The 72089-nt window shown below is 38.2% G+C and overlaps 4 protein-coding genes across 5 annotated transcripts; 3 read left to right on the plus strand and 1 right to left on the minus strand.

Annotated features, from left to right (window-relative positions):
• Positions 1-14054: 14054 nt before the first annotated feature.
• Positions 14055-18811, minus strand: LOC139742987 (uncharacterized). The gene is made up of 3 exons (XM_071653493.1): positions 18337-18811; positions 17367-17569; positions 14055-16397 (listed from the first exon to the last, which is right to left on the minus strand). Exons 1-3 carry the CDS (start codon positions 18603-18605, stop codon positions 15373-15375), a joined length of 1497 nt encoding a protein of 498 aa, XP_071509594.1. The 5' UTR covers positions 18606-18811; the 3' UTR covers positions 14055-15372.
• Positions 18812-19198: 387 nt separating this feature from the next.
• LOC139742997 (protein CREG1-like) lies at positions 19199-27795 on the plus strand. Of its 2 annotated transcripts, none has more exons than XM_071653504.1 (5): positions 19199-19340; positions 21671-21851; positions 22800-22868; positions 23468-23744; positions 26792-27795. In XM_071653504.1, the coding sequence occupies exons 2-5, from the start codon at positions 21741-21743 to the stop codon at positions 26992-26994; spliced, it is 660 nt and encodes a 219-aa protein (XP_071509605.1). In that variant the 5' UTR covers positions 19199-19340; positions 21671-21740; the 3' UTR covers positions 26995-27795. The 2 variants fall into 2 exon arrangements, with proteins under 2 accessions (XP_071509605.1, XP_071509606.1); XM_071653505.1 differs by lacking the exon at positions 19199-19340 and adding an exon at positions 19620-19698.
• Positions 27796-47350: 19555 nt separating this feature from the next.
• On the plus strand, positions 47351-49367 carry LOC139742975 (galactosylceramide sulfotransferase-like). The gene is made up of 2 exons (XM_071653482.1): positions 47351-47478; positions 48257-49367. The coding sequence occupies exons 1-2, from the start codon at positions 47351-47353 to the stop codon at positions 49365-49367; spliced, it is 1239 nt and encodes a 412-aa protein (XP_071509583.1).
• A 16046-nt stretch (positions 49368-65413) lies between these two features.
• On the plus strand, positions 65414-67884 carry LOC139742976 (galactosylceramide sulfotransferase-like). Its single transcript, XM_071653483.1, has 2 exons — positions 65414-65526; positions 66759-67884. Exons 1-2 carry the CDS (start codon positions 65414-65416, stop codon positions 67882-67884), a joined length of 1239 nt encoding a protein of 412 aa, XP_071509584.1.
• Positions 67885-72089: the final 4205 nt, after the last annotated feature.

Here is a 72089-nt window from a genome sequence, read left to right on the forward strand (position 1 = left end):
TCCACTTCCACCTCACTACCTTCTTGTCACCTTCTTAGTGCATCTGTGCACTCATTCCTGTCAGGGCGATACATGTTGTACCTTATTTCCAGGTTGTACGAGGCGATCTGTGAAACGGAACTCCTCTTTGTTGCCCCTACGTATATAGCTTTGGGGTCTAGGGCAATTTCCCAAGACCGTTCCCCTGACCGTAACCCTATACCTATTCCTGAACGTAATCCTAACCTTAACCCAAACTCTAACTCCAAACCTAACCCTAATCTTTACTCTAACCTTAACACTAATCAGTATTTAGCTGGAAAGGGGGGGGGGGGGTAATTGCCCTGATACGTAGCTTTGCTGTCTTCAGGTGGGCCACTGGGTTATGATCAGTTTAAACAGTACACTGAGATCCCAGTATGAATGGACCGAACTTCTCTGTCACTGTTTCTTCATGATAGTTTGATCTCAGTGTACTCTGTCACTGCCCTCTTGAGTTATAGCAGCTTAACCTTGAAACTAGACAAATCTGGGTAATTCTTCACAGCCCCAAAGAGCATGCAACTTGCATAAGAAATGGGATGCAACTCCTCATTGTCATCAGCTTGGAAGAGGCATGTTTCTAGACCCCCACAGGATCCTTCTACAACTGTACCTCTATGACAAGGGCTATCAAACTGGGGGTATGCTAGTACGTGTATGTACTGGAGTTTGAGTCACAGCTATCTTCAGAGAGTCAAAAGCCTCTCACTGATCTGGACCCCACCATAATTTCTTCCTCGCTGCACCTGTCTTGCCTCTGGCAACCTTTTGCAGCAGCTTATGTGTGAGAACCTAGGTACAAAGCGTTGGTAATGAAGGCATCCTCATAAACTCTAATAACAGTCCCCAGGGTACTCTATCTTTTCCATAGAGGTAGGATCCATCTTGACTTGAAAATATCCACCTGACATGTCAAACGAAGAGAAGAACCAAGCACCCCCACCCCCCCCCCAATCGCCTCCATATACCGTCTTTCTTCAGTCCGTGGTTTGGAAAAGAATCCTTGATGGTTTTGGTCATTAAGCTGTTGGTAATTATTCAAATTCATGAAATTCTTCCGTCGAGATGTTTTCATTACAACTGATTGACAAATTGCCCTATATCGACGTAATAAGCACTGAATTGATCTGAATTGATCAGTGTTTTAGTAGTAGCCATGATAAAAAAAATCATGGGTGTACATACTCGAGCAGGATTCGAACCTACGACCTCCTGATCACCGGACAGGCGATATTACGTCGATGTAGGGCAATTTGTCAATCAGTTGCAGGCTGGTGGTAATTTAAACACAACCACATAGAACCATCCTTTTTTTCCGAGGACAGTTGGGCTGGTGGAGGAACTTTTAAAGTGTCAGATTATGTCTTGATACAGCATTTCCTGCAGCATCTGTTTCACATCTAGCATCAGATGGGGTGGGGGTCTCCAACATGGAAGACGAATGTGAGATTGATCACGTGAGGGATGACGATATTCTCCCCCTATAGTTCTCCAATGTCAAGGCTCCCTGTTGAACACACTAATGTGTGTCCGTGAAGCTTATGCTTCTGCTGCCTCGAGTTTTGCCCTGTTGAGTCCCTGTAGGTTCATCCTAATTGGTAATGACTCTTAATCCCTATAATTTCTTTCCCGAGTGAGATTGTTTGAAGAGTCATGGATCTCATTTTCTTTGTACAAGGGGGAGTCTACCGTGTTTGTTGTCACCTCAACAGAAAACACAATACCTTGGTCCCCTTCCAGCCTCCAGGTTTCCCTGTTCAATTTCATTAGCCTAATCACCGCCCACTTCAAATTACATGTACATTTGTGTCATTAATGTTTACAGAATAATTCCATTGATATTTTATCTTGTATTATCAATGGCTACATGAAAAAAAAAGTCTCCAAAATCTTCATTTTCATTAGAAAGTTGAGCAACATTGAAGACATACACAGCATACCATTATTTTTAGTCAATCTTAAATTTTAATTCTTCGTGAAACGCGACCATGTAGGGGAGGGGGGATGTTCACCTCCGAGAGGGAAAATGTGAAGTTTGGGAAGCAATATAGCTCAGGCTACTTAGAGGTCCCATTTCAATTATGAATGAAACTTTCAGAGGAATTTAGACATTGATCAGTCAAATTTCGATTACATTTTAACAATATGTAAGACCAGAAATAAAACAGCATTTCCTCATTCAGAATGTAGGAAAACATGTGTTACAATTTGTGTAGATATTTCAAGGGCGAATCATTCTCTAGTAAACATACAATCTAATTCTATTTTTAGCGAAAAGTGTTAGAGTACGTGGAAGGTGATAAAATCACTTTGTTGAGTAAGATATGTATGAGCCAAAATCGTTCCTTTTGAACACGCATTGTGTTGAAGAGTCGTAGGAAACTTTTCGAAGGTAAAAGGTGAACGTATGTTCAAAGCATCGTAACGGGAAGTGCAAAGTGTGTTCAAATGTTTCAATGTTTCCTGCTCAACCTATTCATTAATGGGGAAGAAAAAGAAATGGAAAGAGATGTCCCGCTTCAGGGGAGACGTTAAAGGGATCGTACAGTTTTGGTTGAGACCTAATATATTTGGGGTTTGTAAAATTTTTTTGGTGAAATAATGAGAAACCTCTAATGAAATATGAAAGAGCATGTAATTTTATGAGGAATTCAACGTTTATTTGATGAAAATTGGTTTTGAAATGGCTTAGATATCCAAAAAAAGAGCGATTCTAATAAAGTGTGGGACCCACACTTTATTATGATCGCTTTGTTTTACTTTGTTTTTGGATGTTTCAGTCATTCCAAACCTGATTTTCATCAAATAAACTTTGAATTCCTCTTAAAATGGTATGCTCTGTACTATATCATAAGTGTTTTCTTGGTATCTCGAAAAAAGTTAAAAGCCCAATTCTCATCTCCACCAATACTGTACTATCCCTTTAAGGGTGACAATAGAGAGGGAAGATCTTGATCTGTATCACAATGAATGTGTTAGGTGGAGGTGGATGGGAGGTACAGTACAAAGACTCGCGCTCCAGTTCCCGAGCAGACAAACACATTTCTCTATAATTCTCTTCTTCATGCAATCCTGATACATGTATGAAGAGCATGCTTATTCGTTTTCATCGGTCAGCCGTGCATTCGGTACTTGGAAGTCTGATACCATATACATTGTACCTCGTGCAACCTACATTGTAACTATCACAGACTTTTGATATGGATATCATAACATGCAAGGGTGTACTAGAAAGTACATGTACCCAACCATCATTGCTATCATTACATAACGTCATTCCTTGGTGCTATTTGCATGGGCTTTTATTGTTCAGTATGAAGATGGCACCGGAGATAAAAGTGCATGTTATTTTACGAAACTCTGATGAAGCCGCACTTCATTTCCCCTTATGATTGTGTGTGTGTGTAATTACTGTGCATGAGTGTGTGTGTGTGTGTGTGTGTGTGTGTGTGTGTGTGTGTGTGTGTGTGTGTGTGTGTGTGTGTGTGTGTGTGTGTGTGTGTGTGTGTGTGTGTGTGTGTGTGTGTGTGTGTGTGTGTGTGTGTGTGTGTGTGTGTGTGTGTGTGTGTGTGTGTGTGTGTGTGTGTGTGTGTGTGTGTGTGTGTGTGTGTGTGTGTGTGTGTGTGTGTGTGTGTGTGTTTATGTCATCAGAACGAAACATACATTAATCCAAGAGTCACAACAACATCAGAATATATTTGCAACCCATGCAGTAGTGTTACATAAGTACGAATAATGTACCGGTAACACACAATGTATCCAAGAATGTTTTTATGGTAACACCCGAACACCTGCTGTTTATTTTTCCACCATTGGATACTCTCAATTTTCATTGAAGATGTATATAAACTCTCGAATGGTGATCATACGAACACGACAATGTATCATAACTTTCAATCGTGTTTTCTGCAATCCGCAGTACTTTTGCTCACTGCGTGCCGACAATTAAAAAAAAAAAAAAAAAGTAATCGCCGAAAGTGCGACATCTGTAATGATGTAGAACGTTGGGAGAAAGTCGACGATCATCTGTGATTTTTCTTCTGTTTTTTATTCTTCCGCGTTGGTGTCTAATTTCTGTGCCCATGTGTGGTGCTGACACTTTTGCTTAACCCGTTGAGGACGGTTTGATTTTGCTACAACACGCATTTCCCATAGATGCTTGCCCGAGTATACTCGGGACTCGTCCTCAACGGGTTAATATGGGATTTGAAGGAGTTGGTGGACATCACGTTTGAGCTCAAAATATTTCCATGGTCAACAACATGCCATATCTAGAGCCCTGTGAAATACACAAGAGTGTTTCGTCTTTTGTCAGTGATTGTACACGCGTGGCCACCTCGTATAGCCCCCCCCCCCCCTAAATATTTATCACTCGTGTGTTATGTGCTCCCCCACCCACAGGGTGTTTTCAGCTTCTTTTTCCAACATGACAATTATTGAGACTCAATCTCTCAAATTGTACAAAACGACTTTTTGCATCATGAAATATGCCTTGTATATTTATCTAATTTATTTTTAGTTATCTTTTTTCTTTTGCCGTTAAACAGAAAAGTTATGGGAAAGTGACACACATTCTTTTGATAAGGTCAGTTGTAATAACTTGATAAAAACATATACCAGGTAATCTTATTTTCATGATGACATCGCAAAATGAATATCCGTATGTTTATTGCATTAACTTATATTATCACCAATTCTTTCTTCTCTACAACTCTTCTCATTATGGACCTGCTATTGTGTAGCCAAGGCAAATTTTCAATATCGGTACATCACTTTTTTTTCCATTCAATGCTGGATTTCCATTGCGTTGTGTTTGCTTACTGTTCGCATAATAGGAAGTGGATCGTATTGCGGGACGCTCTTTTTTTTTCACGGCTCTGAATTCCGTACTCAGAGGATGAAATTTGATTCGGCCAAAAAAAGCCCTATAGTTATTCACAAAGTCCTGAATATTACGAATTCAGCAAAATCTTATTTTTGAAAGTAATTCACTCTGATTTTTTGAAAGTATTACTTCAAGTATACCCCTCGACAAAAATGTGCCTTTTAGCGCGGTGTAAAATCGTATTATGATTTCGGACACGATTTTTGTAATGGAAGAAATCAACGTCCTTCACATATTGTCCTTGCACCAGAATCACAATTCATACCCATAATTCACCGTACACATTGTTACCGTGTGGACGAAAAAAAAAAAGGCAAATGAGGCTCAGATTTCGTATTTTACGGCATATTTTGTGGTAAAAGATCTAACATGAATATTTCAAACAATACACGCGATAAAATCTTGTGATAAATCGACATTTTCTAAAGCTGAGGTGAATCGGTGAATTTCTGAGCGTTTTTACGTTTTCTTTTTCTCGATTTCAGCATGTTGGCCGTGATGTCGGCCAAAAATGAAATAGTTTTATATTGTAAAATGAGATTCATATCAAATGATTTAATTGGACCTCGAAACTGTATACAGTCCAGAGCCAACTTGTTGGCCGCGGGGAAAAGGTTGAGAAGAGCGACCAAACTCCAAACAAACAAGAAAAACAACAATTAGGGCCTACAATACAGGTTTGTTCCAGATAGAAAAGGAAAGTTTCAATTTCAGTTTCAGTAAGGTTTATTTCTCCACTTTTACATAAACAGAAAATAAGTATAACAATATCAAGCATATATTATTCACAAGTCATGAAAATACAAACAAGATTCCACATTACAAGTATATAATCATGTGAAATAATATATTAATTTCATTACAGATCTTTAAGTGTATACAGGTGGGGGAGACCGTTATCGCCTGACTTGGACAACGGCTTCTGAACATAGGTCTATATGCCTTGTATTATAACATTTTTTTTTTAACAAGCCAAGGAACGGAACACCACACATGTAGAACAAATAAAGTAAATCTTTAACGTATTATAGATGTCATTTGACCAAAAAGGACAACACAAGGTGAAATATATAAAGACGGAAAAAAAACCCGAGCAAGGGACCCGAATGGGAAAAGTAGAGAGAAGAGAGGAGAGAGGATAAGAAAAGAATGAGCGATACAGTGTTCAGGAGTTGGGAGCTAACAAAAGCGTAATTTCTAATTAGAGTGGTACATTGCGAGAAGAACGTAATAGGCGTGAAGGGCTATAATCATTCATTTTTCTGTTTGCTTTCTTACTCTAAATTAAAAGTGACTTTTCAATTCTATAGACCTACGAACATCTTGTACTCATGTATATGTGAACATGTAATCGCACTCCCTTTTGCAATATAAATATAGTGTTCGGGTATAGTATCCAGGTGTGGATTCAAGAATTCCGTAAAGGGGAGACGCCTTTAAAAAATTAATAGGGGGCGCACGCACCCACCCCCCAGAACGGGTTGTTATCAACCCGCTCGCGTGTTTTTTTTTTTAGACGGCGCAGATTGGGGACCCTAAAAATCTATTGGGGACCCTATCCCTAAACCTAACCCTAATCCTAATCCTAACCCTAACCATCAAACCCTAACCCTAACCCTAACCCTAACCCTAACCCCAACCCTAACCCTAACCCTAACCCTAACCAAAAACCCTAACCCTAACCCTAACCCTAACCAAAAACCCTAACCCAACGTTTTTCCCATAGGTTTAACACGCGCCATGCCCCCAATCTGTGCCGTCTTAAAAAAAAACGCGACCCGCTCTGCCACTCCCCTCCATTTTTTTTCTTTTATTTCTTTTGTTTTTTTATCAAAAAAATAAGGGAGCGCGCGCCCGGTGCGCCCCCTCTGGATCCGCCACTGACATCTTTAATTGACTTATTTGACAAAAAAAAATAGGGCCTACATGTAGGCCTAAATAACATCGAAAATTGCACAAAACAAGGTCGATAAAAATAAGTGGAGCGCTGGATCTGGATCTGTTAAATTTTATTCTGAAAAGCTCAGGTTGAGCATCACTCAGAACGTGACTGTGAATGGAGTGCCGCTTAGTAGTCCAAATGCAAATGCTTTTGTAGAGCTGTTTTGAAAGCATTATTTTGTGCTTATTATTGATGAAAGTTCTTCAGGCAAATTGTTCCACTCTCTTGCCATTTGGGGGGAAATATGAGAATAGATGAGGTTGAGAGTTCGATCGTGGAATCACCAGTTGTTTATGTTTACAGCTCCTAGTTCTTATCCGGTTATTTACAAAAGAGTTCTGGGAACTCAAAAAAGTATTAATATCTAAATCGACATGCATGGTCATGACTGATTTTGTGGAACATTGAATTGTCTTCTGTGCTGGAGGAGGGGTAGCTGTAAAAAGAGTTGTTTTGTTTGTTTGTGGGGGTTTTTTCCCCTTCTGCTTTGAGAAAACGGGTGTCGCGTGAGACAGCCGACACGGATGTTGTACATATTTCTAATGTAATTATAATTAGTGAAAGTTTCCGGATTTTACTAGATACACCTTTTACGTTCCTCTCCATAGTTTAGTGATCACATGACACCTATGAAGCGCATGACCACGCCGCACGCGCGCCGGCGCCATCTCAAACGTACAAAGATCCTACCATCCATATGCATGTGTATCATCATATTCCATCATTCGTACCGTGCATGCTATAAGCCTTTTCGCAGTTGTAACTGCGCATGCGCGAGAAAATCGGGTTTGGAGATAAATTAACCAAACAGTCAATGCGTGCGCGGCTCGGGCCGGGCGATCGAATCGACAGGTGATTCGTGAATGCATTGTGGATGTTGGCGGACCAACGAACGGTAATTTTTGCCGACATTCTGTGAATCTTGACTCTAGGCCTTTGATAATCTGTTTATCTATATATTCCTATATTAATGAATCATGTATTTTTTTTTTTTTTATTTTTTTTTTTTTTTTGCGTTGTGAGATTTTAGACGATCTTCAATCATAGTCAGTTTTAGACTAGGTCCAGGCTAACTGCGACAGCCGTCGCACGAAGCGGCGCGGTCCCCGGGGCTAGGTCCAGGCTAGGACAGGTAGGCCGGATAACGTGGCTTTCAGACAAAACATCACATATTAAAGATAATGGATGGGACTGTTAGTGTTGTTAAGAATGAGGTTCTAACTTCTATAAATGGCATAGATTTCTAGGCCTAATGTTGAATATGTTTTCAGGTGCAATATTTATTCATGGTTACGTACAGGCCAGGAACTGATGTTTGAGATTGCATTAATTGGATTTTTGACAAAAATACTCTTATGTTTGAATTCTGAATTCTGTCGATTTGATTGTTATGTAGACTGTTAGGTCTAGAGCACTCATAGAGCACTTACTATACCCAGTAATGGTAAATGACACCACCTTTTCTTCATGAATATTTGCTTCAAATATTTACTCTTTTAAATTACTTTTTGCAAATTCAAATTCATTGTTAGTTTACATCAATATCAAACATCCAGAAAGTGCTGAAAACATAAGCTAACAGTAACATCCAAATGTTAAAAGAAAAAAAAATTATACCTACTTTAATTCCATAGTCACCAAAATGATCCCGTACGGTTTTGGGACTTTTGTACACGAGTGTGCACTCAAACAAATGCCACTGTATTTTACGTTCGTGCCCGTATAAGGTCATATTACTTGTAATTTGACCTTGTACTTGTAGAAGTGGTCTAGAGAAGACTATAGATCTACGTGTAAACTCAGCCTATAGTATGAGTATGACATGTTATTGTAAAACCTTAATTAAATGGGAGTCTTTGGATGAGAGAGCACATTTTTTTGTCACTGTGAGAAAGATGTTGAAGGTGTGAGTGTAAAGTTGTTATGTTTAATATTGTGTACGGTGTGCGTGTATGTCTTAGCATCTTGTTTACATTTGTGGAGAGTGAGTCATCAGATCTATGTCTAGCGTCAGAGCATGAAAGAGGCTTGCAAGTAATATTGCATAACCATGCACAGTGCCTGATTCCCCCATTCTGCGGGGAGCAGTCGATTTGGTTCACAATTCCAATTGTTCTAACTTCTCCGCAGGATGGTGGTGGTGGATTTGACAAGCACCGGCATGGTACTGTGCACTGTTTCTTTATGCAACCTACTTTTTGGTCTTTGCTTCCTTCATTTTTTTTTTAATTGACAGAACCCTTTCCGGTGTAACTATCGAAAATCCTTACATGTTGGTCTATATTGCTATATATTTTTTTTGTGTATCGTTATATTTCTTTCATGTTCAATGCCCAACTAGCTATGCATTAATTCAGTTGGGCCTAGAAGATGATTAATTATGCCTACTTTTGTGTGCTGGGCAGTAGAGCCAGCACATTTTAGTTTTTACACATAAAGATGGTTTGGATAGATAGTATCGTAAATTATTTTGTTTCCTTTTCTTCCACTTCAGCTCGAATCACCATGAAGCTGTGTGCAGTTGTCGGCTGTAGCAATGGATCTTATCAGCTGGATAAGTGGAAGCAGGGAAAATGCTCCAAGCATCAAACTTTCAATGGACTAGGGTGTTGTGATTGTGATCCTCCATTTCATCTCTTCCCATTTCCCACTGAGAAGCAAGATCAAGATGGCAGAAGGCGATGGAATAAGCTTATGAACCAAAAGGATCAATCAACTGGTAAAAACTGGATAAACAAACCTCATGATAGAGTGTGTTCGAAACATTTCCCGGATGGGAAACCAACCTTGGCGCATCCTGATCCTGTACTTCATCTTGGATACAAACTTTCACCGCAAATAGCACCAAAGCGTGCACCACCAAGAGATCGTGAAGAGCCAACCAAATCTAGGAAAAGAGTTTGCCGTACTCCCACTACATCTTCAACACCAAGTCCATCTATTGGCATGGCTGCTTCAGTGAAGGTTGAAGAGGATCACAGGTACACTTACAAGTGTGATTGCAAGCCTAGTTGTGATTGTGTAGGCTGCATCCAAAAACAGGCAAAAATTATTTCTCTTGAACACAGAGTCAAGGAGTTACAACACAAATTAATTTCAAGACAAACTGAAAACAAAGGACCAAAGAGCTGCAGAAAGAAACTTATATGTGCAGAGAACATAAGTACTGACAAAGATGTTAACCATTGTACAGGTATCAGCTCCAAACAAGCATTTGAGGACATGTACAAATTTGTAGAGCCTCATGCAAAGACAATGAGCTACTGGAAGAGTGCTAAATGTAGCAGGAAAGGCCGTCCATTCAAGGGTACCCCAAAGAAATCTGGTCCAAGGAGAAAATTGCAACTCAAGGATGAATTTCTACTTGTTCTGATGCGTCTTCGATTAGACTTGACTGTCCAGTTTCTAGCATTGCTGTTTGGAATTGTATCCAGCACATGCTCCCAGATAATTACAACTTGGTTAAGGTTCCTTGCAATGACCCTAAAACCTCTGATTGTGTGGCCAAACAGATCATCCATCTCTCTTAATATGCCCATACAATTTAGGAAGCACTGCCGGAACATTAGATCCATAATTGACTGCACGGAAATATTCATTGAGAGGCCACGATCACTTGACCTGCAGGCATCAACTTGGTCAGATTATAAGAAACATAATACCATTAAAGTATTAGTTGGGATCACGCCAAATGGGCATATTTCCTTCTTGTCAAAAGCCTACGGAGGAAGAGCATCTGATGTTGCAATCTTCAGAGAAAGTGGGTTTCTAAGCCTCCTAGACCCAAATGATGTTGTAATGGCCGATAGGGGATTTCCAATACAGGAAGAATTACTCTTGCACCATGCTACGCTTGAAATACCACCAGCTGCACAAGGCAAGCGTCAGATGACAAGGAGTAAAGTGCAAAAGACAAAAGTTATTGCCAATCTTAGAATTCATGTGGAGAGAGCAATTAATCGTTTGAAAGATTTTAAAATCTTAAACAACACAATGCCTCTCACACTTGTACCCAGCGCAGATGATATATTGATTGTATGTGCAGCTCTAGTTAATCTGCAACCAAATCTTATTAAGTGATGTTCAGGTGGACTACAAACTTTTGTGGTAGTTTTATGTCATGACTATGATTCAAAATATTTTTGTGAGGTCAAATAACTGAAAAAAAATTGTAATGGAAAAGATGTACATATATATCCAAAACAGAGTAAAGTTTCAATTCTTCAAAGTGATGTCTTACTGCTTTTGTACTTAAAAAAAAAAAATTACATATACTACAAAGTATTTCTTCGAAAATATTTTCTTTCATATCCTTTTCCCCCCTCTCGTGCTTTGAAAGAGACAGCAAAACAACACAGTGGTGGATCCAGGCAGGGGACAAAGTTGATGCGCGCTCCCTCTGTAATTTTAAGCCACAAGATAGTTATGGTAAATTGCAAAAATTGAATGAAATCAAATTTTTTTATAAATGTGCTATTTTGTGGTGCTGGGTGAATAATTTTAATGCTTTGTTAAATCATTTTCAAAAGAAAATACCGAAAACTTTGGAAATATTGAATTGTTCCCATATAGGTATTGTATGTACTACATGTAGGGTCCTATAGTGATATTTTGCCATTTGTCATAATTATAAATGAAAATATGTTGTACAAAATGATTGCAAGTACTAGTAGGTTTAATTGTGTTTTGGGACAAAATCCAGCACTTTCTGTAGATCAAGTAAAAAATTTTTGAATTCACCAAAACATTGAATGTGTACACTAATATAGCTAAATCTAATTGTCATTTTGTGCCAATTTTATATTTGCTCTTTGTGCCCCCACTCATTCCAAATCCTGGCTTGTGTAATAGAATCAATGCTCAATCCATTCTAAATTTCATCTCACATTGTCTTAGGTGCTGTTGATGTAATGCACCTAACATTGCTTTTAGGTGCTAAATGGTTTCTAATGTGTTTATCATTTAACTTTGACCAATTGTTATACAGGGTGGCCCAGAAAAAATGGCCTAACCTATTTCCCACGGATTGTTTTTGCAATGAATGGTATCAGTGGATGAGGTAACGTCTTCTGAGAAAAATGACACCAAGATCAGAAAATTTGGTTCAGCAGTTTTCATTTAATAGTACATTGTGTGGGGCAAAGTCACGCCTTAGAATTGTTCTCTTGTCGGCTACCCCTGAACTGAAAATGGTGGAAATCCGGGCGTACCACAGCTAGAAAGAGTAATCAGATTAAGTTGATCAATTCTTACGAGTAGTCTCTAGTCAATACAATTTATCAACTGAATCAGATTACCCTAAACAACTGTGGTACGCTCAAATATCCACTATTTTCAGTTTAGGGTTAGCCGACGAGAAAATTTTTAGGGCTCGACATTACCTGACAAAATGTACTAGAAAATGAAAACTACTCAACCAAATTTGCTCATCTTGGTGTCACTTTTCTAATCAGATGTTACCTTATCCACTGATACCATTCATTGCAAAAACAATCCGTGGAAAATAGGTTAGGCCGTTTTTTTCTGGGCCGCCCTGTATAGTAAATAAAGAAGCTTTAATAGGAGTGAACTGTAATTTGTTAAACAAATTTCGGCATTACTCTCATGTGGTGAAGGTCGCATGTTCGATCTGTAATGAATATCGCAAGTCACCAAGTCACAAAAAAACTGGAAGTGGGATTCAAACCTGCCATCTACTGCATGCAGGGCAGGAACTTGCCCACCAGGCTGTTCTGGTTCAAGGCCAAGTCACAATCTTCGGCACGTGGGAGTAATGCTGAACACTTGTTTGAAAATTATTGTAATATTCAGGCGCGGTTCTACGGGGAAGAGGGGGGCTTAATTGTACATTATATGTCAGTATACAGGGAAACCCCGTTATAACGAGCTCGGATATAGCGAGATATCGCTTTCAACGAGGAGATTTTACTGGTCCCATTTTCATTTGCACATATCAAAATGGTACAAAAATGCATACGTTTATAACGAGGTACCGGTTATAACGAGGAAAAATTGGCGGTCCCTTGGACCTCGTTATAACGGGGTTTCCCTGTATAATGATTATAATCTTTGGCTCTAGGTCCGCACTTGGTAATACATGTATGTATCTTGTGATTCCATGACTACTGAGAGTCTGTACAGAAATTTATACAAATGAAACAAAATGTAATTCAGTTACATGTTCAGGTGTTTTGTTTTATTAGAAGTGAGCCAGTCTTCAATGCATTGAAGCTCAGACATTGAGGAGGTAGATCTTTTTCTGTATACATAAGTACACCCGATAAAATTTAGTAAAACACATAACCTTAATGCCCGCTGAACACTACACGATGGTCTTCAGCCATGAAGTAACATGAAATTGCATACATTTTCTGCACAGTGGGTCAATGGCCAGTCTTAAAAAATTTGACATGTCAAATCCTTAAGACTGGTCTTAAGACCGAGTCTTAAGACTGGAGACTGACAAGGTTGTGACGTCACACTTCTGGTCTTAAGACCGGTGAATCTTGGCAATAGTACGCGGTGGGCTTTAGTTACAATTTGATGAAAAACCTGATAACCTTTACCATCATTTTAAAGGTTTTAAACTTTGTTACAGGCTACTAGTCTTGTACATTAAAGTTTGTTGCTTTAATTATATCTAGGGAGCACACAGGTCTAGTACTGATACTGGATGGAAATAAATTAAGAATGAAGAATACACACACATTTACCTACATGTACATGTAGGTGTAATACTGACATTGTATTGAAACAGCTATCAAGAATGCAGAGAAATTACATGTACATGTAACCTCATAGATCACTCATGATTTTCCCAGTCTACTTGTTTTGTCACGTTTATCCCACCATCACTTGTGCTTGCACATTGAGTAATTCCCTTTAAAAATGGTTACATGAATGATGAATTTGAATGTAAAGAACTATTTGAAAGATGTTTTTTTTAATATGGCCATGTCATTAAAAGAGAAAGATGCATGTAATGAATATGCACCTGTATTTGAGTCTTCAAATTCTTATGTGCTGTACTTACACAAGTTATCTTTTAAAGTCATAAGTAGCTGCCTGCAGTAATAGAGTGAAAGGGTTGAGAGGGTGAAGAATGCATGAGAGAGATTGAGAGAGCACTAAAAAAAAGTGAGAAAAGGGGGAGGTGGGGGGGGGGAGAGGTAGAACAGTACACGAATACGTGCAGTCAACCTCGCTGAAATTGAATACAAATGAACAAGAAAAAAATCCTTTCACAAATGTTGCTTTACACAATAAAATAAATACTGGTTTACACCTATCTGAACCAGAATTTTTCTTTGACTTATACGATTATTCGAGTTGTGTGAAGATTCGGAGTAGCATCTCTTAAATTCCATATCTCAGACTAGCGTCTATTAAATTCCATATTAAAGCAAATACATCGTTCTCATCAGGGTCATTGTGAATAACTCTTGAAGCATAAAAAATGGCAAGCATAATTGCATTTTGATATTAATAATCTATGAGAAAAGAGTGTGAATCTGTATGCAGTCATTTAGGCAAGGCACAGGTATTTCCCAGTGATGTACATGTACATGTATGTAAGTACATGTACATGTAGTAGCAGGTATAGCAATGACGATTTTTGTTTCCTTGAACAGTGCAAACTCACAATATGCTTACGACCAATAAAATTACCTCGATATTTCAAGTTCACGTATCTTTTCATTTCATCTATGAATAAAATCAGAAAATTAATGATACTAGCAAAAATATCTTAAAGATAGAGACATTTGCAGCCTAAAACCTGATATGTTCATACACCTTGAAAAGTCACAAAACTTTGCATGAATAAATGTTAACTCTTCTCAAAATGTGTGTGAAATCTTAGAATCATACCTTTAATACAATATTTGTAAAGTATGAAAACTAATCAACTAGTGTCGCCTGATATCGCAATATACATTTTAACCAGATAAAATTTAAAATGATGAGACTTTGTCATGTCCCCTTGAACTAGCTCAGACAAAATATTACAAAGTACTAATTCAAGGTTCTAGATTGATAACTGCTTTATGTGAAAGACATAAATAACCGAAGAAATCTCACATTTTAGGCTGCAAATGTCTCTGTCTGCCATTAACCCTTTATGCGTTACGTTCGCAATTTTGCACAATTGTCATGAAATTCAAAGGCAGGAAGTACTGCTCATTGTTCTGGGAATGAACAATCGAAAAAATCAATACCTTTCTCCCAAGGTGCTGGGTCTGTTGGGGGACCAATTCAATGCACTATTAACCCTCTCATTACCATAGGCATGTAGATGTCTAGTAAGTCAATGGAGTTTGCAAGGTCTGGTACTGAGAGGGTTAATGTGCTCAGAAAAGTATTTAAGTTCATTTTCTTGGATATCACTCTTTAAGTAATCTTAAAGTAACGCATAAAGAGTTAAGGGGTAAAAGGTAGTGTGAATGATAAATATTTTCCAGATATTTTAAGTTATATTCCATTCATAGTACTGTCAATATTCAATACAGTTGCTGCACACACTATGCTACGGTTCATGGCTTTTACTGACAAGTTCAGGGGCAATGTGTTGGCAGAAGAATTTCTCGGCCACATCCATCGCTTTGTTCCACATTTCTCTATTAAAAAAAATGCGCTCTAGATGGAATCCTGATTGGGTGTATACAAAGAAGTCACACCACGTGCGTCCAGTGATCCCCATTTGGCACTGAACTTGATAATAGTACTGGTGATTGTTTTTCAGTTTTGTTTCTCCATCTACCATGGTGAGATAGTCGAGATTCTCAGCTGTTGGTTCCTCAAAGGCAATGGTCCGAGGACACTTTATCTCTAGGACTCCAGGCTCATCACAGCACTTACAAGAAACCAATCCATCAGGTGAAGCTCCAAGAAACACCTTGATTGGATGGACGAATAGACCACACTCCTTTACCTGTACACTTTGGTGGCCATTTTCTTTTTGGATTGTTTCATATGCATTCCTTGCGATTGGCTCCATTATCCGTCCATACTTCAGATTCGGTAAATTTCGATCAATAGTAGAACGACCCATCAGTCTTTCTATGATAGGTTTTGTGTGCTGACTTTTGGAAGAACATGGATCATCGAGCGTAGCTTGCCTTGTAATGGCTGATTTCAAGTTAGATGCTGTTATCATTCCTGCACGAAATTTTGCCCACTGTATATTTTCTGCTTGGCCTCTTGTATGTTCTTCCACGACATTAACTTCCTCCTGTGTATACGTAGGCAAACCATTCAGGAACGACTCTACAGTCTCATACCTGCCACCTAAAGTTGTCAGACAGTCGGGATCGACTGAATTCTTTGTTTCAACTTCTACCTCTTGTCCCAGATTGAAGTCTACTTCAGGAGAGTAGTTCACAGATGGTGACACATTGTGGCTTTCTTCATCCTGTAAATACTTAAATACTGTTGATCTCTCACAAGTTGGGTACATGGCATTCGCAAGTTGTCTTGCTGGTGGTATTGCCTTGCTTCCCATTGGGTTGAATAGCCTCTTTACTGCTGTGTTGACTGGCTGTTTGCGTTTCCCTGTATTAGAGAAAAAAAAATGGAATCAACATTGAACCCCAAAATACATAATAAATAATTTTGATAATTTCCTTCAGAGGCCTTTCAACCTAAATATACTTTTTTAAAGTTCATTAAATATCAGAAGTTATTAAGCAAGTAGTAAAAATTTACATCCTAGATTCATACTTTATTGTAGTTTTTTGTTTTCCAATTCTTTTGATAAAACACACGGCTTAAAGCCACTGTTTAACATCGTAACTGATCGATTTAAAAAATTCTAAAACTGTGTAGCCTGACCTCTCTAATCATGTTCAGATGGATGAAAAAACAGCCAAGAATGCAAAAATAATGAAAGAAAACCAGTCATTATCAAGATATCTATGAAAGTTGTAGTTATTATCGCTAGCTATAATAACTCCAGTACTGTAGTCTATGGGGTGATCTTTTAGGTTTTCACTCTTTTGAAGCACTAAATAATAACATTGAAGCCTAATTTTTTCACAGGTGCATTTTTACACCCCATCACATACTCTGATAGCATGTAGGACCATGCAGCTCAGATTTTTTAAATCTAGAAACTGTTAAACTATGCCTTTAATATACATGTACAATAACAAAATATTGGCCTATTTATCGAGGGAGAAAGATAATTCAATTCTAAACAAAAAAGTTACCTTCTATTACTCCTCTCCTTTATCATAAATTTGGGGTCTAAATCAATTCTTGATCATGCTAACCATCAGGCATCAGGCACTGGCATATTTTCCACTTTTGGTCATATTTCCCGAACCCTGTCCAAACAATAGAAAGTCAATGGGAGAAATTTATATTTCCCGGACAATTAGGTGGGAAATAAGATTCTGATCGGGAAATATGCCATCCCTCCTAACCATTACTCATAATCCATGGATGAATTAATGTAATGATTAAAAAAAAAAGAAAAAAAAGGGGGGGGGGTATTGAAAATAGGAAGTAAAGTATGCTTACTTTTGTTTCCATAGCTTGGTTTCACCCACTGCATCTCACACACTGGCTTGCCATGAAGAACTGCAGCTGCACCCCCACTGTACACATTCCAACTGCAGACTTTCGATGTGCATGGTAGATGTCGATTTTGCGACACTCCAGTCATGAAGGCATGATCCAACTTGAAAACCAGTGCAGCAACATGGTTGCATGAAGATCCCAGACTGTAGAAAGTAGAATACAAATCATAATGTAATTAACATATATAGACAACAATATAATAATAGTTTTAAACTTCAAAACGGAGGTATCATCCTACTCTTACCCAGTCGGGGAGCCATTGGTATGAGCTGTGCAAATTTACGTGTCATGCAGTTTCTATAGTTGGAGACAGAAATGAACATTATCGAACTTGTGGAAAATATTGTCCTGTACACCCTAGTGATAAAATATCCTTTTTTTCATCCCACTCCTTCAATTGGATACATGTTACATGTAGACTCTATATCTTGATGATGTGCTTCACATCATGCTGATCACTGATCTTGTTCATATTTTATTAAAATATACTAGATCTCGACTCGAGGGATTAGCACTGGCGGACCCCCCCCCCCCCCCCAAAATTAAATAAATCAATCTGTCAGATAGAGGGCAGTGCTGAAATTTGTGTTGGCCATAGAGTTACATGGTGTTTGCAGGAGTGTGTGTAAGTTGCTTATTCAATTGGATAGGAGAAAAAAATACAGTGCGCTCATCAAAACCTAAATTTTCCACAACTGGACGCAAGAAGAGACAAGGTAAGTATTTTGGGTTTTTAAATCAAACGGTTCATTTAGATGCCCATTTGTACGGCACATAGATCTAGACCTAAGTCACCTAGTCCCAAACAATATAGTCTACCTTCGTATTAACTATTATTCAGCAATTTACTAGAGTCTAAGTGCAAGTTTATCTGGCAACAACATCATTGCATAATTTGTGTGATTCTTACCCAGCAAAGCAACTACAGTAGGCACTGTAGATTTTTCCGGAGGACTTGTCAATGGCAACCCACACGCTGTGAGGTATGTTTTTTACTGCCAATGAGGGAGTACATTGTGCTTTCAACACAGAAACTTCACTTTCCGCTGAAATTGGGTGGTAGAATATTTCGTGGAGCCACTTGCTGTTGAAGTAAGAGAAGGCCTTTCCCTCTTTGTAGTCTGAGAGTAATCTTTCTTGCAACGTTTTTGGTCTAGTACCACGCGATTTCCGTTCCATCTTACTTGCTTCACTGGGGCAGGGCGCCTCGCTTAACAACCACTCGGCTATTTCAAAATAACTAACGGGTGGCCAAAACTTCACTCCTTCTTTTTCTGGCAACCAGTCATCTTTCAGGTCCGCCAACGGATCTGGAATTTGTTTTCCGTTTATGAACAACAATTCTGCATACTGTTTTGACCGCGATCGTTCTTCTTCAACTTCGCTTGGTTTCACACTGTATCCAAGTCGCACTGCGCTGTAGACTAACGCTTGCAGCTCCGCTTTCAAACCCGTCGTTTTTAGTCCTCTTATGCGAAGAAAATCCTTTAAAGCGTCCACTTTCCAAAATTTGATTTCTTCCAAGGTTAGCTGACGTTCATTTTCCGTCCCATTTGCCTCCATTTTCGATAAATAGTTAAATATTCATTTCTGAATTCTAATCGTCACTGTACACACGTACGATTCAAGTGCAGACTACGATTATTATAAGTTTGTTTATCTCCAATGACCTTTGACATAAACCCACAATGCAATGCGCGCCGAGATTGCGAATCGGCTTATATGCAGTGAGTGTGACAAAAAACAAAACCATGCGTATGCTGCCGCGACGACACTAGCACTGTATGTCGTCTCTCGTGAATTGACCGTAAGCACTCGTCGATCGCAGTCGGAACTTGGCTAGATATCTACGAGCTTCTTGTCATTGTCCATCAAGTGGAGGTTCAGAAAACGTCCTTTTCTGTCTTTTGATCGGTAAGCTAATATTGGATTTGAGCGCGGGCATTAATGAGGTACACATATGGCTTGTTACATTGTCATCATTCATGGCCATTGACAAAAGGGTGTGACAGTTTAGCATGAACCTCGTGTTTTCCTCGAGTCAAGTCGCGCTAGCCTCCATCGCTCGACAGCGATTGCTAGGTGAACGCCCACCCCGTGCGTTTAGGCGTGGGGGCCGCTAACCCTCTGGACATGTTCTTAGTAGAAGTCTACGGGCGACCGACTGTCCTCATTACGCAATAGTCCGAGAAGGCTTTGTGTGCATATTTATGTGTGTGTCTTCGTTCGGGGAGAGATCTACCTGGAAATCAAGTCTTTTTCTTGTCGTGACGTCAGTATTTGTGTTGCATTGGTCTAGATTCTACATAGCGTGAAAAATCTATTCTGTTGCCTAATTAATGTTAGTTTACTAACTCATACAGTTGCTGAACAGAACAGGCTTTGTTGATGTCTAAATGATGAGAAGCACCGTAGACTAGGTCTAGAAGTAGAACTAAATCAGTAAATGTTAGATAGAAGTAACGTTAGAAGTTAGGGTTCTGGACCAATGACAATGTGGATCTAATCTCATGGCCTCATGCCCTGCCAGGAGGTTTGTGGTTATGTATAGCCATAGGTCTAGACTCTATTGAATAGTCTGTTACCATTGATGGACCTTGGTCCATGCTCTAACTTACGTTATAACTGTTACCTGTTTATTGTTATCAATGGGTCTAACTAGAATTCTAGTCAGTCTGTTGCAGTCAGATTTTCTTTTTAATAGTTTCAAGATGGTCACAACATGTGGTTGAAATATGTCGGGGGGAGTTGATTTGTGCATAACGTGTGGTGTGGGTAATGTAGAATATGCAGAGTGCAAAATCCTTATAAACTTGGGACCAAGGTCTGGCTTTGCTCTTAGAATCTACTGCCCCCCCCCCCCCCCACAAACAAACAAACAAAAAATAATAACTAGAAAAGCACTCTGAAAACGCAGACCTCTGCCAAGCAGCTAATTCCCACCCATCATACACATGTGCTGAAAAATCGTCCAATTTCCCATGATAGTTCAATCCTTTGTTTCCATCATCATTTACAACTTGCAGCTGCGCGGCACTTCCCACGAGAAGAGCACGCGTAGAGGGCATATGCAAACCTCAAATACGCGCAGCTTGACCTCTTAAGTCCATTGACCCTATCTGCTAAAAGATGAAAAAATCCTTTAAAAATCCATAAAAATTTCTTGATGGCTACCAAACTTTAATGATCTGTCATCGACTTTTCCTGCAAGTTTCATTCAAATGTATTCCCAACTTTTTGAGTTATTTTACAAACAGATAAACCCATGCTGATGGTTAAGCACTTAACCTCCTCCTTCTTTAGCGGAGGTAATAATAAACAAATAAAAAGAAAAAACAGCTCTAGGGTTCTAGAAGATCTCTGTTGTTATCCTAGTCTTATTTTGGAACATTTACAATTGTAACTTCAGTGTTAGTGAATGAGCTGTAATCCAAAGGTGAAATCTTTATTTAAAACATGCACCAGATTTCCAAGTTGTTTTAATATGACACATTTCACTCATTATTAAGTTTCTTCTGTTCAGCATGTCATTTCGATTTTGGCATGGCACTTAGACTGTCATGCATATTTTGCTGCAAAATGTTAAAACTCCCTCTTGGACCATCCTAAGTTAGTTTTCTGTATTATTAAAACAACAAGAGCTCAATCTTCCTGCACAGGAGAATGTAGCTGCAGAATTTCAGCAAAAGAAATTTATGACTTTATGTAGCTGATTTACATTGTATATTGATATTGCCTGTGCCTGAATTACAGACATTAAACACTCTACTCTGATCCCTAAGTGTCCTTGATGTTGCGTACTGTAAAGGTGGAAATTTTCGTGGAGTTGAAATTTTTGTGCAGTTTGTGCATCCACAAGCTAGCGCAAGAATAAAAAGCATGGGGATATTTTTGCATACCATATGTTCCAGTAATTGATGTCTTTGTTCCATGGAATTAAAAACATGCGAAACTCTTCTTACCCGGCCAAGCACGAAAAATTAGTCGCGTGAAAATATCCACTTTTACAGTACTTATCCTTGAACGGCATACGCAGTGTGCATGGAATCTTCTTCAATCGTACCCATGACAGCGTACTGATGAAACTATGTTATATGTAGGGCTTATCAAAATGCTTGGATTACTCCTTAAAATGAATTGGTGAACTCGGTTTCGGTATCTAAGTATGGGTGGAATTGAAAACAGGTGGGGATGAAACATAAATGCTTGGTGTAACCATGAATGCGTATCCTTCTCTTCTGCAGGTGAATTGAGCATCTCTAGATCTGATTGTTTTGAAGCCAGGCATACATTGCAAGAACAAACGTCACAGCCATGGACGCTCACTGGGTTCTCACTGTCATTGTGCTTTGGAGTTGTTCATTGTCCATTGCTTCCGGGATGGAAACGCAAAGGGATAATGCAATTGAGCTTGTCGACCTTGAGGTGAGTGACGGCCTGTTGTTGCTGAGTTGTATAGATTATGAATAAAGTGTCTCATGAAAGAAAAGGTAACTGTGGAGAAAAAGGGGAGGAAGCCTTGATCGGTTTTGTGGAACATATACATTGTGTGTGGTGTGTAAATGTGTGGATAATAAACTAGACTTACAGAGCCCCTATAAAGTTTGAGAAAGGAGAAGAAAATAAAATAGTTATTTACACCTCTTATATTCAAATGATGCAGTAGTTAAAAGGATAAAACACTGGTCACTTCACATTTGATACGTGCAGAATTATTAAAGTGCTTTGTAAAAATCAGTGGTTTTCGTTGTCTCAATACTTAGTTCATGATAAGAAGAGTAACAGTGACCAAAAATTTGGCTGTACTTCAATCAGTTGATATGTAACATAAATTCAACAGTCTTTGAAGGCAAAATGACATCTGAATTCAAAGACAGGTGCATACACACACAATGCTATTCTCAACAAATGATTGTCTGTGATAATAATTTCAAATGTTTGGTGAATTTATTTGATACTGCAGCTTGGGCGCTGAGGTGGCGCAGTCGGTAGGGCATCTGCCTTGCAGTCAAGGGGCCAGGGTGCCAGTTGCATGAGTCTAGTCAAGCAATGTTGTATTTAACCACAGTAGGAGTCAAGATGCTGTCCCTCGTATAGGACATTAAATGCAGGTCCCATGTGGGAATAATTGATAACTCATGCACATAAAAAATGGCACTTTACTCCATACAAAGAGCAGGTCGCAAACTCGTTGAAATGGTCAACCTGACACAGGCACAATGGAAAAAAAGCGGATGAACGATGCCCACTGTTGTGGTTCACCTCAAGTGACTTGAAGTCAGCAAACTTATCAGTTTGGCATATTGTGCCATGGGAAAGTGAAGAGAAAGAAGATTTGCTACAGCTTGAATTTCTCTCCCAATTTTACTATAGCCTTCTGTAGAGTCAACGCGTCCTCCGTACTATGACAAGGCCAAGAGGGCAAGATACATGGTTCACAAGGTACGTATTATGCTGAATGGAGAAGGAAACCCAAATGTATGTGTGAATCGAGTGAATGTAGCAATATTAGTAGAACACATCAGGGAGCTTTGAGGAAGATCAAAGAATCTGTTCAGAAGTTAAAGATTTTCAAAGTTTTGGTGCAGCCATCACTAGATGAGAGCACTACAATACTTTGTGTTGTCTCTTTATGGAAAATGATGTGAAGAATTTATAAAGGAATTTCAACATACATTGTATTTTCACTTTTCTAGCACAATTAAAGTGCACTTGACTAACCTCTTTCAGGAAGCAGGGGGAATAATACTGCCCTTAAGATATGTCAGTAGCAAGTAGATAGAATGTGTACTTCTCATAAAAATGAAATTTTAGGGAATTCTCATTTTATATTCCTGTTAAATCAGTCACTTATGATAAGTTCAAAAGGAAATGATTAAAAATGTAATTGGCTGACATATTTTGCTTGTGTAGGTGCAGATCTAAAATCTGAAGAGGTGTTTATAATTCGCTTGATACCTTTGGAAGCGAATTGATTTCCTCCATTTTAGTATAATTTGAAGTAATCGGAAATGGCGCTTTCCTCTGTTGCCAATTTGCAGGCCAACTGGGGGGTCATTGCTACAGTGTCCACCAAGCCGGAGATGCTGGGCAGGCCATTTCCCGCCCCAAATTCGCTCGCCGACGGCCCCGTGGGCAATGGGTCAGGCACGCCCTACTTCTACCTGGCCATGATTGACAGCACCATGCACGACGTCGCGAAGAATCCCAATGTCTCCGTCACCCTCAGCGAGGCAGAGTTCAGCAACATAGCGGACTGCGCGGTCACGTCAAAATCTGATCCGGAGAACCCCCTCTGTGCACGTCTGGTTCTGCTAGGTTAGTGCCATGACCTACTCATCTTCTGTATTCATAGATCTGTTGCTTTCATTGTTGTACTGTCCAACCTCTCCTATCCGGACATGTCGGGACCGGCGCTCATCCGCATAAGGGATTTGGCCAGATATGGGAGACTCAATGTTTAATACATGCAGCTGCCTACCCAATGGTAGCTACACATGTACACTGTACATTTACATGTAACCTACTCAAGGTATAGCGTACACTGAAATTCTTTCTTTGTTATCAGCACTAAATTATAGCCGTTTTTTTTTTATTACCAAAATGAAATCAGTCTGTTAGAAACAATATGTAATTCACGTGAGTTTGTGTAGGAAATTTATTTGAATTGGAAATCCCCCTTTTCCCAGTAATTGTCCCCGCCGAACGAGTTCGAGCAGGGGACTATGAAACGGGCTCCGTACGTGTGTGTGTCCGTGTGTCCGTCCGTCTGTCCGTCCGTCCGTCCGTGTGTCCGTGTGTCCGTGTGTCCGTGTGTGCGTCCGTGTGTGATCAAAATCTTCAATTTGCTACTTCTCTGTCATTTATTAGCCAATTTTGATTCTGTTTGCTTTATATGATAGCACTACATGGGAGCTTTGAAACTTCTACACAGAATTTCAGTCGTGACCTTTGACCTTGACCTTTGACCTATATTGTACATTTTGCTACAAAATGCTACTCCTTCGCCATTTCTAACCCGATTTCGATTCCGTTTGCTTTATGTGATGGCACTAGGTGAGGGCTTCAAAACTTCTACACAGAATTTTGACCTTTGACTTCTTTGACCTTTGACCTTGATTTTTGACCTGTATTGTACATTTTGCTACAAAATGCTACTCCTTCGCCATTTCTAACCCGATTTCGATTCCGTTTGCTTTATGTGATGGCACTAGGTGAGGGCTTCAAAACTTCTACACAGAATTTTGACCTTTGACTTCTTTGACCTTTGACCTTGATTTTTTGACCTATATTGTACATTTTGCTACAAAATGCTACTCCTTCGCCATTTCTAACCCGATTTCGATTCCGTTTGCTTTATGTGATGGCACTAGGTGAGGGCTTCAAAACTTCTACACAGAATTTTGACCTTTGACTTCTTTGACCTTTGACCTTGATTTTTGACCTATATTGTACATTTTGCTACGAAATGCTACTCCTTCGCCATTTTTAACCCGATTTCGATTCCGTTTGCTTTATATGATGGCACTAGTTGAGGGCTTCAAAACTTCTACACAGAATTTTGACCTTTGACTTCTTTGACCTTTGACCTTGATTTTTGACCTTTATTGTGCATTTTGCTACAGAATGCTACTCCTTTGCCATTTCTAACCCGATTTCGATTCCGTTTGCTTTATGTGATAGCACTAGGTGAGGGCTTCAAAACTTGTACACAGAATTTTGACCTTTGTCTTCTTTGACCTTTGACCTTGATTTTTGACCTATATTGTACATTGGCTACAAAATGCTACTCCTTCGCCATTTCTAACCCAATTTCGATTCCATTTGCTTTATGTGATGGCACTAGGTGAGGGCTTCAAAACTTCTACACAGAATTTTGACCTTTGACTTCTTTGACCTTTGACCTTGATTTTTTACCTATATTGCACATTTTGTTACAAAATGCTACTTCCGGCGGGGACATATGTTACGCACCGCGTAATTTCTACTTTTCCTTGTTATTTGATTAAAAAGAAAAAAAAATAAAGCCAAGATCGCATCCGCATGATAGGGAGATCTGGATAAAGGGAGGCCAGATAGGAAAGGTTGGACTGTACTTTCTTTACTGATCATCCCACAACGGAGATGTCGTAAAAACTGACTGTTTGCTTCCCTTAGAGGATGTGGCAGCAGAAATTATCGCCTTTCCATCACGAAATTGGCAACTCTGACTTTCACAACACACCTCATATTTGAGAACGGTTTGATTGAACTTGTTTCACTTGTGACATCTCCACAAGATCAGAAAGAAATTTACAAAAATTTGCTTGTCTGACAAAGAAACAGGAACCTAAATCATCTCATTTGTGTTGCCAATTTAAGTGATTGCAAAAGACTAAGCAAAAAAAAAAAAAAAGCTTTGTAAAATACTGCAACCAAAACAACTAATGTATGAACAACAAATTGCCCCAATCATTTAATTTTCCTTATCATTCCTCATGAGAGACTAACAGTGAATGGTTAAAGAAAAAAAAAAAAGCTACCAAGCCTCAGAAAAGTGATTTCTTGGAATCCAGTGGGTTGATTAAAGAGCAATTACACACCATGCCACACTATGACCATGGCAGTTTTCAGGGAAATGAGCATTATCTATGAGATAACGTAACAAGTCGTGGCATCGTGCGAGGCTGCATGAATGTGTCAGACTGTATAAGTCATTATGTATCTGTGTTTCTCTATGTTTTCCACCCAAATCATTTCAGTTTCCCTTTCGAAGCAATTTTGATGTGAAAGTTGATAAGTGATGAGATTAGTTAGATTGTGCTGTGTTGGGGATCCAACACTCACTGTTGTACTTTCTCTTGCTGATCAGCACATTCTAAATATGCTCTGAAGCCAACTGTTATTTGTTGAGGTGGAACTCCACATTGTTTTCGAGTTGGCTTTCCGTTGCTGTCAGTATATCCAGGGCTTGACATTAGCAGTCACCCATGGCCAGTAAAAATAGGTGTCGGGCAGCCAAATTTATCTTTTGGTGGCCCAATTGGGCATCTAAGATTCAAAATGGATTGTTACTTTTGCTTTTATGTCAGGCCATTACATATCTTTTTTAGGCCACTGAAATTTCAGATTTAAAGATTTAGTGGCTTGAACAAGCCACCAGACAAAAGAAAAGTTAGTGTTGAGCTGTGGGCCCCGTTTTATGAAGAGTTATAATTGATTACATGGTTGATTCTATCACAAGGCTATGGCAGCCTGTGTGGTAAGGAAATTTAAAATAGATTATATCTTTTGATAAAACGGGGCTCTGGTATATCAGACAACTTTGATTTGTATCAACATTTTGATGCACTTTTGGCTTTTCTGTTTGTTACATGACACTCCAGGCAAATTCGTCGAAGTCACAGACTCCGCCGAAATGGCGTTCGCCAAAAATGCGCTGTTCTCTCGCCACCCCCTCATGCCGTCGTGGCCGAGCAGCCACGACTTCCGCATCATCAAGCTGGACATCGACGTCCTCTGGATCATCGACTTCTACGGCGGGGGGACGTTCATATCGGTCCAGGACTACTACAATGCCAATCCCTAGGCATGATGACTTGAGAAGAGATTTTTTTTTTTTTGTGCCATTCTTTGCATTCCAGATGGCAGACCTCTTGGATGCAGTCAGAGGGGAAGTTAAAAAAAAATTTACCCTGCATGGCAGTGCTTTTGCTTGCATTTTTGATATCTTAAATTATTAAGTGCTTAAAAGTATAACATGAATGCCCGTATCTTGTTCAGCCAAATCATTGCAAACGTTGCAGAAATTTGATGGAAATTCCCCGTAGAAAGTCTTATCATGGAGCCGATGACAAAAATTGCAATATGTGGGTCACCGGTTACTCGGGATGATTGAAAATTACTCAGAATGTACTTTCCCAGCGCTTTTATTATGAGGGCTGGTGTAATAGTTTTTCAAATCACAGGATTATCACGTCAATATGATAATGTTTCAGCGTATTCACATATGGCTTAAATGTAATTATGCAGAAGTAAGTACAATCAACCTTGAGACAAATAGTTGTAACAGTCTGAATTCACACAAATTTTCAGGTTGATCTCAACTGCACAATTATTCAGTTGATTACTGCTGTGGAAGCATGATTTCATGGTTTGGCGATCAAGTGGATTTACGCAATTTTCAATACAGTACATGTACCTATTCCATTTCATTTCATGCATTTTTTTTCCACTAATTCTTGCCGTTATTATTCTTTTTTTTTTTTCATCTGTAAAAAGGGGGTTTGTATCCATAGCTAGATCATCTTACACAGTTAAATCAAGAAAAAAAAGGCTATGTATGTTGTAGTAGTTATATAATCTCTTAGATTCTTTACCCAGAGTTCGATTGAGGGGGGAAAAAAAAGGTTCTGAGGGTGTTTCATAAAGCTGTTCATAAAGTTACGAATGACTTACGAGCGACTGGTGATCAGGTCTTGTGCTGAATTACGGAAATTCTTATAAGTATACCACATCAGAACTGATCACCAGTCGCTCCTAAGTTGTTCATAACTTTACGAACAGCTTTATGAAACAGGGCCAAGGTATGTAGCTAGATAATCTCATAGACACAGAGATAGATCAAGAAAAAAAAAGGCTAGGTATATAGCTAGATAATTTCATTTACACAGAAGAGATTTTTAAAAGGGCTAGATAGATAGATAGACCATTTCAAAGACATGGAGTGTCAGAAGGAGAGTGAACTTGTAAGAATGTGTGATGTGTGAGTATGTGTGTGTGTGATTTTTAAAGGGAAAGGTCTTTCTTGTGCTATTTCCTACATTTTCAATGATCAATGCAAAAGAAAAAAATAGTGAATGCAACCATTGATATTATTGATAGTAATTTATTGTGCTGTTACAATGGATGTGCTTTTGTTCTGTGGTGTTTTCTTTTTCTTTTTATTGTTGCTATGAGTGCCTTGACAAACTTTTTACTCTGGCATGGCCAATTGTAGCTTTGCTCACTCTCACAGAGACTTTAGCAATTGTAATTATGCTGTAAATAGCACTTGTTGCAATAATGCATTACTCACAACTTTTTCCTTTCTTTTTCAACCCTACCTAGGAGTTGTAATATGCTCAATGTGGAGCATCATATGTACAAATTCACTACACTCAAGTCGCATCTGTAGCAATTGATCGGCAGGTATACAGTATGTATTATTAGTACCCATCCTGGCTCTGTGCCCATCAACTGATAATTTCTAATGCAAGGCTGTGCCATGCCATCACAACTAAACTTCTCTGTGCAGCAAATCAAACAGCGCGGAATAAAATGGTTTAAGCCGTGTAATGTGGCATGCTCGTGAAAACAAGAAAGACGAATTGACCTTTTATCAGTCTCTCCACAAGCGAGGACAGATGAAATTCTGTACTGACAGGACTGAACAGTAGATCTCTTATCTCTCGTGACTAGATATCAAAGATCAAGTACATCTTTCCTGTTTGTTGACCGTCCCTAACCAACTGACAAGGTCATCAAGATTGTTTTCAGGTGAAAGAGGGTTTTTGTTTATGTGATTTTGTTCTCTTCCAAAGAATTGTGTGCTCATAGTGCTTTTAAAGTTTGACCTGTGGTCATTATGAAATAAGTGTAGGCCTACATTTTTGTTTGTTTGTTTGTTTGTTTGTTTGTTTTTTGAAAGGAGAGGACATGAAATAGGGGTTCATCATCAGAAGTATATCCTCATCTTTTGTTGTTTAGTTGTTTTACTTTATTTCAAGATAATGAATCATTGTTGTCTCAGAAAAGATCTTCAATGATATTCACATGTTTATTCAAGTAGTTGCACTTTACCCAGCAATTATTTCTCCAGATATCAGTGAAAACAGAGATTTCTTCGTCAATTTTACTTTAAATTGCTCACTTGATTTTAAAAAAAAATGGTTAGGAAAAAGGGGAGTTAAAGGCAGCCGATCGCCATCCCTAATGGTACGTAAACTCCGAACGACCGAAGTTTGTGCATGCAATTGCGCAATGCTACCACTGAGACAAGTGTGTGTGTGTGTGTGCGTGTGTGTGTAAGCATCATACACAAACATTGTCACCGCGAGCTACGGTGATTGGAGGAGAGAGGCCAGAAGACGCTGCGGCGTGTGTGTGTGTGTGTGTGTGTGTGTGTGTGTGTGCGTGTACGCATCATACACAAATATTGTCACCGCGAGCTGCGGTGATTGGAGGAGAGAGGCCAGAAGACGCGTGGCTCTTTCGGCCTCTCTTCATGTGCATGCGCACTGAGAGTGTGCGTCCATTCGGAAGCTCTCGTGGCTCGCTTTGACCGCCATTTTGGGTTAGGAGATAAGCACAGGGAGCCCTCTTGTAGCCTACCGTACTTTCGCTGACCCATTGAGCCATCGCTATTCTCATTCGGGGGTCACTACATTTGATACAGAATGGGGGAGGCAGCGTGTTGCATTCGTCTCCGTGCCGCACAAACCACTCGCCACGACTGAGTGTCTTTAAAGTGTTAATTATTTTTAGATGCTCTTTGATTTATTCTTTTTTTCTTTTTTGGTGCTGTTATTTTACTGTCTTCCATGGTGAAAAGTAGTCAGTCTCATTTTCTTAGGTTTTGTAAGATTTAATGTGGTTTTCTTTTTTCCATGACATTACCTGCAAGGCAGAGAATTGATTGGCGTTTGTACTGTAGACAAGTTTTTAGCAATCGCCTGCTGGGTAATTTTCTGAAGCGGACAAGAATTGTGTGTTATTGTCCTGTTGGCTATCATACGCTTTGATCTGGAGAAATGAACATGAGAAGTGAGCAAAAGTATTGAGTCAAAAAGTCATTTTTGGTGCCATCCCTTCAGCTAAGATTGGTCACCAGTACAGTGCAATGTAGTAGGAAGGATAAGAATGAAGATGTGATTATTTGCGTGAAATGATAGCAGTGAAGCTAAAGGTCAGGGTCGGAGGTTACGGTATATTGATTCAGCGTCAGCTGAGTTAGGACAATGTGTATACTTGGGAAATGATACTCATTATTTGACCTTTGCAAATTGAGTCTTATTGCTGTTGATGAAATAGTCATGTACATCAGTGCATTCTTGGCTGTGTTTTTATATGAGCTAAGCTATAATGAAATCTTACATTGTATACTTGATTAATTATGTGATGTGAGATGGACTCAGAATATTTGCTTACTCTTCATCTCAGCAACTAGGTGTATTTAATTTTAATTATCTGTTGATATGTATGCAAAGGATTGTAGAGTAGTCATTGTCATGCTGTCTGTTGTTAATATTGTCTGTTGTCATTGTAATTCATTTTTTATTTTGTGTATACAATGAAGAAACATTTCTGATTCTGAAATTTGTCGCAAAGTGTGATATGGTACTATACACCATCAGTCTGACATAAAGTAAAAACTTGAATAAAAAATTATTGCTCTGTGGAAAAGTAGACTGTGCTCTGTACAGGTGGTCACTTTGAATGAAGTTAAAGGTGTGAACGTATGAATGTGGCTTGATAGTGGTACAAAGCTCTCTCTTTGTTTCTTGTTTGTTTGGTGTATACATGTACTTCATGTATAAGTGTGTTTGATATACACTGTATCATTACATTTGCCCCAAAGTAGTGCAAATTGTTCTCATTAGTGCATCATTGATAGACAATTCATTGTACAATATTGACATCATTTCCTGGTTTACATATTGTTTGTTTTGTCATTTTTTTTTCTTTTGTGTTGTGATTTAATGTTTTGAAGATACATATAAATCAGAGACATAATACATTTTTCTGATCAGATAGAATGACAGTCACTTTATGCTGATTGACTTTTCTCCAGATTATCGCAAAATTCAGTTATCTTTAACTTCTTATTCCCTTCGACTTACAAAATGAGACATAAATGTGAAAATGGACAATGTTTTCGATACAAATATTATTATTTGTCAAGTGGTCATGAGATCACAAAAAGAAAGAATATTACAAATTCATGCAGGCAGAGATTGAAATCGTATACTGTAGTAGAAGCATCAATAAATAGCGACTAAAACCCGTTGATATAAATTCTCTCACAAGAGAAAGTGAAATAATAGTCACAATTTTTAGAATGTTTTATTTCTCTGGTTTTGATATGAAGAATGAAACATTACATCCAGTAGAAAAGCAGTGGGGAATTTCACTGTGTGTGCTTGCAGCACATGCAAGGATATGGGAGTGGAGTAATAGCATACTTTCGTTTGTTTTTCCCTGGTTTGTCACGGAGATCCTGCTGGCTCAAAGCCAAATCCTTATACGCAGAATTTAAGAAAAAAGTACACCAAGAGTTCAGTCTACATCTTACGACAGAATTCCCTTCGTAAGATGTTGCCTGTGTGTGTGTGTGTGTGTGTGTGTGTGTGTGTGTGTGTGTGTGTGTGTGTGTGTGTGTGTGTGTGTGTGTGTGTGTGTGTGTGTGTGTGTGTGTGTGTGTGTGTGTTTGGCGGAAGTTTTCTAGCCAAGGGATTTCTTTTTATTTTTATTTCATTTCATTTTATTTACTACATAAACACATAACTATAGAAGTGAGAATATGGTCATCATCAAGTAATAAACTATTTTATTAAAGACATCGATGGTCATGGCCTTTAGAAAAAACAGAGAAAAAGCAAAATACACACACACACACACACACAAAACAAAACAAAAAACTAATATGTAATCATAAAGTAGTAAGTAGGCCTTTTCTTCACTTCCACACTAGCTTTGCAATATATTGTGTTTCTATTGGGCCTATGTGTTTTGTCGTGTCATGTTGTGAATCTACGTGTGTATACACTTTATTGTAATGTAATCAGGGTTTGAGTGATAGAAGATAACATTCATTATACATGTATTGACAAAACAGGCTAAATCTATACATGAAGAGCTTGTTCGCAGAAACTGATATGTCCATTTTTGAAGATTTTGAAGTACGGTCACTGTCATATACCAAATAATACCTTTTAAATGATATATTGGTTACTACATATAAAGGTACATTTTTGAAGTTATGGTCAAAAGAAGCAAAAATGTTCTTATTATTCTCCTTATTTTTCTTGACCTTTAATCGCAAATATCTCCATTTGGCAAATATGGACGTATCGATTTTTGCGAACAAACTCTTCACATGTACCTTATATCTATTCATGTCTATTGCATTCAAATTGTAATTCTATTGTGGCATACTGCAACAAGAATAATGCGGTGCCCTGCACATTATATAAACACATCGTTAATTTGTTTATATTGATTTTAATGAATATACATTCAGCATGATCAGGAGTCTTCTAATCATTCCTTGCATACTTTATGTAGGTGTCATAAAACTGGCATATGCATGTATTTGCATGAACAAGTCATCTTCTAATGGAGTTGTCATTTACAGCGTCAATCCACATCACTTGATGTTGAAGAGTTTTATCAATTAAATCGGTCATGAAATAAAAGAAAGTTATTGAATTTGAAAATGTCGAATTCACTGAGTTACCACGAGGAAGCGATTAAATGAACGCCACGCAAGAGATTCATGATCATGTAGAAAAATTATGATTGGACATGAGGAAAAAAAAAAACAGAACTCGAAAATAATTCCGTGTGGAAAAAAAAAATCATCTTTCAGATTGTGTTGCTACAAAGCAAGAGAGGGCGCGATTCGAGAATTGGCAGCGTTCACTTTATCTTACGCGATGTCTACGTTTACGGCTGATCATAAAATGTTCGTTATTCCGAAGGTTCGTTAATCCGAAAGTGAAGTGAGATTCGTTTTTCCGAAACACACAAACTCCGAATACATTGTACCTATACTGTATAAGCATAGAGATTTGTTAATCCGAAACTGAGATGGCCATTGGGGTTCGTTAATCCCAACATTTTGTGGCGTTATTCCGAAGGTTCGTGAATTCGAAGTAAGGTTCGTTAATCCAAAAATGAAAAAAAAAAAGTGCGCACCAACGAATCTCATTTCGTTTTCGGATTAACGAACCTCGGAACTGCGAGCCTTCGGAATAACAAAACTTCGGTATATACTGAACCTTCGGAAAGAACTGCAACTGGGGGCCGAATGTAATCCTAAACCAAGATCTATGAAGACAAAGGACCAAGGTGGGGGTCTAACGCAAATGGAAAGTGAGTTAAAGAAGTTAGTAATCAACCCATTTTAGGACAGGTTACTGTTAGAGAAGGCCGGTAGCGAGATACTAATAAAATGCTTATGAAATATGTGAAAGAATATGCCCATAGCATTTGTATACTAGAGTAAAGTGTAGTCTCGAATAGAATTGTGATGAATATAACACTGTAACACAACATCTTAAAGGTCAAACGACAGATGTCAAAATTAGATAAAGTAGATATACATGTACTGTAAATGAAGTGAAACAATAGAATGAAATGGAGTATATTAGAGTAGAATGCCAAAGTTTTGTTTTCTTCTGTACATGATTTATGATGCATGCAATTTAGCCTGCCTCGAATCATTTAAAGTATAGTAATAGTGAACAAGTGTGGATACTAATACTAATAGGTCTATTGGGAGCAAATGTTTTAGAGTTCATTCTAGTCTATAGCGATGCTGAACAATAATCTTGTATCAGTAACTTTCTTTGGAATTAGAGTGTTTCCTCCTTTTTGTGGGAGTAGAAACGGCAATTCCATCAGTGATCAAACTAAAATGTCAAAGTAATGCGGTTTACCAGGCCTTCTTGTACTATGGAAGAATCAATGTACAGGAGGCAAAGTGCCATTATATACCCCGTTATATAGTTCGATGACCTATAATTCTCCGAAGTTATACGTTCATTACAGCGGTACTTAAGAGGCCTACAAACAATACCAGTGTCAGCATAAAGTAGTCCTTACACGTGTAAAGGATCTCCCCTTTTCATCTTTCTGGTGCTAGTACAAAATAATAACACTGAATACATAATTATACACACTGCATAATGTAAACAATGTTGAAGTGCACATGGATCGTATCCCCCAAATTTTCATCACTCCAGATATTTTACGATGTATAAAAAGAACGAGAATAATAGTTATGATAATGAAAACTGTCCAGAATCAAGACTGGCGCGCCACAGGGACTGAAATTCTACCTTTCGAAAGTAAAGTGTGGTTAAGTAATACACCATTAGACACTTTTTTGAACGCGAAGTTTTGCTTGGTGTATAGACTCGTCCAGAGACGTTTCTTTTTACATGTTATACCTCACATAAAAATCCCTTCCGATTCGATAATTATCTAAAAACTTCAGTCTCATTTATCTCCTCCAGAGGAAGGTTCAAGCATGGAGATGGAGCTATTATATCTCCATGTTTCAAGGGCGCTCATGAAACTGGATTCTATCAATAAAGGATATACATTATGAACCACGTCATTTGCACGTGTTTTCATCTAGGGTGAATGTGTCCTGGACTTTGATTATTTTCACGTGTATACGTTCAGCTGTTCCATTTATCCTTTTCCATTTTTGTTTCTTATCGAATTTAAGATGTTGCCATCAAGTCTTCCCTTGATATATATTTATACATTTTATTAACCTAAGTTTATGTCATATTCTTGATGGCAGGCTAATCTATGCTGGATGTCGCATTCATATCCGCTCTCTAAGGAGCAGTTACCAAGGGGATGGTTGAGCGAGAGAGTTCAAAGCGTTCGAAATCCGGGGGCTCATTAAATCACTGCTTGCATACCGATGTCACATCCCATCTTAATGATACTGTGAATTGATGTTGTTGTTTTGATATGTTTTGTCTCGTTTTTCTTATGTGGGTAATATTGCCACACTATATAGTTATCGCCACTCAAACGGTGTTGAAGCCGAGTTAAGCGAGCTAAGCCAAGCGTGCCTTGCATCATACTTTACAGGGATTTGCTTCTCTTTGGTGACAATTCATTGAATTCCAATTCAATTCAGTTCAGTTCAATTTAATTCAATTCAACTCAACTCAATTCAACTCAACTCAATTCGATTAAATTCAATTCAATTCATTTCAATTCAAAATTTATTTCATTTTTCTACAGAACACTAATTAACAGTTTAAGCATGTGAATGAGATAACGATACACTGGCATCAATGGCAATTGTTATCCTTTTCAAACATTAGATATTATGCTTGCCATAACAGTAAAAGGTAAGTTTGAAATAAAATGTTGAGCAAAAAATTAATGGACCCACTTGAAGGTGGTGCATGTGATATGTGGGCCCTCAAAGAGAATCCAAATAAACGGGCGATGAACAATCTAACATTGTACAGATATAGCCCAAGCTATAGAAGATAAATTCAGGACTGGGAGTGAAACAACACATTAACAGGTTTGGTTTTGGTTTGGTTAGGTTAATGGTTCCATGCTCCACATACAAGTAAATCAGTGCATCTACCAAGAATTGACTGAGCAGTCATAGGGCATATAGATTCCCAGAAGCCATTGTAAAATGAGTTCGTACGTAAAATTTACTGATGTAGTAATAGCAAATGATAAGCTGGAAAGTGCAAACTTGCAAGAGTGTAACAAAAATGTGACATGTGACCAAAACCATGAGACATTAATATAATACATCAGTATAATACATGTGACATTGGTATAAAAACATGTGGCATTGGTATAAAAACGTGTGACATTAATGTAAAAACATGTGACATAAACAGTATCAAACATTATACAAAGACATGACTGGCTAAATTCCATCTCGCGTGATTACACTCTGCACTTTCTGATCTCATGCATACCTTTAAAAAGAAAGAATTTTCCTGGAAATTGGTGTCAGTTTCATTTTCATCTTCAGTTTGTTTTATTTCTCCATTTATGCACAAATGAAATCTTCATGACAGAATCAACAATGTTCACATCAAAACAGAAACAAGAGTACTCAAAAGAAATAGATATGATTACGTTAGGTGCGTATCTCATCGTGGGGGAGACAATAACACCGTTTCGCTTGACTTTGATAACGGCCTCTGGGTGTGATATATATATATATATATATATATATATATATATATGTATATATAATGTTCATCTTGGAATTTTCCACGTGTTGGACTTCGAATGTTATTATTATAAGAAGATGAATATATATATATATATATATATATATATATATATATATAAATTCATCTTGGAATTTCCCACGTGTTGGACTTCGAATGTTATTATTATAAGAAGGAGTCTCTAATACGTCATCTGTAGTTCCAAAAAGAAGGTTTTTATTCACAAAATTTTCAACTCGCCTCGGGCCTTCGTTAGTGTAGTGTATACGGGTGTGTACTAGTACAATGAGTTTATTGTACTACTGTTATTATACAAGGATGCACAGGATAGAGTGCGTTAGTGTAGGCGTATAGTGCACTCGAGGGTATTTACAATTGTGAAACATGCACGAGGCGAAGCCGAGTGCATGTTGGACTACATTGTAAATACCCGAGAGTGAGCTACGCCTCCACACGCCACGAAATAATCCTGTGCATCATTTGTTTTATAAAATGGGTCGAAAATTCGAAAACTAACAGCATTTGTCAGCGTTTTTCACGTACCTTTGTGGGTCAAGACGTCCGAGGATTCGTCCCAAACATTTACGCACGTCGCACTCGGAAATCCCGCACATGTAAGTACTGTACGTATAAGCGTATACGTACGCCACATGATTGTTGTGCACAAGAAAGGCCGGCTGGCAGCCCGAACGAGAAGTTGTTTACAGGATTGATAGCGCGTATGGTAGCGCGCGACGCACTTGTAACAACTGATTAAGTGCGCACTGCTAGTGTAAACATTGTGACGTCAGTGACTTTACGCTTTTTTGCAAGGCCGTGCATGATAGTAAAAATTAATGCACGCACACGTGACTCATTTCAGCGCTTCCAATTGGCTACATTCTTGAACCCATTTTATAATATATGATAGACTAAAACTGAATTTTTATGTCGCCCAGTAGGCCTAACCGCATGCCGGATTTATGACGTACTGTCCAGCTTTCATGCAGGCAACATCGATGTAGGCTTACTGAATATTCATTTTATCTTTTTATTTTTTTTTATTTTTTTTTTCAGAGTTGTTATCGATATCAATAGGATGTGTCAGTACGGGACTCCTGCCAAGTAAAATAGATTCCCACCGCGCCGCTTGACGCATGTCGTACGTGCCGAGCCAATATTACTGGGGGAAAATCATCTTATGAAACCAGCACTGAATCTGACTGTGCGCCATCATCGTAAACTATTCCGCACGATTCTCTGCTACTTTTTAGGCGGACAGGTGGTCCACTCTTCACACTCGACTGATTTTTGTTTTCTACCAAAGCAACTACTGTATACATGTCACTATTGTCTGACCACACACATTCGACTGTGTGTATCTCTTCCAGCAAGGGAGCTATAGAGGGCGCACCAACTGCTAACGCCATCCATCATTATACAGTAATATTAGTGAATTGAATAACAGAACTGACCAAGCAAAGGACTCAAGGTATGTAACTGCATGTGCTTTTAGTCTTACTTTACCAGTTCCATTATAGTTTCATATCGGAGTTGGAGAAGCATGTTTTCTTCGTCGAAGATTTGAGGGGACATCGCGGAAACGTTTTGGTATGTGTGTGTGAGTGCATTTGTGTTAGAGGATCAGAACCAACATGGGCTAATAGATAATGACACATAATGGTTGGCCTAACGTTTTGAATGAATTTCATGCGAGTAAAACTCAGGTTGTATGACAACAGAGTGCGTTGTGAATGCTCGGCAGGCAGGGGTAGAATAATGAGGCTGTCGCAAGGAACAACGACGCTGCATATTAGCAGCAATAGAAATGACATTAACTTTTGCTTTCCGTTTCTCGAATGGTAAGTGGAAACATATTATAGACCGCTTTGAATGAGATTTTGTTAAAAAGTTCGATAGCTGTATTTACATCGCCAGTGTTATTGCACAAGATCGGATGTTGGTGTTAATTCCGTCTATCCTTTGCATTTTGCAACTATATGGTACAAAGACCTGGTATACAAACCATGTTATGACTGTTTTTAGTTTTGGTTATTTGTTATGCAGGGAGGTGAGACGAAATCGTCTCACCTCCCTGTGTTTAGGTATTGTCTATTCACTTCCCTCGGTTCGTATAATGCAACATGCAGGGGATTGAAAGGATCGAGAGACCACACCCATGGTACCAGAGATGTCTTCGTCTCGCCTCTCTGATGGTATATATTGTATATAAACTCGTCATGCGAAGTAGTTTGTGCATGTTAATAGTTTAGAGCAACTCGATCTCTTAGCATTTCATCTTGCTGCTGTAAGCTGCCAGTGGTAGAGTTTTACTTCCTTTATGTCGGCTGTCAACAACAACAACAACAACAAAGGAAAAGTCGCCTATTGTACGTGTACTCTTTCTTGGTTGCCTATATTTTTTTTTTCTCCTGGATTTTATCCTGTCAAGTTCCGACCGCGAGGATATTTCCTAGCATGGAGTCAGGTCAAAATTATACCGCATTTGGAGATAATATATATAAACTGTGATGGAATTTGGCAGACGACAGTCGGTTGCTGTTGCTGGGTTTGCGATCCGTCCGCGCCAACTCGATCGTAACCAGATGGCATTTATTTCACGCCATGCAATGAAACACGCAGATAGATATTTGTAATGCTTTCATCATAGAGGCATGCAGCGCACTAACCGATTGAGCCACTTTGATGAGAATTGCTCTGAACTTGGAGGTCAAAGGTGAATTAAATCCAAAACTCAAACTCAATCTCGAACCCAAAAGGTGCGATAGCATGGCAAGTGTTTAGCTTACAAATGTCGAGCTGATTGGCAAACTCGACTGTACTGCAGGCTGAAGAACGCTCATGTTGCTTTTATATTACCATTAATTTCTTTTCACATGCCATGGACCCATCTCATCTTCTTTGGTACGTATTAAAACTTCACGCATATACGTTTGTAGTGGTCATATTTTATTAAGTATTAAGTATAGGCCTATATGGTTTGTAACATGTGGCTTGAAGTGAATTGAACTGTGCGTGGGACTAAGTAATTACAATCTATATTTTTGGTAGGAGGTTTATGCAAGGGGATTAAGGGGGCGAAGGAGTAGTGGAGTCTTCTCGTAAAATTAAGAGAAGGTTTGAGAAGAATTTCAATGTATTGCTTCGCAGCTCCAAGCGCAACCCGCAGCCTCGACAGATTATGGAACTCTTCTTTAGTTTTTACATAAAAAGTGTCATTATTTTCCTCAACGAGTCCGCTAATTAGTAAAGCCTGTATATAGGCTACGTTTATCCTCCATGACATTTTACAAAGCTTAGTCAAGCTTTAATAAGTATTCTGCTGTCCTGGAGGGAAGACATATATTTTGTTTTTGTTTCGTTTTTCCCTAACATTGTGTTTTGTCAATATCGTTGAGTTTAGGATGACGTTCGCGGGGATGTTAGTTATTCCGACAGTTCGTTAATCCAACGACGAGAATGTGCGTGCTAACGAACATTCGGAATTACAAACCTTAGGCCTATTTCCTTTTCGCTTTAACGAACCTTCGGAATAACGAACTTCTTTATTATCATTCTTTGTAATAACTAGTCTTATTTCATTTTTCGGATTAACGAATATTCGGACATACTTTGGATTGACGAACCTTCGGAATAAAGAACTGAAACCGTATAGGTTGTAGAGTCCCTATCTAGAGCATCCCGCCGCCACCATCTGGATCAATTTAAGTCTCCACTGCCACTTATAAATTTCCATTGTGTGCATATTATTGATCATAATAACGTTCATAATGCTTTGGTTTTCTTGCTGTGATGGCGAACTATACGATTTATACATCATAGAGCCAAACTTACAAAGATTGACCGCCATGTTTTATATTCTTACATTATTTTACTGTGCATCCAAGCCGGATATTGTGATTCACTTCATTTTATTATACTTGATGTACATTCCTTCATTGAGAAATATGAAAATAAATTGAATTGAATTGAATTGAATTGAAAGGGTGATCAAGTCAAAAATCTATATGTTAAAGGACAAGTTCACCTTCACACACATAATTATACATGTGGATTGAATGAATGCATTAAAGGGACGGTACAGTACTGGTTGAGGTGGGGATTCATGTTTTGAACATTCCTAAGTGAGATAATGAGAAACCTCTTATGAAATATTATGAAAGAGCATGTTATTCTAAGAAGGATTCAACGTTTATTTAATGAAAATTGGTTTTCAAATGGCTGAGATATCCAAAAAGAGTGATAATAATAAAAGGCGACAGGTCACGCCTTTTATTAGGATCTCTTTGTTTCACCTTGTTTTTGGATATCTCGGCCATTTCAAAACTGATTTTCATCAAATAAACTTTTGATACCCCTTAGAATTGCATGCTCTCTGACATCTCATAGAGTGGTTTCTGAATATCTCGCAAAACGTTAAAAGCTAAATCCTCACCTCGACCAGAACTGCACACACTCTTTAATATTAGCAGAACACGTCAGTGAACGTTTGGGGAAAATCTGACAATCCGTTCAAAAGTTATGATTTTTTTAAAGTGTCTGCGCAGTCACTGCTGGATGAGAAGACTACTACAGTGTATGATGTCACATGGGTGCAACGATAAAAGGAAAATATAAAGAGAATTTCACAAAATTTTACTTTTTGAAAAAAGCGTACATTTCCTCGACTTGTCACTGACGTATGTTAAGGGTATTATTATTAACCCTGCCTTCTGAAAGAGAGAAGTCAAGTGACCACTCATTAGGCGAGAAAAGTGAGAATATGTTGAATTTTCTTTATATTTTCTCTATATCGTTGTACACATGTGACATCACAAGTGGTTGTAGTCTTCTCATCCAGCAGTGATTGAGCAGAAACTTCAAAAATTCATAACTTTTGAACGGATTTTCCGATATTCCTCAAACTGTCAAAGATGTGTTCTACTAATATTGCTGCATTCACTCAATCCACATGTCTATGAAGGTGGACTTGTCCTTTAAAGGTACTGATTTACCTTTAGGAGCAATGATTTAAAAAAAAATCGAGATATCACATTAACCTTGATGCATATGTGGAGGTCAATTATATCACAAAACACCCTATCATATAAAAATTTGCCTGAAAGCCTGAAATATAAGGAGATATCAATATTTTTCCGACTAAAACCATAAAGACCATAACTGTAGACGGTTGTAGTCTGGGGCCATCTTCCTCGTCAAGCTTAGCTTATGATGATGGTCCCCTGCATTTCATTTTTATCATTTCCTATTGCTTTCTTTCATATATGATATTCGTTCTTGAAAAAAAAAGAAAATGTATGTAAGATCCAAACGTTACGAATAATAGCTGTGTGAATGACTATGTAAGTATTTTGTTGATTTGTTGATAAGAAAATTCTACAAAAATCAATTTTTCATGAAAATTACAAATTCCATCAACTTGATATTGACATATGTTAAGGGTAGCAATTATTCCCCCTGCTTTCTGAAAGAGGTTGGTCCATTGCTCTTTCATAATTCTAGAAAAGTGAATTTTTGTCGAATTTCCTTTATATTTTCTTTGTATTGTTGTCTACTCATACGTCATATCCTCTAGTAGTCTCCTCATCCAGCGGTTCCAACACCAAAACTTTAAAAATTCATAACTTTTGCATCGTTCGTCCGATTTTCCTCAAACTTTCACTGATGTGTTCTACTAATGTTGCTGCTTTCACTCAATCCACATTGCTCTTTGGGTTTACCTTCCCTTTAAACTGAACTTCGCTAATAAGCCGCGCGTAGAACATCCTGTGACGGTAAATGACAAGAGGTCATCGTAGAGGGCGTCATCTGAACTTAGGAGATGGTAGGGAGATCCTTTCTTCCCTTTTGCAGATTCTCAAGAAGTTCAAGGACAATGACTATTATTTGTCGATCCTCCTAGAAACGAATTAATGACATCTGTGAAAACACGTACCATCCTCAAGGTTTTGGTTTCCGTGGGAAGTTTTTAGACGTCTCCCCCATTTTAGTCAATTTACAACTGGATTGTTCACGTCATAACCAAGTAGTGCAGGAGCCGTTGCAGAAAAATCAGCAGTAAGTCAATATATATACTAAGTATGTTTACAACGTTCATTTGATATTGGAGGGGTCAATATTATTAGTGTCTAAATGCTTTTGACTGGCATAGCACCCACACTATTGCCATTTGGTTATGTTTTGTTTCAATTTGTCATACCCATGGCATGTAACCTATTTTGATTTGATTTGAAAACCAGAATGAATGCGAACACGAACGAACGAACGAACGAACGAACGAACGAACGAACGAACGAACGAACGAACGAACGAACGAACGAACGAACGAACGAACGAACGAACGAAGTATGGAACTATTATCATGCTTGCTGTCCGCGTCACCTTAATGAGACTGTTACGCCGTTTTAGGAGATTTTGTTTCCCCTATAGCTGCTGACTAAAAGATATTCAATTTGCACAATTTTATCCTATTGCATCTCATAAAGATTTCTCTGAGTAATCATTATGTGTCGATTTTCTGCTAATTTTGACTGGAAATATATTCGCACAATGCGTTTAAGTTTATTGGACTCTGATTTTTCAAATTTCGTTAACTCTAGTATATGATAACGTGATATTTTGTTGAACTTGTCCGCTGTTTTTTACTGGCACCATTCTCAACTCGCCAGGTAGGCCTACCCTGCCAGTGTCTTTGAAACTTATCCTCAATAGGTTATAGCAACCGGAAGCTTTTTTGTTTATTCGGACGAAGGAGTGACACATGTGGATTTAGGACCGACGGTCAACTTGCATCAATTGTATACCTGTTGGTATTTCAGTACAAAGTACAACAGTGCAACGTCAGTGGGAAGATTTTATAAACAATGACAGAATTGAGCAGTGTTGAACACTGATGCACGAATGAATACTAGGAGGAAGATGCACGTATTGAACAATTTGTTTGCTGTGCTGTAAGATCCTCGATATATCACTTAACAATTTATCATGTGGTAGAAATATTTTACACCTATGTAGATGGCCTGTATATATAATTATGTGTTGTTGTTTTTTTATCGGGCGATTCTCGTGACATAGTGATTTTTGTGTCAAAATGAATAGATAAGGATTACCGGGCGGTATGTTTATTTGATTGCGTCACGATTGCGGTGCAATTCCCCTTGGTGATTCGACTAAAATGTCTTCAGTACTTGAAGATCCGTGTTCAGATATGGAAAGTTTGATTTGTCCGCTGCTTTGCCATTTTTCTGTCACCAGCATAGAATTTCTGGAACTGTCAGTGCTTTACTATTCGTGTTTGAAACTCCATAGGCAACCACCCCACCCCCATTAGCCTTTGTTAAAGACCATCTCAGCGTATACTGATTACAAGATGAGGAGCAGAGGGTCTTCAATCAAGCCTCCTCGGTCAAGCCCAAATCGAGAGGCTTAAAGGGATAGGATCGCATTGGTGGAGATGAGGATTGGACTTTTAACTTTCTGTGAGATACCAAGAAACCACTTACGAAAATCTAATACAAAGCATACCATTCTCAGAGGAATTCAAAGTTTATATGATGAAAATCGGTTTTGGAATGGCTGAGACATCCAAAAAGAAGGTAAAATGCAGCGATCCTAGTAAAAGGTGGGTCCAATCGTTTATTCGGATAGCTCTGTTTTTGATGTCTCAGCCATTTCAATACCAATTTTTATCAAACAAACGTTGAATCCCTCTTGGAATTACATGCTCTGTCATATTTCATAAGAGGTTTCTTATTATCTTAAAAATAAAATAGAAAAATGTTAGAAACTTAAAGTTAGGTCTCAACCAAAACCAAAAATGATCCCTTTACCCCGCGCTGTAGAGATTAGTACGACCTCTGTTTTGTTTAGAGTTGCTTGCGACTGGCGATATACTCGCGATTCACATGCAGTATTTTATTTTTATAGGGTCTTGGAAAAGGCTACCTCGTTGTTCGGATAATTCTTCCTTTCTGATGGCATTTCAAGATGTGTAAGGATGTGATCTGAATTGAAAGTTAACTAATAAGGAAAACTCAGTGAGTAATCCCATCTGGCTGGATTGGTTGAAGGTCATGAACAGTGAAAAATCCCTAGAAAAAAGAGAGGATCGTTACGGTATTTTTAGCTTGTGTTATTTTACTTAAAAGAATTGTCATGACAAACTCGTTCCAGTTGGTCGATATACACACGCAAACGCAAACATAGAAACATAAGTATGAATATCATTTATGCCCAGATTACGAGCTAATGACCTTTGACATTTTGTCTTTTGCCCCATTTCTACAGTATATTTCTGTGGGAAAGACGGTGTTTATGAGTGTTTATAGACATATACATAACGGTACGTATTTTGTGTGTGTGTGATCATACAAATACACCTGAAAAGCACAAGAGAGGATGAAATTAAAAAAAAAAATGGAAAAAGCTATAATGTATTGCAACATTTCTCCCACGGATATGCCATTGTCAGGGAATTGAAATACTCCGTATTGATTTTGTTCCATATTTGCCAGAATATGTACATAAAGTTTGGAGTGCATTATTTATTCAGTGCGAGAAGATGAAGCATTCAACGTGAATGCACGGCTCTCCTCTGCTCGGTTCTCTTGCAATTAAATGTACTTCATTAAAACGGCCTTGACGGAGGCTAATCTTTGCAAGGCTGTCAGATTGCCAAAAATATATTTCTCTCCGATTTCAAAGACAGGAGCAGTTCGGGAATATACTCACAGATGGAAAAACCATTTCCCGTCCCTTGACGTTGAGGCGCGGTGCGATATTGACACATTGTTATGTCGCTTTGGGGTAGAAATATTATATATATATATATATATATATATATATATATATATATATATATATACGTATATATATATATATATATATATATATATATATTTATACATACATACATATATATATATATATAGTGACAGCAATGGCGCGGTGGTGCAAGGACAGTTAATATACATTGGCAGCAAAACTTGCACAGAGATTAAAGGGGTGCAACCCAACATCATATGCAGCCACGTCTCTGTGCAAGTTTTGCTGCCAATACATACATATATATATATATATATATATATATATATATATATATATATATATATATATATAAGTAACAAAGCTGCAACAAAGTTCATGCTGTATTCACCAACGGTTTATTTCTTCACACAAATTTTCGAGCGTCTCGCTGCCCTTTCTCAAGTGTTGATACTGAGAAAACCTTTTCCTTCTCTCAGTATCAGCACTTGAGAAAGGGCGGCGAGACGCTCGAAAATTTGTGTGAAGAAATAAACCGTTGGTGAATACAGCATGAACTTTGTTGCAGCTTTGTTACTTATATATATATATATATATATATATATATATATATATATATATATATATTTATACATACATACATATATATATATATATATAGTGACAGCAATGGCGCGGTGGTGCAAGGACAGTTAATATACATTGGCAGCAAAACTTGCACAGAGATTAAAGGGGTGCAACCCAACATCATATGCAGCCACGTCTCTGTGCAAGTTTTGCTGCCAATACATACATATATATATATATATATATATATATATATATATATATATATATATATATAAGTAACAAAGCTGCAACAAAGTTCATGCTGTATTCACCAACGGTTTATTTCTTCACACAAATTTTCGAGCGTCTCGCTGCCCTTTCTCAAGTGTTGATACTGAGAAAACCTTTTCCTTCTCTCAGTATCAGCACTTGAGAAAGGGCGGCGAGACGCTCGAAAATTTGTGTGAAGAAATAAACCGTTGGTGAATACAGCATGAACTTTGTTGCAGCTTTGTTACTTATATATATATATATATATATATATATATATATATATATATATATATATATATATATATATATATGTTGTAATATGTATTGGCACTTGATATAAAGGTTGACATTATGTGCCTCCTAGTCCACAGATAGGCTATAAATGCTTGATAAGCATGTCCGTCGTACGTCTGACTATGAAATTATCGTGGTCATGTGTTGTCTGAGAATATATGATTTTAAAAAGACGTTCCTATGAGTTATGTTCATAATATAGGCCCGCTTCTAGACTTTTAAAAGGGAAATTCTGGACAAGCACAAAAGGAAACGTTTATACTTATCAATATATTGTATGTTCTATACCGATTAATATAGAAAAACAGTGAAGATTTTGTGTAGGCCAAAGGGAGAGATTTTGTGATGTGATGACATCATCACCTAAAAATCTTTGCATGATTATTGTGACCGATATTTCTGTTTTCAACTTTGAACTTTAGTAAGTTTCTTATTCTCTCCCCCTCCCTCCTTGTAACCTTATCTCTCACTTTTCTCTTTCTTCAATTTTACTTTATTGATCACAGTCACCTTCAAAAAGGAGTGTCCAGAGTACATCCTCGGCTGTCCGTAAGCGTTTGTTTCAAGCGCTGAACTTCGCACCGGATGTCCAAATTCCTATCGCCCACCGAAAGAGGGCGATGTTCGGTCTTCGACGTACCAAGACGATCGCACGCCAGAGATATTGTATACCTAAAAACTCTTTGTCTCACACCCTTTTATAACATATCCTAACAGAAACTCGAGTCTAGGTTACAACAAGCCTTCAGAATACTAGTACACGAAAGATTCAGTGTCTCTCCCAGCATCAAAACTGATTGCACTTTCTGAATCTATACGCGAGAGCAAGTATTCCCCCTCTAAAATGAAAAGAAACATTTCCAGCTTCTAAGTGGAGTAAAGTCCACCACCTCCGGACTCTAAGTGGAGTGGGGTTCCCCCCCCCCCCCGAAGAATTCATCCTAACCAACTGCACCTAAAGTAGGTCTTACCGAATTTCTATGGCTTATTATGTATGAAGCTTCCCCCCAACTATAGTATCGACTCGGTCCAGTCTATTTAAGGGTGTGAGACAACCAGGTGACGCCAATGGGACGCTTAAAGCATCATGGCAAAGTCTGTGTCGTTCTCGCATCTCTCATTCTCATTGCCATGGTGACGAAAATGAAGACATCGCCGAAGTTATTGGCGAATCGGTCCCCTTCCGCATTTTCGAAGTAAGTGATGTAGTTTTCTCCGAGAACCGTAAAATTGGTCTTGGAAGTTGAAGAGTAATGGTCGAGGTGTCCCCTCCCCCCTTAATGACGTTACCCAAACGCCCCTCTCGTTTTCAAGTGATCAACAATGAAAGGAACGACTAAATATTTCGCTCTTTTAAGTACAATTTATTGTATATCCGTTTATTTGGATTTTCTTTCAGGGCACCCGAACATTTTGTAGGTCCCTCCATTTTCCACTTTTCGTTGAGTGTATCATGAACTTATAAAACAAAGAATTAAGATGGGCTTGTGAAATCACCAGTAGAGTGTGTCGTAAACTCATAAATAAAGTTGAATATGAAATCAATCGTTACGGCAAACATATTTTGTCTGAAAGAAAGATATTATATTTGCTAATTGATTTCACTGAACATTGTAGCATTGTCTCATTTGCATATAAGACCTTTTTAATTTGTGTTCTGTAAATGTGTTCTGTAAAATGTGAAATCAATTTTTGATTAAATTAAATTGAAATGAAGTGTTCCGAACAAGATGCTTGGAGAAAGTTTAGTCCATCTTTAGATCAGAATGCTCAGAATAGAGGATTTGTTAGTACACCTAATTTTTATGAATGGAAAATGCGAACATTTTGCGTTGTTGGAGCACTTGTATAACAAGATCATAAATCAAATGTGATACTTTCATAGTAATGTTGTTATGTGGTTGCGCTTACAAGCGAGGCCTTGATGTATGCTTTACGCACAGTATGTATCTATTTTTTCTCCCTCTCTCTAAGTGAAGCCCAACGCGACAACTCGAGCCTTTCCCGGAGTTGCCCGGTAACTAACCAAAACGGTCCGCAGCGTCAACTCAACCGGCTTCGGAAGCATCGGATAGTCTTCGTCAAGACGCACAAGACAGGCTCTTCCACGGTCGCTTCGATTTTTCAGCGATACGGCTACTTCAACGGACTTAACTTCCTAGTGCCGAATTGCTCTCACATTCTAGCCGGTCACCAGCCATTCAGCATCGCAAAACTGCAAAACATATCCACATTTGAATACCGCCGCGGTTTCGATCTGCTCACAAACCACGTAAGATACAGCCGCACGGAATTGGATCGCGTCATGCCCAATGCTACGTACGTCACCATCATACGCGATCCCGCTGCGCAGTTTGAATCCTCATTTTATTACTTCGGTATGTACAAGTATTTTCCGTCAGGACGAGACCCCATACAATCGTTTCTTTCACATCCGAACAAGAAGTTCCGAGCCATGCTGAACCGCAGCAGGTCGACCACCGAAAGACGACTGATGAACCAGCAGCTCTTCGACCTGGGTCTCGAGCTCGATGACATGCAGGACGATGAGGCCATCACTTCCAAGATCAAACAGCTCGATCAGGAATTCGACCTGGTTATGATCAGCGAATTCTTCGATCAGTCGCTTCTGCTCCTCAAAAAGCTGCTAAACTTGAGTTTTGATGACATCCGCTATTTTTCCAAGGGTGTCCGTTCGGCAAGTTACCGCGCTTCCATGAGCGACGAAGTGCGCGGGAAAATCCGTGCCTGGAACTCTGCAGACGCGAAGCTGTACGAACATTTCAACAGAACATTTTGGCGGAGAGTAAAGGAGTATGGGTCTCTTTTTAGTGACGATTTAGCCGAGCTCAAACGGCGACAAGTCCGGCTGAAAGAAACGTGTTTTGCTGGCACGAGAACCAGCGACCTAGATGGTCGTGTGCTCATTCCCGTTCTAAGGAATGGCGCCCCCTTGTGGTGCCATACTTTCACGAGACTCGACTCCCAGTACACTCGTATTATTCGGACTGCCATGAAAGCTAAAGGTGTTCCATTATACAATAACTGTGTACCGCAGCATCGGCATAATCATATTCAGGACTAGTCCAATGACTGCAAAAGAGTTTAGCAACGTTGTACTGGGTATTTTCCATTTCCCTTGATTTACAAGGCAGATGAAACAATATCTTAAATTGGCAAAACAGGAGAAGTCTCGTAGTCATTGAAACTACACCGCAACATTGAACAAATGAGCGACATACACAGAGCAATATCAAATTAATGATATATGTACCAGCATGAGAAAGTGCTATAAATTACTTCAAATTTATCACTTCAGTTTTCCTGTGTAATCACTTATTACAGCGCCCTCTGTTTTCCTGAACCAACGAGATATGGAGAAAGAAAGAGAGCGGGGGAGGTGGGTGCACGTATCTGAGCAAGTCCTGTACAGCTGTATCAGGAATTTTCCGCAATCATTGACACATTGATCCTTCATACACTGATTCATTCTACTGTTCCTGTGTTGTTGTTGTAATGATAATAATAATAGTAATAATAATAATCATCATCATCATCATTATTATTATTGTTGTTATTATCATTATTATTATTATTATTATTATTATTATTATTATTATCAGTAGTAGTAGTAGTAGTAGTAGTATCAGTATTATCATGGGTTATTTTGGGTTGTTGTGGTTTTTTTTTGCATATTTTTTCATCGCATCACAATAAGCCAGTTCGCAGTTCCACTTTGCGCATGAGCAGAAAAAGACCATTCGTATACCAACAGGCGCGTTGATTTTTAAATCCACTGAGATAAGTATCTGTGATGGAATGATTATTCATGCAGTCCTTATAAATGGTGCTTGCCAGCACATCCACCTGACAGAAAAAAATGGTATTTGGCAATACTGTATCAATAGAAAGAGATTGTTAATACATTCAGTACAAAGTAATGAAATGGGTGCTTTTCCAAATGTTATTTGACGGATCATTCTGGCCATCTGGGCCCCGTTTCATAAAACTTGTTATCAGTAACAAGTTGTCATAGTTGTTATAAGCTACTGAAATCCTCGCATCTGATTGGCTAAGAGCAAATTTGCCACAGAAATGAGGCACTTGCCACTGACATTATTGACTGATAAGAAGTTTTATGAAACGGGACCTTGGTCTACACAAGTTCATTCTTTGTTTGAACAGGATTGATGAATCCCATAAATTGTTACGTAAAGCCTATGCGCTGAAAACGAGTGCAGTGTCCCTAACCGACTGAGAAAACAAAAGAAAGTTCATTCATCTCAATCTCATCTCAATCTCATCTCAGTCTCCTCATCTCAATCTCATCTCAATCTCCTCATCTCAATCTCATCTCAATCTCCTCATCTCGATCTCATCTCAATCTCATCTCAATCTCCTCATCTCAATCTCATCTCAATCTCCTTATCTCAATTTCATCTCAATTTCCTCATCTCAATCTCATCCGATCTCCTCATCTCAATCATCTCAATCTCCTCATCCCAATCTCATCTCAATCTCCTCATCTTAATCTCATCTCAATCTCCTCATTTCAATCTCATCTCAATCTCCTTATCTCAATCTCATCTCAATCTCATCTCAATCTCCTCATCTCAATCTCATCTCAATCTCCTCATCTCAATCTCATCTCAATATCTCAATCTCCTCATCTCAATCCTCATCAGCTCAGTGCTCCTCATAATCTGTAGCTCGATTTTAAGTGGGACCTACGCTCGACAAGCTTGTTGCTTTTAAGTAGGTTCCTTCATGATATTTCTTTGGCATTCATTTTCAGATTCCAACTTTCATAGATCGACCACTATGTTTTATATGTTTGCAATTTCTATGTATGTCTCCTAACTGGATATGATGTACATGTATTTAATTTTGTAATATTATGCCTCCTAGTTGGATATCATGTGTTATCTAATTTTGTTATACTTGATGTATTTTTTCATCGAGAAATATGAAAATGAATTGAAATTGAACTTGAAAAAAAAATTGTGACATGTAATCAAAACTTTCAGGAGAACTGCAACAAACCCCCACTCGCCCGAACTTTACCTACAGAATATAGTGTGTACTATCAATCACTCGCCATGGGGCGTGCAAGTAATCTCTATCTCATAACCATATTCAGATGATAGGTAAATTTCCACATCTGATGAGATCATATTAGATATACATCTTATAAAACATTCTGTAACACGAACAAACACGAAAGAACAATTCTCATCAAACTTGCACTGGAGATCATTCTCAACAATGTTCTGTATATAGACTTAGTACGAAGAATACAAGAAGTTGTTGAATTGATTATTGTCGAGGTACCCGTACACAATGTACTTCGTTGTGATAAATACAGAAAACAAATGAGACTTGTTTGTCGGAGCTTTTAAAGCTTCGACAAATCTGAAAGAGAAACCTTACATCTTTCAGGTATGTTAACTTTCATTTTTTCCACTTCTAGACAAAGGAAAATCGGAGTCTCATTGATTTATTAATTTTAGTAGTATTGCTCACCGAGTTGCAAAAGACATACCTGAATCTCCCTGAAAGCTATCTGGATTCTTGTTCCGATGTGTGTACGTTCTCTTGGCAGCCCTACGTTTTAGTCTTTTTAAATACGCATGATGTAAAATTATCAATTGGAGCTAATTAAGGCGTTACTCACCATTTGCAGATGAAACCAAAACCAAGTACATGTATTAGTGCCTAAAATACAGTAGCTCTAAAATGTGGGTTAGGTATAGAAACAACCAATGTAAAAAAAATGAATCAGTATAATCGATGTTAAGTATTGTTCAATATACAAAATTTGAACAACAGTTATGATAAAAACATTTCCAGACTAAATCGTTTACAGTTATCATTTATTGAGAAGAAAAACTGTGATATCTCTTTATATTTTATGATTTCTTGCAAAATTTTTATATGGTAGGATGTTTTGTGATACAACTGACCTACACGTATGCATCAAATGTGATAGCTCGAACATATTTTGAAATCACTACTCCCAAAGGTAAACAGGGCCTATAACGTCTTATAGTACTGTGAAAAGTAATGGGTATTCTATTGACCCTTCAGTCAGGAGAATTTACACTATCTTAGAGTAATGGGCTGATTACAGCTTGTTATTCCGAAGGTTCCTTAATTCGAAAACGAAATGGGGTTTGTAATTCAGAAGGTTCGTTAAGACCCACCTTCTTTTCATTTTCGGATTAACGAACCTTATTTCATTTTGGGATTAACAATTATTAGGATTAACGCCACAACACACGAATTAACGAACCCTTTCTCATTTTCAGATTAACGAACATCTAAGTACACGTACAGGGAATTTGTGCTTTTTGGAGGCAACGAACCTTCGGAATAACGAAAATCTCCAATGGGTTATGATATATAATATATAATATATAATATATAACATATAATATATAATATATAATATATAATATATGATATATAATATATGATATATAATATATGATATATGATATATAATATATGATATATAATATATAATATATGATATATAATGTATAATACATAATATGTAATATTTAATGATAATAATATACATTTACCTTGGAAGCGGGCTTAAACCAAACTTATTTGCCCCTCTGCACAAATAAAGATGAATAATTTCTGTGTGATAGGCTCTGGGCAGCTGGAGTATATGGATAGTTGAAAACTTGGATTATTATTCTACTGGTAATGTTCTACTCTGGGAGTATTTCTACATTCACCGAATCGATATACGTATATACAACATGTAAACGTTTGGAGGTAAATTCCCCTGTTTAGTGTGCAGTGATGAAAGCTGCCATAAGGTGGTACAGACGGACCAATCAGAGGCAAGGGGGACTTATGGTGCATTACAATGCACAAAAACAAACAGTGTCATTCGTCCGCTCGGAAAGACGTGGTTTAGCCACGGTTGTTGTGATTGTGGGTGTTGTTGCTGTTGTTTTTGCTGATGCTGTTGTCTTTTTTCTTCTTTTTTTTTTAAAGATCAAGTTCGCCTTGTATGTGCGACCGGACCACATCTGTACCCCGTACAAACTCTTTTCCCCTGACGTGTAACTTCTTCTACTTTACTGTATGTTCTTTCTGCCCTGTTTTGGTTTGTGGGAGGTTTCGTAACACGTAGACCTATATCGATATCATATATTTTAAAGGACAAGTCCACCTTCGTATACATGTGGATTGAGTGAATGCAACAATAATAGTAGAACACATCAGTGAAAGTTCAAGGAAAATCTGACAATCCCTTCAAAAGTTATGAATTGTTAAAGTATCTGTGCAATCACTGCTGGATGAGAAGACTAATACAGTGTATGATGTCACATGCGTGGAACGATATAAGGAAATAAAAAGAGAATTTCACAAAACATTATATGTTGAATAAAGTGCACATTTAGAATAAAAAGAGAATTTCACAAAACATTTTTGAATAAAGTGCACATTTCTTCGACTTGTTACTGACGTATGTTGAGGGTAATATTATTCCCCTTACCTTCTGAAAGAGAGAAGTCGAGTGTTCTTTTGTTATGCGAGAAAAGTGAAAATATTATGTTGAATTTTCTTTATACTTTCTTTATATCGTTGTACAAATGTGACATCACAAGCTATAGCAGTCTTCTCATCCAGCCGTGACTGAGCAAAAAATTCAAAAATTCATAACTTTTGAACGGATTGTCCGATTTTTCTCAAACTCCCACTGTTTGTTCTACTAATATCGCTGCATTCACTCAACCCACGTGTACTTGAAGGTGAACTTGTCATTTAAAGGACAAGTTCACCTTCACAGACATGTGGGTTGAGTGAATGCAGCAATATTAGTACAACATATCAGTGAAAGTTTGAGGAAAATCAGACAATCCGTTCTAGAATTATGAACTTTTGAAGTTTCTGCTCACTGAAGGCTGGATGAGAAGACTACCATAGCTTGTGATTTCACATGAGTACAACGATATACAGAAAATATAAAGAAAATTCAACATATTTTCACTTTCCTCGCTTAATAAAATGTCTTTTGACTTCCCTCTTTCAGAAGACAAGGGGAATAATATGTCCGTGACAAGTTGAGGAAATGTACACTTTTTTCAAAAAGTAAAATTTTACGAAATTCTCTTTTTATTTTCTTTATGCCGTTGTACGCATATGACATCATACACTGTAGTAGTCTTCTCATCCAGCAGTAACTGCGCAGATACTTTAAAAATGCATAACTTTTGAACGGATTGTCCGATTTTCCCCAAACTTTCACTGATGTGTTCTACTAATATTGTTGCATTCACTCAATCCACATGTATATGAAGGTGAACTTGTCCTTTAGGGGGAAATCATTAGGCCATACAGACACGACAACGAGGTTATCGTTTTGAGTCATATACATATATTATGCAGAGTTATGTGAGTTTGTGTGTGTGCACTTACCCATTGTTTAAAACGAGGACACACATACGAACTTTACATTTAAACCGAGGACACACAGAGAACCGAGGACATCCACGGTACGCAGACCATTCCAAACGGTCTGCTTTTGCATGTAGGAGTACATGCTTGTAGGTCCTCGATTAGCATTATTGTAATAAGGCCAAAAAAAAAAAAATGTTGCATTGGCGTAACCCGCCCGACCCTAAAAATTCCGCCGACCCCATGTTTTTTTATTATTTTTTTTGCTATCGATATCAAATATCTTGTTGATTGCGATCGCGATCGCACAAACCCGGAAGTGGAAACGGCTCTGGGGATATCGGATGTACGAGGGAGAGATCTAGCGCCTCGCATAAGCCTTCCTTGATCAGTACGTCATCTGTTTCCAACACGGACACGTACTCTAACAAGATTTATTCAGTGTATACGTAGCATTCAGACTGCGATGTATTGTGCACAGTTTTGCCATAGGTTTCTTGTGTGGAGAACTTACACGAATCTGTATATGTGGGACTGTAATAGAGATCGCCGTGTGCGATGAAAAGATCGTACATATGGGTCAATTTGCATCTATCTTATCTAAGTCAAAATAGTAAAATATGAAGTGAAAACATTCAGGATAGGGATTTCAACATCTTTAAATTCTGTGAAGGGGTACAATTCCAGTAATATCGGCCTCATAAATGATTTGTAGAATAGATGAACACAGCACATTCGGCGCAGCAGTTGTAACTGTTTACTGAGCTGAGCACGAGTTTTACACGTAAAATGCAGGTAGCAAAAAAAAAAAAAAAAAAAAAAATCCGCCCGACCGACCCTATTTGAAAATCTCATGTTACGCCAATGCAACAATTTTTTTTTTTTTTTTTTTTTTTTTTGGCCTAAGTCCTCGGTTGGATGGTAATATACGAATGAGTCCTCGGTTGACAAGAGTCCTACTGACACACAGGTCTCGTTTATGTGGTAAAATTCTTATGGGTAAGACAGGTCCTCGGTTTCCACCATAGACGCGTATGTGTGTGTGTGTGTGTGTAAGTGTGTGTGTGTGTGCGTGTGTGTGTGCGTGTGCGTGTGTGTGTGAGTATGTGTGTGTGTGTGGGTTCACAAGATGTAGGGCTTGTACTTTGTGGGGGCCAGTTCATCTTTAGTATGTTTCCCTAGGTGGTCGGGGCTGTCGGGGTAAAAAAATATACATTGTGGGAATATTTGTCTCTATACACGGAGGTGACGTGAGTCTAAAGGAGAAATTATAGTCTGGGTGCCAAATCCACTTTTTGGGCCTAACCTTGCTTTACCGTCCACTCAATTTTTTCTGATGGATTTACCCTATTTTGGGGGTGCTGAATCCGATTCTGGATGATGCAACTCTTGCATCCTTGAGGGTTTTGAGATATTCGAGATGGCCGCCAAAATTGCCACCCAAACCGGAAAATACCATGTATTTCCTTGTAAATGGTGAGAAATTGAAAAAAATTTGATGGTTTTATCCTATTTCGAGGGTGCTGAATCCAGATCTGGATGATGCAACTCTTGCATCCTTGAGGATTTTGAGATAATCAAGATGGCCGCCAAAATGGCCGCCAAGGCCGGAAATTCAGATGTATTTCCTTATAAGGTGTTATTGAACGCAATTGATTCGTCTACCCTATTTCGAGGTGGCTGAATCCGAATCTGGATGATGCAACTCTTGCGTCCTTGAAGGTTTTGAGATATTCAAGATGGCCGCCAAAATGGCCGCCCAAACCGGAAAATACCATGTATTTCCTTCTAAATGGTGAGAAATTGAAAACAGTTGACGGTTTTGCCCTATTTCGAGGGTGCAGAATCCAAATCTGCATGATGCATCTCTTGCATCCTTGAGGATTTTGAGATAATCAAGATGGCCGCCAAAATTGCCACCAAAATCGGAAATTCCCACGTACTAGTATTTCATTCTCAATGGTTCAAAACTGAGAACAATCGATGGTTCTATCCTATTCAGATTTCAAAATGGCCGCCAAAACCTGAAATTTCCACGTATTTCAATGGTTCGAAATTGAGAAAATTTTTGTTGATGAATTTACCCTATTTCGATCACTGTGCTGAATGCGAATCTGGACGGTACAACCCTTGCATCATTGAGAGTTTAGAGATATTCAAGATAGCCCCCAAAATGCTTGCCAGAATGGTGAGAAATTATTAATGATTGATGGTTTTACCCTATTTTAGGTTTTCGTCAATGGCAAAATCTACTCCCAACTTTACTCTGCTGATAAACGAACGCATATTGTAGTTCTTTTATCCCAGTTTGAACTTGCTGTACAGTGAAACCAGCTCTACCGGATATCTTGGAGTAGGTACGATACAGCTGTGCCAGCAATGAATCCTGCAAGACTACAGATGCGGTTGAATATTTTGAAAGATTACACTTTCATCTACATATCATGGATATGTTTTGAACACTAACAATCAGTGGACAAGACGTGCCCATCTCGATTATAGTGATGAAGAGAAGTTTACTGAGATTCCCAACATGGTCCTGTCTTAATCCATGAACAGTTTCAATCGTTTCATCCATGAACACTCACATTGGTTAATTGGTTTATATTGGTGGTCTTGATGACATTGTTGAAGACACGAGTTGGACATTTTCATAGTTATGCTTCATATTTTTCTTCTATATGATGTATATATATCTATATTATATATATATACATGTATATATATATATATATATATATAATCATATTAGATGTATACATACATATATATATATATACTATATATATATATATATATATATATATATAATGTATCTACAAAATGTAACATGTTCAGGGAGCAAAACAAAAAACTTAAACAAAAAGCAAACAAACATGACAGCCAAAGCACTATAAAAGATGAGAGAACCTTTCCTGCGACATTCCATGGTAGCTTCATTTTTGGGGTAAGACAGCTAAGGTTTGGACAGGATATCATTAACTGATTATCTGACTGTTTATTCAAAAAAGTCATTTTCACCAAAATTTCAGATACAGGGTCTTGTCGCCCAAGCGACATTATATATACAACTTTTAATGAGGGGATGGGAAAATCACAGGGAACGCGCCGTAAAAAAAAAGAATAAAAAACAAACGAGAACATGCAAGGTTAAAGTTGATAGTCCAGTATACTTACGAATATCATAATCACGCAGAGTGTTTTTTAATTTACCCCTATATCAATATCTACTGTAGTGGTCATGAATGCAACCATTTCTAGTGACGTAATCAGAATATGCCACAAGTTTCATATGAGTACACGGCGAGACTCATAACAATACAAGACAAATTTCCACACCAAATACCAGCAGGCCATTATTTAATATAACTCTTATAGCCAAAAAGGATTAACTTCACATCAATGCATGGAGCCCTTATTGGCTACCACAGGCATCAACTGAATTCAATTCAGTTCATTTATTTTCATACTTCTCATTTATGAACATTACAACAGAAATCAAACAAGTTCTTTTACTTGTGAACAATGTGCAGAAAACAAACAATATACAAGGTGATAACACAGTAATTACATGTAATGATAACTGGTCAAAATCGAAGTCGAAATGGGGTTGATCAAAGAGAAGTATGACGGGACCTACTGTATAGCCTTCATGCATAAAGACATTTTCTGTCGTATCTTTGTGTTTGTACGTTTCAATAAGATGTCAATATCATTTTCTTCCATTATGTGTTAAAGTTCTGTTTGAGATATATCGGAATATCTCAGTATTACAATTCCATTGTGACAGTCATTTTTGAAGACATTGATTGTTGGATGATTTGGCAAATTTACTCAACCGATTTGAATTCAAGAATATGGATTATTGCTTTTCACCATTGGTTTAATCCCTTGTTTCAGGTTAAAGCACAATATTTCACAATTTATGAGAAAATATTAAGGAATTTCCCTTTATACAGGACATTTGTAAATATCTCAAAACCTTCAGCACCCTCGAAATGGGGTAAGACCATCAATTTATTTTCAAATTTTCACCATTTAGAAAAACGAATATTAACACTGGGATTTCAATTTCTGCCTATTATTTTGGCGGTCATCTTGGACATCTCAAAACTCTAAAGAATGCAAAAATTGCGTCAACAAAATGTCGAGGGTGCTGAATAGGGTCTCAAAACAATCAATATTGACAATTATTTTGGCAGTCAACTTGGAATTCTCCAACCCCCCCCCCAAAAAAAAAAAACACAAGGGTTGCATCAACCAGGTTCATATTCATCAAATTCACAATAGGGTAAAACCACCAATTGTTTCCAATTTTACACCATTTACCATCTCTTTCATCTCAAAACCATTAAGGATGCAAGAGCTGTATCGGGCAGCTTCAAAATTAGCAAACTCAAGATAGGGAAAAACCATCAAATGTTTTCAATGTTACACCATTTAGAAGGAAAAAGGGGGTCTACATGTGAGTTTCCTTTTTTGGCGGCCATCTCAGCGGCCATCTTTATTACCTCAAAACCCTTAAGGATACAAAAGTTTTTTTTCAAGATTCTGAGCAAGCACCCTCGGACTAGGGTAAAACAATCAATAGTTTTCAATATCTCACCATTTAGAAGGAAATACATGGGAATTTCCGGTTTGGGCGGCCATTTTGGCGGCCATCTTGAATATCTCAAAATCCTCGAGGACGCAAGAGTTGCATCATCCAGATTTAGATTCAGCACCCTCGAAATAGGGTATAGCCATCAATAGTTTTCAATTTCTCACCATTTAGAAGGAAATACATGGGAATTTCCGGTTTGGGCGGCCATTTTGGCGGCCATCTTAAATATCTCAAAATCCTCAAGGATGCAAGTGTTGCGTCATTAAGATTTAGGTTCAGCACCCTCGAATGTAGGGTAAAACCACCAATTGTTTTCAATTTCTCACCATTTAGAAGGAAATACATGGGAATTTCCGGTTTGGGCGGCCATTTTGGCGGCCATCTTGAATATCTCAAAACCCTCAAGGATGCAAGAGTTGCATCATCCAGATTCGGATTCAGCACCCACGAAATAGGGTGAAACCATTAAAAAAAATTGGGTGGATGGGAAAACAAGGTTCAGCCCTTGGCACCTAGACTATTAACGAGATGCTCCCTCAATATATACCTATTGCGTGAGAGTTTGGTTTCAGACCGACGAGATACACCTCAACGCCTGATCGGTATAAAAATAATCTTCGGTAGGCCTACATGTACTTTCGTGTACTTTTGTGTCTGATTTCTTTCACTTTCCTCTGTTCTCAGCAGGGCCGGCGGAGCGTTTTTTCAAGATCTCTATCTATTTCTTTTTAGTGCCACTTACGTACTTCCGGGTAAAAAAGTGGGGAGGGGAGGCCCAAAGTGATGACACCTTATGTATTCCTTTGAATGGTGCACAAAAAGTCGGGGGAGGGGGGGGGGGGAACCTCCCCCCCCCCCCCCCCCCGTTCCGCCGGCCATGCTCAGCATATAGAATAGACTCTCAGGAAAATAGAAGAGACTTTTTTTCAGAAAGCTTTTGATCTATTGATACAATATTTTTTTTTTTTCAGATTGAAGATCCACTGCAATCCGTTCCAGATACCTCTAGGAAAAAAATAGAATATAACAATAGAGAAAACAGAAAATTAAACATCTGGGGTCTTGTTTACAGTCCAAAAATCATTAAAAATTATAGGTTTTTAGATCTTTAAATCCGTTTACATCGTCACACACACGTATGCAAATCAGATGAGATAATAATGAGAGCCGTCGCCTCACAATGAAGTATTCGGATTAATTACATGCTGAAGATTTTGCTACATTTTATTATTTTTTCTATGTTTAATCAAAATTAAGGAAATTACCTCTACAGTGTGACAGTTGGAAGAAGCATTCTTATAGCAGTGTGATTATATGGTAATGATGACTCTATAAATGAGGGCGTCATTCTGATACAGAGTGGGTGAATTACAGTCAGAATTATTTTGTGATTTTTTTTTCTTTATGTACGAAGCAGGTGGGAAGTTTTGCGGTGGTGAAATCATTTTATTTGTGGACACGAGTGTTACCGATTCATCTATGCTCTGACAGCATTAGAAACGCTGAGAATTTTTATACCTTTTTTTTTCAGATTGTAGGTTAATGCATATTTCAGTTTTCGCTTTCGTTTGATATTGTCAGTTTTAACTCCACTTGATCACGTGAGAAGTAGAGTGCCAACTTATATTAAAGCGAAAATTCCCTCTCCATGTTAAAGTTAACTTTTAGAGTAAGTTTAAAACCATAATGATAAAGTGGCAGAAGTTTTAGGAAAATCGGACACGGGGTGAGAAAGTTATGGAATTTTCAAGTTTCACGTATTTTCATAGCACAGTTATATTGCTTGTGTACAATCACATAATATTCAGATCAAGTAGGGTGGTGATATAATCATCATACAATTTTCCATTTGACCTGCGTAAACTTTCAATATCTCATTTGTGCATCGAACCATTGTTGTGTAAGTTAGATGGAGCGGAGCTGTAGTTGCTATAAACTAACCCAAAACGTCTTTGTTGAATATCCTATTGTTAATGATAGGTATAGGAGCCTATGATTTGAAGTGATAACACCATACTTTAGTGTATCTCTCTGGGGCGGATCCAGGAATACAAGGGGAGGCGCCTTTACAAAATTAAAGCCCCCCCCCCCCCCCGTGTTTTCTTCTTTTTTTCTTTTGTTTAAAAAAAAATAAAATAAAGAGAGGGCGCGCCCCCGGGCGCCCCTCTTGGATCTGCGCCACTTAGTGGGGCAGATATGTGAAAAAGATGCTCACATCCGGCGGAAAGTATGACATTTTGCATACAGGGGTATTTTGAGGCGCTGATTTCAAAAATTGCCGGATCCAAGAGATCTGCCCACGGGGTTGGCCGCCATTTTGAATTCCAATATGGCCGCCGTCAAAGATCCCTATCTTCAGTTCTGAATGACATTAGCCATTGGAATTTGATACATAAAAGCATGGTGATATGATGACTCCAATAACAGACTTATTTGATATGTCTGACAAGCTGCACGGCAGCCAATTTGAATTTTTATACATAGTTGCCATGTTGGAGTGTTTCAAATCTCTATCTCGGGTTTGTAAATTAGGCTACCTGATTGAGCGCGCGTTTGTAACTGATAGAGTGCGCGCTGCTATATTTACATTGTGACGTCATGAAATGTGCATTATGCTTCCTTTTTGCTGCACTTTTAGACGTGCCCGTGAATGTTAGTCGTGATGTTTGTCTTCGTAGCCACATTGGAATTCAAACTAGCACGCTTTGCGTTTGTCAGACACATCACATCCGTTAATATTTTACTCAGTATGTTAAAATACTCGTTTACACCTAATTTAAGCGTCACTCACCACTTAGAAATCGAGATAGGGATTTTGAATATTTCGTCGAGGCGGCCATATTGGAATTCAAAATGGCGGCCATTCGATGTTTGTCAGACATTCCAAATCAATCTGTCATCAAATTCAATGTGTCAAAACACTCATGTGTACCAAATTTTGGTGCCACAGGTCATTCAGAACTGAAGATAGGGATCTTTGAATTTGTTTTGAGATGGCGGCCATATTGGAATTCAAAATGGCGGCCGACCCCGTGGTCAGATCACTTGGATCCGGCAATATTTGAAATCAGCGCCCCAAAATACCCCTATATGCAAAATTTCATACTTTCCGCCGGATGTGAGCATTTCGACCAATTTTTGCTACATATCTGCCCTACTAACTGTCTCAGATCACTCATCATGTTGTTGTGACCAAAGCGCTCTTCTGTGACATATTAGAATTCCATAAGTTTCTTATTTTATGTTTGATTTTTTTTTAAATGTTTTTATTGAATCAAATAAAAATCACAATATTTACAAGCAATTGGAATGATTTACAAGAGTGGGGTGATAATAAAAAAAGCAGAAAGAGAGAAAGAGAGAGAAAAAAAAGAAAAAAAAGGAGCATGTAGCACGTGTAATAACAACGCTTTTATGTTTGATGTTGATGAAACTTGAACTATTTAATGCGCTGTTTCTAAGAGCCCAACATTCGAATTTTGAGTCGATTGCACTTCAACTCAACGGAGACCTTGCGTGCGTAGAAAGAACGGAAACGTAGCTGCATTTTATCTGGATAACAGAAGTAGTCAGGAGGGTTGTTCTTCGTATCAGACGTTGACCTCTCACCCAGCGCCGGAAAAAAAAAAAAAAAAAAAAAAAAAAACACGTCATAACTAACCTAATCCCACTTGCCTACTGTGTTCAGTTTCTAACAATCGTCACTTTCTAAAGACGATACTGAAGAATCCAAGGTACTAAATTGATTACTTCTCGTTTGTTGTTGATTGGACTTGAGCAAAGTGTCAGGAATATTTATAAGTAAAATGTCATCATCTCTGTGTGGCATGTGGTGTGGGCCTTCATGAAATGTGACTCCATCGCTACCAGTGTGGCAGTCGGCTACAGCAATACCTCTCTCAGCACGAGGGACTGCAGAAGGTGAGTAGGGCCTACGTGGAGCGAACGGGTCGCGGTGTGGTCCGCTAAATAACGCTTGCTACTGCACATTACTGTCGGGAGCATCTCCTGCCTGACTGCTACCAGTCTGCATTTTTGCCACACAACGCTTCCTTTTCGGAAGTTATCCTCCGTGTACGGTCATATCACGGCTGTCAGTTTAATCGGGAGCCGGAGACTGAGAAACTTCCTCTTGTTATGTCTCTGAATGTTCTCTCTTGACCCCCGCTTGAGACAAACAAACAAAGAAACAGACGTTGGGGAAAGTACGCATACATGTATGTGTAAAAACTAGGTCCATGTAACAGTTGGTACTAATGGTAGCATAGGATGGAGCGATGCTCAGTCGAGGATGTGAATATGTTTTAAATAGGATTGGGGTTAGAGTTGATTCAGTTGCCCTAGGACACCCTAACTCTAGTAACCCTAAACCTTATCCTAATCCTAAACTGAATAAACTCTAACGACCCTATATCCTAAAGCACATATCCTCATCTGAGTAGGGCCTATATCCCTCCAACATAAAGTATTAAATAATAATGCTACCGTAACAGTTTGCAGGATTGTTTTTCGATTTATGCCTCACATTGTGGTATTCTGCCCCATTGTGGAGAATGTTTGAGACCCCCAAAATAACAGAAAACGCGCGCTGCAAGTTGTGTCATTTCAAGGAGAAACCCGTACTATTGAAACACGAACGTCATGTTGACTGTCCAAGATTATAGACATGATAGATGAACTGTTTTTGGCGATCATTGTAGCGTCGTGTTTGCGATTGCACGCCTACAATATGTAGAGGAAGAAATATGAATCATTAAAAGTCAGCCTGAAAGAAAAGAGTAAAATTTTTATGAGCACGACAAGTGGAAATTTGATCAAAAATCGGATGAAAAATAGGAAAGTTATGAAATTGTGACGTTTCACTAATTATCGCAGAACCGTTCTTGAACACATGGATATTCAGTGGCGGATCCGGTGGGGGGGGGGGGGGGGGGGGGGGGTTAGCGCACCGGGCGCGCGCCCCTTCAATATTTTCTTAACATAAAAGAAATAAAAAGAACAAAAATGCGTACTCCCCCCTTGAATTTTTCGATTGTATAGTGGCACCAGAAAATTGACAGGAATCTTGACATGCCTTTTTGTTTGTTTGTTTGTTTGTTGTTGTTGTTGTTGTTTTTTTTTTTTTGCTCGTCAGCTGCTCAAACCCGGAAGTGGGAAGTGACACCAGAAATATTTCTGCGCCCCCTAATACGGAAATCCTGGATCCGCTCTTGCAAAATGAATATGCAAATTAGTGTTGTGATGTCATCGGCTCACACCTTGCTACGTTGTATTTTAGTTTAGACACAAAATCTTGAAATTTCCATTTTTTTTTAATCAAACGCAATTATATGCCCCAGCCTTAAATTCTATATCTGACTGATCATTATTTCAAAATTATTCAACCAAGAATAACATTAAGTTTTATTCTTTTACATTAAAAAATAATCTTGTCAGGTTTGTTTGCTTGTTTGTTTTACACAATGGAAACTGAGGTGATGACATTTGCGTATTCAACTGTTCGAGAACTGTTTTAGGTAGTCTTCAAGATTTTGTAACTTATTTCCTAGTTCGGTTTAGATAGAATTTTCATTGTTGTGCTTGTAAATTGTTTTTCTTCTTTGAAATCACGATGTTTCTTGTCCAGATGTTGTCAACTTAGTAACGACAGCCCCTTTTCCTCTTAAAGTCATAGTAGTCTGGTTGAATATTTCTTATGGGGTTGCGACTGATGTCACAGATTCATAAAACGTGCGAAACGTCGAGATTCCATTATTTTCTTTTATTCCATATCTCATTTTGACAAAAGGAAAAAAATCATAATATTCCGTTTGTCTGATTTTACTAATTTTTATAAACACCTAGGTTGATACGTAAAAATTGTGTGGAAATAGCGATTCAATATTTTTAAGAATTTAAACATGGCATGACGTTTCTGTATGTGTATACACATTATGAACATAGTAGCGACATTAAAGTAACGCTGCCGATGATGTATAACGTCGTGTTTTTGGTTTTGGTCTTTCTTTTTCATCACTCAACATTGGATGTGACAGAATCAGGATCAAAGTCAAGCTCTAAAGTCCATGAACGCCTGACCAGGACTATAGGCGAGACCGTGGAGAACGATGTCGCGATGGCTACCGAGATCGACCATCCTGCTCCTCATCATCGCTGGATCCTTCATGCTCACGTCTCTGCTGTGGATGCTTAGCCTCCCTTCCATCCGCTATAAGCCAAGGCAAGAAAACTTTTCGGTTGTACTTTCAAATTCCGATGGTTCGTTAATCCGAAAAAAAAAAAGTTTGATTTCTTCCGAAGGTTCGAAACCGAGATAAGGTTAGTAATTCCGAGTGGTTACTTTTCGCGCCCATGTTCAGATTAACGGACCTTATTGCATGATCCGTAGCGTTGTACACACTCTCCAAAGTCCCTGACACTGAAAGGGTTATGTCGACTTTAACGAATAGAGAAAGCGCACGGACGAACGAAATGATAGGTTTCATTAAAAATCGGACTTAAAGGGACTGTACAGTACTGGTTGAGGTAGGGATTCATGTTTTGAACATTCCTAAGTGAGATAATGAAAAGCCTCTAATGAAATATGAAAGAGCATGTAATTTTAAGAAGGATTCAACATTTTATTTGATGAAAATTGGTTTTCAAATGGCTGAAATATCCAAAAAAGTGCTAATAATAAAAGGCGACATGCCCCAACTTTATTAGTATCTCTTTGTTTCACCTTGTTTTTGGATATCTCAGCCATTTCAAAACCAATTTTCATCGAATAAACTTTTGATACCCCTTAGAACTGCATGCTCTTTGACATCTCATAGAGTGGTTTCTGAATATCTCACGAAACGTAATAGAGTATACAGGTTAATGTTTTGAAATAGTAGTTCAGCATGTTTTTTGTTTATTTGTTTTTTTCACCACGCACATATGCAATTTCTTGAAACGATGATCAATATTACCACCTAACAATTCTCCTGTTATTTTGTACGTATAGATAATGTTTAAATCGTGTAATCGATGGCGCAAGTGCAGTTCAGGTTTCATGACATTGAATGACAACCTCTTCCCCGTATGAGACAGTGATACCAGTTTTTAAAAGACCATAATAATTTGAGTCGAAGGATCCATCTTATAACTAATTTCATGTCTAAACGTTTTTGAATGTTTATTTTATGTTAAAGTGGAGACGTGTCGTGATTTTTACTTAATTGTTGTGATTTTGACTGGTATCACTGCATTGTGAAAACGAGTGAACTCTCAAGTTCAAAATTCCTCAGTTATCTTATTCAAGGTCCGAGTTTGCTGGTTGTGCTGTGTTTATTATTGCCAACTTGAATATGGTGAGAAATGACACTTTGAATGTCTTGACAGTCATGACAATATTGTTAATATTGTAACTTGTAAAACTAGTTTGTGTTTCTTCTTATTCCACATTACATGACCGTATCTGCAATGCAGGAAGATTTCCTCGCAAGTGAAGCCTTGGCCGGCAGGCGCCCTCAACGTTGATGCGTCAGCAGAACGACCCTGTCGTCCCCAGCGGAAGGTGGCGTTCCTGAAGACACACAAGACCGGGTCTTCCACCGTATCGTCCATCTTCCAGCGGTACGGCTTCCTCAACAACCTCACCTTCCTTGTTCCCGACCAGACGCACTTCATTAACTACCGGGACAAATTCTCAGCGAACCGTATCCAGCCCAACAGCAGCAGCGTGGCTCGGGAGAAATGGCGCGCGGACATCGGGTTCGACCTGCTGACAAACCACGTCCGGTACAATCGCAGCGAGTTGGACAAGGTGTTCCACGGGGCCAAGTACGTGACGATTATGCGGGAACCGGGGGCCCAGTTCGAATCGGCTTTCTACTACTTCGAGATCTTTCGGTCGATGCCGCGCTCCAACGAGCCGCTGAAGCTGTTCTTGTCGGAGCCCCGGAAGTACTTCGACATGGTGATGCAGACGAGGCAGTACTTCAAGGACAGCATGCACAACCAACACCTGTTCGACTTCGGTATGAGTCACGATGAAACGGATGATGAGATCGCAGTACGGAGGAAGATCATCGAACTCGACGTCGAGTTAGATCTCGTCATGATTACGGAGTACTTCGACGAATCCTTGCTCCTGCTACGAAAGTTGCTATGTTGGGAAATGTCCGACATTTTGTATCTGCCCAAAGCCACTCGTTCGCCTGATTACCGAACTGTCCTGGACGATGATCTACGGGCAAAAATCTTGTCTTGGAACAGAGGAGACGTTATGCTGTATCAGCACTTTAATAGATCATTTTGGCGGAAAGTAAAAGAGTATGGGCCCACGTTTCCTAGCGACTTGGCAGTGTTCCGCCAAAAGCTGAAGGCAACGGTCGAGTTGTGTTGTAACACCAGCCGTCCGAATAAGAGTGATCGGAGAGTGGTGAGCCTTTCTTTGAAAGACAACGCTTCGGAGTGGTGCCATCATTTGAACAGACGAGACGTTGAGTTTACTGACCTCATTAGACGAACTATGATGGGTCTTGGCATGCCAACTTACAAACATATAAAACGCCAAAAAGGGAAGGAGCACAACAGTCACGGTAAACAATAATCGCGGTTGCCTTATTTTGATGCGTTACTGTCACTTATTTTAATTCGTGTATGTATGTTGTTTAAAACCAGTATTGGTCGATACGCATTGTGTATATAGTGTGGATTTCGCGTCACTGTGGCGGGAGGTTCCTGAACGTTAGCATGGATCTATAGTATCGGTTTCGACCTCCGATAGCATAGACTTTTCACACATAAGGAAGCTTTGCCTAAGAATTGCGCTACCTTAATACTGATGTCGGTGAAATCCTAAGGAATCGCGTACCACACTTGCTTTTTGATGCTCATCGTGTCACCGTATGGGTATGGATATGAAAGAGAATACAGTATTATTATGATTACTAATAACATTGTGATTATTATCATTATCGTTATTATTATCATTATTATTATTATTATTATTATTATTATTGTATCATCAGCGTCTACAATTTACATTCATAATAATTTTGTGTGGTTTAAAGTGTCCGATGGGCGGCTATCGGTTGGCCAACGAAGTGACTATTGTCAACCCGCTTTCTTAATGTTACAGTCACATGTTTTAGCTCGTGGGGCGTCACTTGGACTTGGGGACGTCAGAGATCGGTATTGTGCATCAGATGCTAATATTGGTAACCACAAAAACTTTAACGTATAACACCGTGGTTTAGTAGATAAGGTTCTGGATTTCTAAAGGAAAGGTCTGGGGTTCGAATCCTGTCCGATGCGTTCATCCTTGCACAAGATGTTTTGCCCACAATGTCCCTATCGATCCAGATGTATGAATGGGTATACGTGCCTGCAGTGGCAATGTTGGCTTAAATGATACAAATTATGGCAGGGCCCACTGGTAGGGCAGTGGTAACATTGAAGCTACACTGTATTACCCTTGGTGATTAGGACCATGTTATTATTACTATTAGTGGTACAGTAGTGTATCTGTAGTTGTATTAGCAATGTGCATTGAAATAAAACATTTTGTTCAAAGTTGTCACTTTGAATATATACAGTAAAACTTTCATAATGATGTAAATGACATATAGTTTACCAAAGATGTAAAATATAAGCATTGCTTGAAGCGTAACACGGCTTAATTTATAAGGTGACTTTGTTATAAAGAGTAAAGTGAAACAAACAAAACTGGGAAAGCATAGCAAAAAAAAAAAGAGCAAGTTATTAAATTACATAATTTCACATCCTTGATACAAAACCGAGACAAAGGTCAGGTAAATATTTATCTAAATATGTGAGAGGATAAATCATGACTCTCAATTCTCCAACTGGTGTGTCCGTTAATTTTTGAAGAAATAATTTTGATCTATCATCTAGCAACTAGTTCCCCCCCCCCCCACTAAATTTTCTATATTTTCACAATAATTGGATGGAAGTCTTCTTTACTATATGACAGTCGTGGATGAGTGGTGTTTGTTTTGTTTGTTTGTTTGTTTGTTTGTTTGTTTGTTTGTTTTGGGGTTTTTTTTGGGGGGGGGGGGTGACAATTATGTGCAGGACATTGAAACCATGACTTGATCGAATGAGCATTGCTGTCACGAATAACACTGTGTCGTGAATGTAAATTATGCGACACTGTCAAATACAATAACTTTGATAATGATAGTGATTTCATAAACATCTTCGTCATTTTGTTAGCTAGAATTTACTCCAGCAAAGTCAACTTGAGTGACGTTCCACATTAAGCAAGTGTGGACATAGATGTTAATGATATACGACGAAGGACTATAAAGTCAAAGAAAGGTTTCGTAATTTCTTAAAATTGTTATCCATTTTCGTTTCCTGTGCATTCAAATTCGTTTGTTTGAAGCGATGGAGTGACTTTGGTCAAACGATTTCAAAAACAAATACATGAACAATATGCGAAAATTATGTTGTCATAGAATACCTGCATATCTATGAGCAAATATGGTCATGATACTCAAACGTTCCTAGTTGGTTTAAACTAACACTACCTATACTATCTGTTGGTATGTGTACATACATGGTGTTGCTAATCCGCTCCAGTTTCTCTTTCTCTTCTTCTTCTACTGTTGAGCATTTGAGAATCTTGTTTAAACCGCAGTTTCTTTCCGCAGCATCCAGTCCTTGCAATAAGTGTTCATATCAAAGTACATCAAAGTGATAGCTCAAATTGAGTGATATTTTCAGAATAACACTGTTCTTCTTTTAATCCTTGAAGTACAGTTTACCAATAAACAAAAAATACATACTTCAGTCTTAACAGGAAACAGAAACAGAAAGAAAAGCATAAATAACACTTAAAAAACCAAAAATCAAAAGCAAATGAATTACACTGAACGATATCCCAAGGTTATATTCATTATAAACCCCAAAAAAAAAAAAAATCATGAGTAAATTCGTTCAAAATAATAATTAAGTAATGTTTTAAAGGATCTCGAAGTTGTAGCATTTCCTATGTCAATAGGTAGTATGTTCTAACATGAAATAGCCCTGTAAATTTATATATATATATATATATATATATATATATATATATATATATATACTGACATCAAAGGACTTAACCACAACATGGCGGGGTGGTGCAAGGACAGTAAATCATAACTGAAATCATGAAACCATAACTTTCACACAGACAACACTACAAGACCACACTCAGCACCAACTCAATCCTGAAGAAGGGCTTCTCGCCCGAAAGCTCGATGATTAAAGGGGTGCTACCCAACACCAGCCACGTCTATATGTGCAAGATTTGCTGTCAATATATATATATATATGTATATATGTGATATATATATATATATATATATATATATATATATATATATATATTCTTTTGCAGCTATTTGTTTTAGGTCTGGGTATATTCAAATTTTGATTAGACCGTAGTGCATAACTGGATGTTTTGTATATGTTTTCAGTCAAATAATTTGGAGTAAAATAATTTGGAGTGTGCAATGGGGTCACTTGTAACATTGTATTATGAGCATGCAGCTCAAGAGATTACAACATGAAAATACATTATAAATGATCTTGATTTTTTTTTGCATCATCAATAACCTGGCAAGGAAGCCATAGATTGCAATTTTATCTGTATATTTGTTTTTACAATTTTAGGCAGGCTGAAATCACGGTGTTTTAGACTAAAACATAAAAATTAATGGCAGCTGCACGTATGATCAACATACCAATAAGATACGCCAATTTCACATTGAATGTATTTAAAAATGCATTGCTACACAAAATATCAGATCTAAAAAAGGACCCCCTTGAAAGAATCAATTTTCTCGGCTAATTTCGTACTGATTTCAACCAAATTACTTAACATTTCAGTCAATCAAAGGGATGAATTACTCTCTTTAAAAAAAAGAAGAGTGAAAATGTTGATTTTTCACTACTTTTGGAGTGACCTCAGGGATCACTCCACAAGTATATATGAAATAAAGCTGGTCATGAAAAGAAAGTGTGTCAGCATAAGAAAGGACAATTCTCTATAACATTAACATGTGAAATACGGAGAAACGGCAAAAGTAAAGCTTGTGAGCGCGTGTTCTAGGAAAATAAAAGTACCAGTGTAAATTCGTTTTGTAATGGAGATAGGACACAAAGTACTATGACGAAACTGTTATGAAAGCTAAAATAGCAAGGTACAAAGAGCAGAAGAAGTAAAAGAAAAGAGAAAGAAAAGGAAAAAGGAAAGAAAAGAAAGCGACTAAGTACTGATTGATGAAAAAATTACTTAAAAATACGCAGGTATATACGAGCATGATCTATCTACGATTAGTTTCATAACAAGGTCAGAGTGTGAGAACTAGTGTAGTGATTATAATAATGGTAGCATTAACACGATAAACGCTGAAACCAAAGGTAAAGCAAACGTACACTTCAAATTGATCTGCCATGCATTGAAAGAGAATAATGTAAAAGGCAGGTTACATGATTCTATTCAGACAAGTTATACTCATTGAGTAACATTAATTTGAGTTTTTGTTTGAAAATAATCAGAGAAGAACATTTTGACTAAATCTGCAGAAGATCATTGCAGAATTTGGGTCCGGTGAAAGCGATTGTATTTTTGAGCAAAGAGTGTACGAGTACACTTAAGATATGAATCATAGAAGACAAAAATAGAATATAAGAATGATTTATGGAAAAGTTGAGAAAAATGACAAACAAAAAAACAACAAAAGTAGTAGAACAACAACAACAAAAATCTCCTCGCAGTGTTACACGACATTGATTGCTGAGAAT

Source organism: Diadema antillarum, unplaced genomic scaffold (assembly GCF_040938485.1).
Source record: "Diadema antillarum isolate AM-2024a unplaced genomic scaffold, OU_Dant_1.0 seq00001041_RagTag, whole genome shotgun sequence".
Lineage (NCBI taxonomy): Eukaryota > Metazoa > Echinodermata > Echinoidea > Diadematoida > Diadematidae > Diadema > Diadema antillarum.

Bases quoted from the DNA above. Each gene is read 5' to 3' on its own strand.
- LOC139742976 (XM_071653483.1), top strand. From the start codon at position 65,414: ATGTCGCGATGGCTACCGAGATCGACCATCCTGCTCCTCATCATCGCT. The intron at 65,527-66,758 runs GCAAGAAAACTT...TCTGCAATGCAG, and splicing joins TCCATCCGCTATAAGCCAAG to GAAGATTTCCTCGCAAGTGA.
- LOC139742975 (XM_071653482.1), top strand. From the start codon at position 47,351: ATGGGACGCTTAAAGCATCATGGCAAAGTCTGTGTCGTTCTCGCATCT. The intron at 47,479-48,256 runs GTAAGTGATGTA...CCTCTCTCTAAG, and splicing joins TCCCCTTCCGCATTTTCGAA to TGAAGCCCAACGCGACAACT.
- LOC139742997 (XM_071653504.1), top strand. From the start codon at position 21,741: ATGGACGCTCACTGGGTTCTCACTGTCATTGTGCTTTGGAGTTGTTCA. The intron at 21,852-22,799 runs GTGAGTGACGGC...ATTTTACTATAG, and splicing joins TTGAGCTTGTCGACCTTGAG to CCTTCTGTAGAGTCAACGCG. The intron at 23,745-26,791 runs GTTAGTGCCATG...ATGACACTCCAG, and splicing joins TGCACGTCTGGTTCTGCTAG to GCAAATTCGTCGAAGTCACA.
- LOC139742987 (XM_071653493.1), bottom strand. From the start codon at position 18,605: ATGGAACGGAAATCGCGTGGTACTAGACCAAAAACGTTGCAAGAAAGA. The intron at 17,570-18,336 runs GTAAGAATCACA...TACTTTCTACAG, and splicing joins TACTGTAGTTGCTTTGCTGG to TCTGGGATCTTCATGCAACC. The intron at 16,398-17,366 runs GTAAGCATACTT...TCTCTAATACAG, and splicing joins ACCAAGCTATGGAAACAAAA to GGAAACGCAAACAGCCAGTC.